Raw genomic sequence first — 72,089 nt, forward strand, 5'->3', positions numbered from 1 at the left:
TCCCTCACAGTGCAGTGGGCACCCAGAATCTGTGCAGGGCCTGTGTTACTGTATAAGGCTGTGTTAATGATTGCCCTTCGAATTTTAGCTCACGGGAGGCAGAGCTGCCCAGGGTCCCTCAGGCGTTGGTCTGTGCAGGGCGGACTGAGCTACCTGCTCTGGAATGGGGTGGGGAGGGGCTACTGAGCTGCAGCTCACATAAGGGTCTTGGAAGCTCTTGTTTTGCCATCTCGGTTCCGGCAGAGGGGATGGTGCAGTGGTCTTCCGGCCAGGTTACCTGGGGCGATTTCCACCATGCCTCTAAAGGTAGGTGTAAGCTTGAATAAATCATACCTCTTGGGCACCGATTTATCTGTACTTATAATGAGGCAGGTGGACCCTTCAGGTCCTCTGAGTCACTGAGGCTGAGGTCTTTATAGCCTTAAACTCCATTTCTTAAAAGAGAAGACTGACGGGGTGAGGGATTGTCACATCATGTGGGGGTCTGCCATGGGGACCACCTGCTTTGCTGAGCAGACCTCATCAGACACGGTCAGATGGCCTTGCCGGTACAGCCCAGGCTCCTGGGATGAGCTGTCGAGACACAGATTTAAGGTGTGGGGCCATGAGAGGTTTTAAACATTCCTCGGGCTTAGCCCTCTTGATGACCACAGATTTCTGGAAATTAGTCTCTGACATCAGTCCTCCCAGGAGACGCAGGGAGACTAAATACCTGTCTAGGTTTGTAGCATTTAGGAGGTTAAAGCCCCGCACTCCCAGGAGTGGACTTCAACATGTGGAGGAAGCAGTATTTTAGTCAAAGTCGCCGAATTGCCCTGGACAGGATCCGCCTCTGCTGTTGCTGTGAGGAAGGGGTTTCCTCATCAATCAGAGCCTCAAGGGAGGCTCAGGAGAAAGAACACAGACTCCTTCATGAGGGTCCTGGCTGTGCTCTCCCAGAAAGTCACACCGACCCTGGAATGTACGGCTGGAGTGAAATTAGGCAGGGGAAGCTAAAATTTCCCATTCCGTGTCAGTGCTTTTAATGATAGTGTCTCTGAACATTTTGATTTTTTTTTTGTCTAAATTAATTCTCAAAAGATGTTTAAGTCTTTGTCAGGAAAAATGGGAATTCTGTAGGTGAATTTTGTTTAGAAGTTGTCCAAAGTCATTTGTAACTTCCTTAAGTGCTAAAATTGTGTTTTATTCATTTGGTTCTGTTCGTTCACTCACCATGACCAAATTGCTAATCTACACACCCAAAAATATATATTTTCTGATATAACTGAAAAAAAAGTCTGTTTTTGAAAACACAAGGGCTTTCAGATGAATGTGGCTATTTAGCAATAAACATTTGGCTCCTCCTACAAAAATGGAGCATGAGAATTTAAAAAGCGTTCACTCCAAGCACACAAGATAAGCACAGACAGGAGTTCAAGTGAAGGGGCTGGAGGAGTGGTGACGCGGACTTTACAGAACATGGGGAGACCTGACTACTTGCCTGCAGTGGGTCTTTCCTGTGAGCAGTGAGAGCTTTACTCCGGAAACTCCTGAGGGGCTCAGCACTCAGGGACACCAAGAACCAAGGAGCAGAGGTCAGACTTGGAGCTAAAAATGAGGGTGGGATAGCTGAAAGTCTGTTAATAGAGCAGTTGGACCCTCAGGTCCTCCCCCTACCCCATTCCATCTGGGGGCCCCCATCCCCGCTCTCCACCCGGCCCTTCTCTTACCCCCCATCCAGTGTAGTCCGGAGGTTTACTCTCCAGATGAACTGAGTGGTGATGTGTCAGGACCTGGGAGCCTAGGCAAAGCAGAGGACAGAAGATAGGGACTAAAGTCAGACTTGTGCTGACCTGTGGGCTCTTCAGCCCCTCCCCCGCCCTGTCTCTAGAACAGCAGAGGCTGACCGGTGTCACCAGGCGGGCAGCTGGAGGACTCTTCCTGGAGAGTGTGGCTAGCTCCAGAGAAGACCTGGCTACTAACCTGTGGGGGACCAAAAAGTCTGGTGAACCTCTGGTGAAACCCACAGGTTCTTGAAATCTCCATCAACATTCACGCATAACACTTCAAATCAGTTTTTCGGTATCTCATCCTGAGTATAAGGACAGCCCAGGCTCACCAGGTATTTGAGGAAAGGCTCCCTCGTGACAGAAAGAGCCCAAAACAAACAGAAAAGGAGGATCCAGGGAGGTGGTATGGACAATGTAGGACATATAGAAAACACAAAATAATAAACCCCATAATTACTACCTCGAAACACATATGAGAAGATGTTACATCTATAAGACAAGGACAGAATAGAATGAATAAATAACCAGAGCAGAAGAATCTCAAAATGAAAAACAAACAAAACCCAAACAAAATAAAGCAAACAAAAACAACAGAACAGTTGGAAGCTAAAGTCAAGTAGAACAAAAGATGAAGAAAGGGAAATAGAACAGAAAGGCCAAGTCCATCTATTGACCTCCAGGAGTGCTAGAAAGACAGACAGAGAGGGAAAAACCGTCAAAGATGTAACACAAGGAAATTTTCCAGATCGAAGAAAACAAGTCTCCAGAATGATTATGTTTAAGGAAGATGCGAGGAGAGGTAGTGATAAGGAAGCCAAAAGTTAATGCCTACAGCTGATCAATCAAAAATTGCAACATGAGTATGTTACTAAAATATATGAAAGTGAATATCAGAAGAATTTGCTAGAAGAGTTTACAATGCTTGTCTTTGGGGAGTGGAACTGGTGACACAGGGGACAGCTTTTTGTTGTTTTTGTTTGTTGCTTTAAGACTTTTATTATTTCTTGACTTTTTAAGCTTGGTGCATGTATTACTTTGACAAAAATCAAAATGTACTTTGAAAAAGGAAACAGGGATAAAAGTTAAGAAAGCATCCCACTCCTGATGTTGATATGTTAGAGTATATCATTCTAGATATATGTTATACAGAAAAATATATTTTCTTACCACAACAGGATTATAACATCCATGCTGCTAGTTGTTTTTTTTTTTACCGAAAAATATACCAGAATTGTGCACTTCCCAGTAAAACATGTACTCCCAGTAAAAACATAAGCTATAGAGTGCTTACATATGGAAGACACTGCAGAAGAGAAGGAAGCTGTATAGAGTTAACAACTATAAAAGCTGCATGAACTGAGTGCCATGGGAAAGAAACAACAGGGCTGAGCTGAGTTATCTAGGAAGTGGTTTCCAGGAAGTACTCCAAGCCACAAATGTTGAGGCCTCAGTGATGGAGAAGACAAAATGCCCCAGGACCACGCCAGCCCTATGCCATCCACGGCTGTTGAAGTGAATGCCTGGGCCTGGCTGGAAGACTGGGCCCACGTCAGTAACAGCTGTAGCCCATGTAAGGGCCAAGGGACCGGGCCTTGCTTGGTTACAGGAAGCTCTGTCCCTGGCTAGGAAGGAGGGTGGGTGGAACCAGGTGCCTTCTCCATCTTGTTGATGATATTCACCATGTGCCTCACCACACTAGACCTGAATCTTTTTTTCCTTGCTGAGAAGTTTCCAGCAGTTCAAACACTGTAAGCTGTGTAATGATGAGCTGAGCTGCCTTGAGCCTGGCGAGGTCCCATCACTGGAGGATTCTGGGGAGAGGCTGTGTTGGGCCAGTGGGGTTTCCTATGTGATCTGCTTGGGATGAAGTAAAAGCGGTCTCGCTTTTTCTCTCTTTTGTTTTTTTCCTGTGATGCCTCACCCTTCTACTCCTTCCACCTACAGTTTCTGCCTGTATAATTCCAATCTGTTTTACCTGGTCCAAAAGACTACCTTGAAGTGGGGTTCTGGAAGCTTTGGGATGGAGGCGACTGCACCAGGGCACAAACAGGACAGGGGCAAGGGGCAGCACATGGAATATAGAACCACAGAGTTCTGGGGCTGCAAGAGGAGCCTGATTACTGTGAACATGGGGGGAACTCAGGTACACTGTTCTCCTTACTGAACCCAGTGGGAGCCATTGTTGCAACTAAAACACGTGTAAAAAATGTTAGTTCCACTTATTGCTCCCATCCTTTCTGTATGTTTCCTATTTCTGCTGTAACAAATTCCCACATTTAGTGGATTAAAATGACACAGATTCATTATATCACAGTTTTGGTGGTCAGAAGTCCCACACAGTTCTCACTGGGCTCAAATCAAGCTGCCACTAGGCTGCATTCCTCTCTGGAGCTGCTGTGTGAGGACCCCTTTCCTTGTTCATTCAGGTTGTTGGCAGAGTTCAGTTCCTTGTGGCTGTTGGACTGAAAGCCTGGTTTCCCTGCTGGCTGTCAGCTGAGGGGTGTTCCCAGCTTCTAGAGGGCACTTACATTCCTTAGTTTGTGGCCCCCTTTTTCATCTTCACAGCCATCAAATGTGGTTGAGTCCCTCTCACCTTCAAATCTCTCTTTTACATCCTCTCTCTCCAAGATGGGAAAGTGGCTCTGCTGTGATTGCGTTGGACCCACCTGGATAACTCTGCATAGTCTCCCTATCGTAAGGTCAGCTCATTAGCAACTTAATTCCATCTGCACACTCACAAGTCCCAGGGATTAGGACACGGACATTGTGGGGGGGGGCATTAATCCACCTGCTACACCCTCCATCCTTCCTCTGCAGATCTGACACAAGATTAGGGTGGAGAACCTAAGCACTAGAAGTTGGGGTATTTTATTTAGCCTTGCAGAGAATCCTTGCACTGGAGGAAAAGCTTCAATTGAGTGAAAGGTAGAAACCAGCAGCTTTTGGACCAGTGGTTCTCAAAGGATGCTCTCTGGACCAGCAGAATCAGCATCACCTGGGAACTTGTTAGAGATGAAAATTCTGGGGCCACACCCAGAACTACTGAATTAGAAAGTCTAGGGTTGGGGCCCAGCAACGTGGGGTTTAATAAGCCCTGCAGGTGACTCTGATGGGATCCCTTGCTCTGGAACAGTCATCCTTCCGTGCCTCACTGTGGTCCTGTGCTGGCCTGTCAGGGTGGCCTTAGGCTGGGCTTTCTTCTCTGCACTGTACTCAGCCACTGAGGGCTTCTTCTTAGGCTGCCAGTGCCTCCCAGCCACTCTGGGCCTCCCTGGGGAACTGGGCACTCAATTTCCTCAAAAGTCAGGATGCTAATGTTCTGCAAAGGTAACATGACCCAGAAAATTGACTAGGAGGAACTGAAAAGCCTCTGGCAGGGTTTTCTGGGAAGCCAGCTGGCCTCATAGCTCAGACAGGGCTGTGAGAAGTCAGGACTGCAGGGCAGAGCCTCAGAGATGCCTCCAGCATAGGATGCAGGCTGGCCTGAGCTCTGCAGTGTTGCTGCAGGCGTTCTTTGTGTGCTGGTGTTTGAGGACCAGGTGAAACCAGAGATCTCGACCCTAAAGAATGATCAACCTCAGGGTTCACCCTGCAGGGTTAACAAGCACCCAGGTGATGGGGTCCTTCGACTTTTCTGAGAAACCTAGACTCACTCTTTCCCTAGGAGTCACCTAAGACATTGGGCCTCATTCTTGACTGCTCATAGGAATCATCTAGGGAGGTTTTCAAAATCCTGATGCCCAGGTAGCACCTCAGACTAATTCAGTCAGAATGTCTAGCGGTAGGACCCAGGTTCAGCATCCTTTTTAAAGCTCCCAGATAACTTTAATGTGCAGGTAATGTTGAGAACCACTAGTCCAACACAATGGCTCTTCATCCTGACTGTACATTAAAATAAACTGGGAAACAAACGAAAATCAGCAGGTGCTCAGTGCTATGTACCAGTCTCCGGGGAGGCCAGCCTGGGCGTTGCAGGTGTTAGAACTCCTCAGGTGCTGCTAGTAAGGTGCAGCCAGGATGAAACCCCCGGTCTAATGGGAGTAGTGCTGTCTCTTGTTGGCTGTGTGAGGTCTTGAGGTTCAGCTCCATCCATCAACTGTGGGGCGGGGTCCTCATCATTTAATTTCAAGATGTGAAGCACCTCACCTAGCCTTGGCCCATGGCAGTGCTCCGAGAATTTTCCTTTGTCCTCTGTTAAACTGGCTTTTATCTGTGTCCAGCAAGGAAAACTGTGGTAGAAGAGAGGATTGGGCCCACATACGGGACCTGAGTGGTATCCCTGAAGTGACCATGGAGATTGAAGCCTAGCTTTAGTCAGAGCTCTTTTTTTTTTCTTAATGAAGACTCAGTACTCATATTTTGATGGATTGTAAAACAATTTCCCTCATCTTCCCTCTCTGCCTTTCTCCTCTGGCAGTTCTGTATAATGCACAGAGAAGCCAGACAAAGGAACAGAAAAGCTGACGACTCCTCAGCACTTGCAGGTATGACAACATGGCAACCACACGAACCTTCCAGGTCCCCGTTTGGGGAAGGAGGGTGAAGCAGCAGTGTCTGGAAGCCCACTCTCAGCCTTCCTCTCTTTCTGACAGGCAGGTAGGATGTCTCATGAGCTATCCTCTCTGCAGCTCTTAGCCTTCAGGGTTCACTTTATAGCTGCCAAAATCGGTGGGCCATTTCCCTTCAGCTACAGGCCCCCAGAGTATCGTGTAGTGTGGTTGATAACAGCAGGGTCTGTGGGCTGCTCAGGTTCAGCTGTTTACCAGATGTGTCACCCTAGGCAAGTTACTTACTCTCTGAGCCTCGGTCACTCCATCTGTTCTTAGTGGGTACAGATTTTAGTTCGTGACACTCAAGTATGAGAATCATCACATTTCTCCAAAGTTGATAATCTGCCCCAGCTTTTAATGACTAAGCCGGTGGGTGACGTGTTCTGTCCAGTTAGAGGACCTCCTTCTCCATTGGATTGAGCAAGAGTCTCAGGGGATTTAAATGGCCCAAACACTCAGAAGAGGCCCTCTGGTATTCATTCCACGTTTATCACCACTGAAATTTCCTTTGTTCAAATCCACATGTTTACTGAAGACACACGGTCCTGAATCATCTGTATCAGGTCACGGGATGGTGGCAGAGTGCACGAATGGCCACGATCCTTCACTCCTTCGTGTATCCTCACTCTTGGCAATGTGACATTGCAGCTCCTCCCCTTGCCTTTGAACCAGGGCTGGCCTGTGTCTTTCTTTAGTCAATGGAAGGCAGTGGAAATGAAGGTGGGCCAGCTCTGAGCCTCAAGGCCTCATGTGCTTCCGTGTTCTCTCTTTCTCTAAACTCACCCAGGTGCCAGTGGAACAAGTCCAGGCCAGTCTTCTGGAAGACAGGCTGTCCCAGACCAGCCAGGCCTGAGCGGAGTCAGCAACAGGAGACAAAACTGTAGTTGAACCTGGCTCAAGTTGCCAAGCTGCAGAATTGTGGGATGAGAAGTGCTTGTATTCTAAGTCACTTTGACATAGGATGTTTGTTAGTCGAAGCTGACATGGGGGCCTCCACCACTTTGGGACTGCACAGACATAGCTGCTGCTACTTGTTGAAAGAAATCCAACTCGTGCCCAGACTCGTGAAGAATTCCCCTCCCCACTCTCTCCGCAAGTTCCCCAGTGTTCCCTCTCAGCTCAGCCACCTTCAGCAAACTAGAGTCTGTGAGGGTGATGTCTTTCTTTTGAGCACTGTGCAGCTTTGGCTCCGGTTTCTGGAACACGAACACTAGGCACAACTCACTGGGGAAGGGCTCCTAGGTTAGAAGACACAGAGTGGCCTTTATCTCACAATGAAGGGCATCATTTCATTTCATTCTCTGTAGCAAGGAAAACAAAGTACAACTCTATAGAGAAAATGGCACTGGAGCCTGCCAGGACCTAATAAATGAGGGTGAACTAATGTGTGTGGGGTCATAGCACAGAGCTGGGTACACAGTTTCTGTGAGATGGTGGGGAAAGGGGCTGTCATTAGTATCACTGTTGCTCTGTCCACACTGCACTGAGGTTGTGCTGGCCTCCTGCCTGGGGCCTGCCCATTGTTGCAGCCATAGAGAGAGGCAGGATTGTCTCTCGCGGGTGCCTGGCAATGAATGAGCTGGGACGAGGGATTCCTGCTCTCCCCAGCCTGAAGGGCTGTGCCCAAACTTGCTTCCTTCAGAAAAGGCCCCGAACTCTCTGGATGTGGGGCAGCTCCCACTTGCCAGTACTCCTCTAAGCAGTTGGCTTGTGTGCTCAAAATAGTTATTCTCCCCATGCAAAGCTACTCTCCCACGCGTCCTGTCAAAGGGAGAGCAACGAGGGCTGGGTGGGTCTTGGTGCCTCCCAGCCTGTTGTTCTATAGGATGCCCTGGGATAATGAGTGACTTTTGACCCTGCTGACCTTTCTGCTTATGAGTTTCAGCCTGTACTAAGTGACAGCCCTGGTGATACTGAGCCTGTGGGATTCAGAAGTCCTCCTAGGGCCTCTCTTGGTCTTTGTTCCCTGGGTGTTGGGAGGGACTTGGAGGAACACAGTAGACTCAGGGAGCAGAGTGGAGCTGCCATTCAGTATGGCCATGGGCCCTCCCCATGGGGTTGTTCCATTTTTCTTGTCCCAGGAGCTTGGGGTGTATGTGCACTCCTGGAGAGCCGGCCTTGCCTTCTTCCAAGGAAGTTTCTCATGCCTCATAGGGGGAGATTTGGTTTCTAGTCCTGCCTGATGTCCCTTTCCAATCAGCGTATTTGGCTTCCCTTCTTTTGGGACTGCCACGGCATAATGATGTATTTCATGCTTCTTCTGAAGGGGATCTTATGTCTGAGTTCACCTATTGACATGTAAACCTTTTGTTCTTGCTGAATGACTCAGCTGGGATGCAAAGGTCAGTTTCTTTGAACAGATTTGTTAACGATGATCTCAAAATAATGTCACCCATTTGAGGAACAGCAGGTACTGCCCTTAATAGACCTTGATGGGCTTGTCTGGGCCAAGGGCTGGCCTGGGAGTGATAGGCTTGGGGCCTGCTTACCTTGTATAAACCCTGGGCCTTGCTGATCTCATCTGTACAATGAAGTGAGAGGGTCTGAGGATCACAAACATCCTCCAGCTCTGAAACCCTGAGACTGTAAAACGAGGTGAAACTTATTAAGTAGGGGAGATGATCTCTAGCCAAGAACACAGATATCTTTCCTTCAATCTCCACTTAACTCCTGCTGACGTCCCCAAGGTGCCCCTCCCTAAGAGTTCAAGATCTGACCTTGTGTAACTCTTAGGCAAGAGAGCACCTTCTTGCTCCCTGTTTTTTCAGACCGTGGAATGCCAGCATACGAACCAGCTGGGATTTATATCTCTAGCATTGGTCACTGTTTGGTGCTTGTTGGATTTTGAGATATAAATTATGCCTGTGAATGTGGCCTGCTCCAGGACACGTGTTACTTATTGTTTGAGGTTGAGATGTATAAAGGATCAGATGTGGGAGACCGAGCGAGTCTGGGTAGGGACAGTTTACAGGACCTGTATTCTTGTCCCCTGTTCTTCATTCACTCACGTTGGTTCCAGGCATTTTGAAAATGAGCAATGGCCCATAAACTTGAATGCAAAGCTTGGGTGAGCTGCCTTTGGCCTTGCCATCCTCTCCAGCCCTGGTCTGTGCCACACACAGGAGTGGCGGGGTAGAAGGGGAAGGAAGTGCTGGGACTGACCCTCAGATTCCCTAGGTCTGACAGTGACACATTGCCAAGCTTGCTAGACAGGCTGCCAGTGCCCTGTCACCTCTCTTTCTATGGAAAGAAACGTAGAGACAGTTATAAATTTGTTGAGATTACCTTTGACAATGCCTTAAACTGCCTGTAAGGTATAGAATAAATAGGCTGGTGTCTACAGCCCTGGACAAAAATGTGTGCTATAGATGAATAATGCACAGAGCAATGGAAGCATGCAATAAACATATCTGCAGGATGCAATCTGACACTATTTCATTGTGATTACTTAAAAGAGAGCAAAAGACTACTTCACACCCATTCGCATGACTTTACTAGAAAAATGGAAAATAATGGGTGTTGGTGAGGATCTGGAGAAATTGGAACCCTTCTGCATTGCTGGTGGGAAAGGAAAATGGAGCAGTCACTTTGGAAAACAGCTTGGCAGTGCCTCAAAGAGGTCAACATAGAATTAGCATATGATCTAGCAATTCCACTTCTAGGTGAAGCTAAGTGAAATGTCAGACACAAAAGGACAAATACTGTGAGATCCCACTTAAATGAGGTACTTAAAACAGGCAAATTCAGGGAGTAAAATGGAAGTTCCTCGGGGCTGGGGGAATGTGGGCAGTGGGGAGTTGTTGTTTAACAGGTACAGAGTTTCAGTTTGGGAAGATGGAAAAGTTCTGGAGATGGACGGTGGTGATGGTTGCACAACATTGCGAATGTTCTTAATGCCACTTAAAAATGGTTAGGATGGTAAGTTTTGTGTCTATTTTAGCACAATAAAAAAAAGAGAGCAAAAGCACCGGTGGCTGAAGTCAGCTCGTTGGCCCTACCCTGCAGTGGACGCCAGCACGTCCCATCTGTGCTTCACCATGGTCCTGTTTCGGGGCAGAGCTGGGACACTGGTCCCATGGTATAGATGAGTAAACAAGGGGACAGGGAATTTCCCAAGGGCCTGTTATTCTCTTTTAGTTTCTTCATAGCACATCCGTACATATTCTTGTTTGTTTGTCTCTCTTCCATTGGGATATGCATTTTCTCAGCACAGGGACTTCATGGAGTTGCACACCTCAGTATTCCCAGGGCCTGCTACATGAAAGACATTTCTATTGAAGGAAGAAGCAAATGACACTATTCGTCTGAGGCTGATGCCTGGGCTGGCAGGGAGCACACACAGAACATGAGCGTCGTCCTTCTGGTTCCAGCTCCCTGTGTTCTCCTCCTCAGGATGCTGGATGGGCAAGTGGGGACCCCATAAACATGAAGGCCCTTCATGTTCCAAACCAGGATAAAGGGCCTCCAAAGAGCTGCACTCTGAGCAATAGGGGCCTCTCTTGATGGCTGTGGGGCCTCCCCACTGGAACTGCCCCATTTTCTGGGCTGGAACTCTTCCTGGCCTCCCTCCCCACCCTACCTTGCCCCGTCCCAGCATACCCCAGCACTTGGACGGGTGTGCTCTCTTCTTTTCCTTTGCTCCCACTGGACCCAGGCTGTTCTGCCTCCCTAGTCCTGTGCCAGAGCAAGAGCTCGCCCTGCCCCTCTCAGGGTAGCCAAGAGCCAGGGCCTGGGCACATTTGGGGAGAAGGTGAAAGCTGACTCCAGGCTGAGCCCTCAGCAGCCTTCTCCACCCTTTAGCACTTCCTCTCCATTCCCAGAGCTCCCTGGGGCTGCCATTTCACCTTTGCTTCTCACCCTCATCTCCTGCACAACGTGCCTGCCCTGTCAATGCTGACCATAAATCAAGTTGCCCCTTGTTGAACGAGCAAGTGCTGCCTCTACCAGACCTGGGTCCCACTCCTGTTTTTGGATACATCAGGGATGTGGGGCCAGCCTGGGAGTGACAGGCTTGGGGCCTGCTTACCTCATATGAACCTCTGGGCTGTGATGATCTCATCTGTATGATAAGGTGATAGGATCTGAAGATCACAAACATCCTTCCAGTTCTGACACCCTGAGATTGTAAAAAGAGGTGAAAGCTTGCTGAGCAGTGTTGATGATCTGCCAGCCAAGGACATGGACATATTTCCTCCAATCCCTGCTTGGCTGATATCCTGTGTTCAGAGTCATGGGGCACCACCAGTTACTTCTGCTTCAAAATAGCTCAAAGCTTTCGTCTTTTCTCAGTCCTGATCCTCAGTTTAAGCCTCCTTCTGAGGCTTCTAACTTGGCCGATGACATCAGCCTCTACCCATCACTTGGGCTTAAAACCTCAGAGTCAGCTTCTGCTTCTAGTTTTCCTTCAGCCCTTCCCAGTTCAGCATAAGCCCTGCTCTTCCCACTTCCCTGGCATTGAGCTCATCTGCCTCCTTATTTCCACCCCAGGGCCTGCCTGTTTATCCTCTTATGTGTGCCGTTGACTGCTAGCTGATTTCCCCACCTCTCGTACCTCCTCTCACCATTCCAGATGCTGCACTACAGCTAGAGGGGTCATTCAGAGACACAGAATGAACCATGTCACTCCTCATTGTAAAATGTCAACAGTTCCTGCAGGGTACACATGCAGCCCTCACTAGGCTCTGGGACGAGTGTGCTGGCTGGTAAATGTTTAACAGGCGGCCATGAAAAAAGCCCTTATTTATAGTGTCTGCCAATTTGTGTGGGGTAAATACTCCCATTGTGGCTGATTTCAAGCTACCAACCTGATGTTACTGAATGCAGAGCTGTGAAGACACACAGTAGCACACAGTTATATATATTTCCTTCATGCAGATACAATGGGCGCTAAATGACTTTGAGAGCAGAGATACGAGTGAAATGTAATAAATTAATTGGACCATGATGAGTTTTGAATATTTATTAGATTTTACTATATAATTTATTTATTCGAATACAATTTAACTTTTAATGATGACTTTGTTTAACAACAAGCTCTTAAAATACCTGAAAATTTAACAATCATCTCTCACAAAACAACATGCGTCGACTCCAGCACGTAACTGCCTATGACCCAGCTGGTCTCTGTCTTGACTGGGCTGTAGCAAAGGACCGTTGGCTTGGGAGTTGAACTTCATCAGCTTGCACAGGGATTCTTGCCTGGTTTCTGATGAGCAAGTCCTGATGAGGTCTTGTCCTACTCTGGTCTCCTCCTCAGAATCTCAGGTCCTCCAAAAAGTGGTCCCATCTTGTGGTTCTCCAGTTCCTTCCACCTTCAACAATCTACTCTCAGTTGTGTTTGTGATGTATTAGCAGCAGCCAATGCCAGCCCCCTGCATGGGCCAGTGCAGGGGCATGCTCTCTGTGGGGTTCTGTGTTGCCAGACCACCTATTTCCTTTTCACCATCATTCTCGCAGAGTCTGAAGGCAGGAACTCTGTTCTGTTTTCTTTTTGGTGGAGTGGCTTGGATAGCCTGTGACCTGGGCTGTGTGTGTCTGACAGTCTTCTTGCTGTGAAGCATGCACATCATTAGACTTCACTTTACTGCTTCCCACAAGGAAACGGGGGGCTCCAGATTTCTTCCTGCAAGAGGAAGTATATTAAAAATAAAACAAAACCAAATGAAAGATGTCCTCAGCACATCTGGGCGATGTACACATCAGGTTCCTTTGTCTTTTGGGGGTCCAGGAAGTTGGAAGAGGCCAGGGAGATTAATAAGTAGAAAAAAAGGAAGAGGGAGAGAGAGGTCTGTCCCTCCTCCCCCCATCCTCTCATGAAGTCAGCCTCTTGGAGGATTGCTGTGCTGTTCTCAGAGTCAGAATAGGCCCCAGTGACCTTCACACCCACTTAAGGAGCTCTAGTGAAATAGACTCTCCGAATAGAAATCACCTCCTTATCTTACAAGGAGAGGCTTGTGCACACTTGGGAAAACTGTGCTCTAATTTGGATCCAGACAGAATTAAGTGCTAGAGGCATATTCCAGAGTCTGAGAACCTGAAGGACAACCATCCCGAAATGTCAGAATGGAGAAAACTATCTGTGGAATTGAAATAGAAAGCATTGCGTATTCAATATTCAATCCTTAATCCATGCATCCTTTTCACTTATGGAAAACAAAGCGCAGATGGCTTTGGAAAGCTCCTGGAATCTGATAAAATGCCATTTAAAATCATTCTGTGGTTTTCCATTATGAGAAGTCTGAGAGATTGGTAAGATTTATGGTTGGTGTTGTAAGATCCCTGTAGAAGAAGTTTTCTTTGTAATCAGTCATCCTTAATCTCTGATATTCATTTTCAAATACGCAGAGTAAATGGGAAGGAACCCCTTCCTGGGAGGGGACAAAACCAACGTAGCTTTCCTTGAAGACTGCTCATAGCAATGGTGCCAGTGCAAGCTTAAATGTGAGCCAGCCTGATCCTTGGGCCAGGATTCTGGGTTGTTGGCCCAGCCCCTCAGTCCTCCATAAGGGACTCTGCACCCCAGGACTCTTTGTAGGCCCTTTGCAGTTGGCCCAGACATTTTTCTGACCCTCTGTGTCTTGTCTCTTGCTCTGTCCACCAGCTTGAGCACCTTTCATCCTGTGGGCTCTTTGCCCATTGTGACAGACTTGGTCATTTGTGTTCTATGCTGCCAGAAAACCTTATCCACACCTTTAAGGTTGTCCTTATCTCACTGTAATCATCATCATCATCACCATAATCGTCACAGCCACTACTAGTTCTGAAGACTTACAAGGTGCTAAGCACTGAGCTGAGCAGTTTGAGTGGTTTATGTGTCTATGTCCCCTACCCCTTGTTCTCGGAGCTCTGGGAGGCAGGGACCAAGTTTAATACACCTTAGTCCCTTTGCTCCGGTGGCTAACATAATGCAGAATTTACAGTGGGTAGCCTATATGTAAATATTTATTAAAGGAACTTGGGAGTATTGATTTGTAACTGTGTCCTTTATAAAATCAAACTCATTTCTATTTAACATTTTAATAAAATGGCTTTAGTCATTTGTCTTTTGCAAGAAAGTCCTTCCTCCTCTTAATGTCCCTTCTCCCATATTAGATGTAATACATCCACAGGACACTTACTCAGTCCACAAGCTCAGCCCAGCTTCTCCTCCCTTCCCACTGAGGCCGAGATTGGAGGACTCCATTGCTGGGACGAGAAGCTGTTTCCTGTGATGTGGCTACAGGGTGGTCACATTGATCTTGTTCCTGTCATGAAACATGCCTCATCATTGGGTGTTTCTGCAGCCCCCTAGGGGTCTCCTTCACGTGGTTGAGGGATTAAACTTGGACAATAAAAATTCAGTGTATGTCCACCACATGGGTGGATGTCACGAGAGTGTCATTGATACTCCAAACTGCTGAGCTCAAACTTCAGTATTAGATTTAGAAATAGTTGCTTCTGTACGTCCCCATAACCCTAGTGGTGGATGACCTCTTACATCTTAATTAAAATCATCCCTTTATCACTCGTCTTCCAGCTCTAAATAACTCTGTCTTGTTGTTAAAATTTAGTTCCCTGTACACTAGCAATTTTTATTGTTTCCCAGAGGTGGAGATGTTCTCACAGTGATGCTGGCAAAGGTGCAGGTACTTCAATCTGACCTACCAGGGACTTGTGGGGTCTGTGTTGGGGCCAATGGATCCGAAGCAGAAGTTATAAACCCCCTTTCTATCTCCTATCTGCACTCCAGTGCAAAAGAAAGTCGGGGAAAGCAGAAGTGAGGTGGATGAAGGAGAAGGACCTCATGTGGCTTTTTCCCCTTAATAAATCTCTTCACAAAATACATACATGATTGTTCCCATCAGCATGGCGACATGCTGGGATTTCTTGGAGAGAGAGAGACAGAGCAAGAATATCAATGTTTAGTTGCCGCCCCATTTCTCTGCTCCCCTGAGAACATGGCTTCTGAGCGAGTGGTCTGCATTTGCTGTCTGTTTGGTGTGTGGCATAAGGAGAAAGCTATCCCACCCCACACTGTTGGGTTGTAGAAATTGTATAATTATATGGTTGGTCAATGCATGTTGACAAATTGGATACTTTAACGTCTGAGTCTGGGTTTTCTGAGTCATCCATAGTTGACCTTGGTATTTAGTATAAATACTGAAGGTCATCCATAGTTGACCTTCAGTATTTATAGAGCACCTATGGACTGCTTGCCCCTGCCAGGCAGAGGGGATACAGACAGGAATGACACACTTCACTGTGTCGCACGAGTTTCTGGTTTGGGAGCTCAGAACTGGGGGAAGCAGGCAAGGGTTGTGACTCAGGAATGCATTTCATAGACTCTGCCTCTGTAGGACTCAGGGAGAGGCGAGGTTAGATCCATATCCATGTGGGCATCGAAACCCTTCCTGGCAAGTCCCCAGCAACTAATTCAACTTGGGAATTCAAGGTGGGGCCTGTAGCAGTAGACACGATTTGTCCTTTATAACCCAGGGCATCTCCTCCCACCCAGAGATCTCCATACAATTCTTAGGCCCATGATCTTCACTGAGCTTTTTAAAATTGCTTTAATTGAAGTACAACCAATATACAGTAAAATGGAAGATTTTAAGCCTTCGGTTTGGAGAATTTTGATAATCATATCTATCTGTGTAACCACCACTCAAAACAAAATGTAGAGCATCTTTAACCCCGAGAGAGCCGCCTCACACCCCTCTCCAACCAACCACCCAACATTGGTGTTCTTACTTTCGTCTCTCCAGATTAGTTTTGACTATTCCAGATTTAATATAAATGGAATTGTAAGTATGTACCCTCCTGTATTTGGCTTCTAAATATTTTAAGATTCATCCATTCAGTTTTTATATTGGTAGTTCCTTCCTCGCTATTATGCCACAGTTCGTTTATCAATTCGCCTGCTGTTTCCAGGGTCTTTTTTTGACTATTTGAAGCAAGCTGCTATGAACATTCAAGTACGATGTTCTTTTGTAGACACAGGTTTTTATTTCTTGTGGTAAATACTTGTGAGGGGAATTGCTGAGTCAGAGGGTAGATGTATGTTTAACTTTATAGAAACTAACCAGTCTCTTTCGGGGTGTGCTGATCTACACGCCCAGCAGCCGTGAAGGAGAGCTCTGGCTGGCTCTGATTTTAGCAACACTAGTGGGTGTGAAATAGGATCTCATCGTGGAGTTTTAATTCACACTTGTTTGGCACATTTCACACCATCCTCCTGGATGTGCACAGCTTACCTGTTAGGTAGTTTGAGGATGTCTTGGGGTGTTTATAGATAAGGAACCCGATGCTCATGTAGAGTGTGTGCCTTGCCCAATCAGCCAGATGAAGCCGGCAGAGCCAGCATTCCAGCCTGGCTCTGGCTGTGTGGTAAAATGAAAAATAGACATTCGATCTTTGACCCTGGTTCCTGGCACAGAGCTCCTAAAACCCTCGGAACTTCCTGATAGGAGTTCTTTTATTATTCATAATGAGCCCCTTTACACCACACCTGAGTTTATGCTATTGCAGCAACTATGCTAATACAGGTGCCTAGAGAGCTTCAGGAAGGGGGCTGGTTGCCAGAGGAACCAACTACATGATCAGAGGATTAGAATTTTCAGCCCCACCCCCCTGACCTCCGGGGAGGAAAGAGGGGCTGGAGATGGACTTTAATCAGAAATGGTCATGGTTTAATCAATTGTGCTTACATTAAAAATAACCAACAATAAAAAACCAATAAAAGCAAACTTGGATAAAAATTCTGAAAGAGTGAATCAGAGCTTCTGAGTTGGTGAACACATCCAGCTGCTGGGAGGGTGGTGCACCTGGAGAGGGCACTGAAGCTCCCTGCACCCCCACCCCCATACCTTACCTCTCTCTCATTTGGCTATTCATTTATATCCTTTATAATAAAACTATAATTGTAAGTACAGTTATTTTCCTGAGTTTTGTGAATCTTTTTAGCAAATTAACCTGAGGGGCAGTCATGGGAACCCTGAATTTAGTTGGCCAGGCAGATGTGCAGATTGTCTGGGGACTCCATTTGCAGCTGCATGTGAAGTGGGGACAGTTTTGTGGGACTGAGCCTTTCACCTGTGGGGTCTGCACTAGCTCCAGGTGGTTAGTGTCAGAATCTAATTGAATTGTTGGACCTCCACACGGTGTCGGAGAAACAGAGAACTGGTGTTAAAATGATTTATGTGACGTCAGCAAAAACCACACTGGCTGACTCTTAGCTACTTCCTCCCACTGCCCCTGTATTTTCTGTGGGCACATAATACTAAGTTGCCTGCCAGTGTTGGAACCTAAGAGTGACAAGAGAGCCCTCTGAGCCGTGTGAAATATGCTGACGTTCGTGTTAAAACAGCAGCCTCATTATGTGAGCGGAAGTCTCCAGGGATTTGCCAGACACTATCTATCAAGCTTCTTGAGACAGACTCTTACAAACACTGAATTCCAGAACGTGTCACAGAGCCACGGAGGGGAAGCAGACAACATAAATTGTCAACTGTGAGTTGAGGGAGGTGACATGGCAAAGTCTTGGAAGAATACTTTAATGGAAATGTAAATATCATCAATGAGCAAGACTAAATGGCAGTAGAGTGATACTTAGGGATGTTTTATGAGTTTTGTTATGTTTTGTGCATTTTAAAGGACTAATAATAGGAAAAGAGGGATACATAATTTTAATCTCTCATTAATATTTTTACATAATAAAAATATACATTAATGGTCTTTGGACTACTTATTAGTTTCAATTTTTCCAGAAATGTTGCTTTCCAGAGTATTTAGGACTTCCCTGCTCGTACTGAATTGTTGAGCCTGGAGCCTGTTGCAGTTCAGAATCTGAAGCCGACTTTTTCACGAGGATATCTGGGTGATAACACTAAACTGCTTAGGCAAGCTTTCCCACAATCTGTCTATGAATTCCTGGTGCATTGAGACTGCACAGGCACATGAGCATGTATTGAGGAGAACCACAATGTTGGACTTCCAGTTCTGTAGAATTTTGCAAGAAGTGGCCCTACACATCATCTGTTTTTACCACTTGTTGGAAGACGAAAAGCTCAATCCTGGAGTGGGAAAGTGCTTGTCCAAGTCCAGCTGGTCACTGACAGCAGTGGGAGGAGAACTCCATCTCCTTTGGCTTTTGTGCTGTGCGGGATTCAGGTCATGGGACAATACCTCACCTCTAGAGAGAAAGGAAAGGGAGAGAGTAGTCGTGTCTTAGGAAAATAAAGGCCATGGTTTTCGAGCACTTACCATGTGTCAGCATTTTGTCAATGCTTTACAGGCATCCACAGCCCTAAGGAGATAAGGACATTAGCCCAGGAAAGGTGAAGTCAGTTCTCCAAGGTCAAGCAAGTGGGTGTCTGCCATGGGGACCAGGCTCCGACTGTGCAGTAGCCCAGTGTAGTAAACGTTGCCCTCCCTCTTGTTTAGACAGTCTGTCTCACTTATCCTCATTGTCCAGATGATGATGTAATTTGGGGTTTTCCCAGCCTCAGTTTTCCAGAATCCATTGGTGGTTATTTTTTTAGGCTGGTCCCTGATAGCCCAAGGACCATGTCCCTGTTGTCCTCATGGGGAATGCTCAGGCTGGCTCTGAATCACCCACCTCCATTTTCTCGGGTCTTCCCTGTAGCTCTGAAAAGGGAATGCCACACACGGAACACTACTGGTCCAGCATTCAGTTATGCCTTTTACTCATCTAGAGTGAATTGGTCTAGTCAATGGCTCTGTTTTCTAGTGGCTGAAGGAACAAGTGCCTTCCGTTTTAGCTCATGTTCTGTGTCTTCCACAGAGTCCCCTGTGCGGCAGGTAGACCTGGGGACTGTTCTAAAGTTGCCTATCCTCACTCACCATCTGCCTTGCTTGCTGTACCAAGCTCCCATGGCCCATAAGTGCTCTCAACACTCATCATTCTCCTTGACGCAAGTGTGAGGAAGGTGTTCTCTCCCCATTCTACAGGTGGCAGACTGATGCTCACAAGCTGTAAGTGGCTTGCCTTTGAGGACACAGGGTGTTGCGGAGCTGACTTGAGGCCAGGCTTTCAGACTTCTCCTCTGGGGTTTCTGTCATCTCACTCCAACTCCTCATCCAGCCTCAGGCCTGAATTTCCCCACTAGGTACCTGCTCTGCATGAGAGACCAGGCAGGGATGTCTCCTTAACATCCTTGGGGAATAACCTGTTCTTGGAGTGATTTCCAGAACTATACAATCCACCGCCTCCTAGATGTCCCCATCTGGGTCTTCCACAGGTCTATCAGTCCTTCTGTTCCTAAAACAGATCATGTCCTTCCCCCTCCCACACCTACTCTCTTTGCAAGAGCTGCACCTTTTATCCAACAACCCACTAGGAGCCCGGGGCTGAGCTCATCTTCCACATTCAATTCTAGTGTCCTTGTCTTCTTAATAGCTATTTAATCCATCCCCTTCTCTGCACACTCACTGCTCCTGTTTCAGCTTAGGCACTATTCATTTCTCATTGTGGCAGCTGGAATAGTCTAAGACAGGGTTCCCCTGCAACTGGTGTCCCCTGCTCCCTGTGGTCCTGCGTGCCTTGCCTGCTCACACTGAGTTGGAGGGATGCAAGTTTGCCCATGGGACTGAAGGGAGGGCTGGTGAACCAGGCCTGGAGCAGGCAGATGTTGAGGGTCTCACCAGAGAGAATAAACCCACCTCCCTCACCTTTACTCTTATAAATCAAATGTCCACAACAGCTTCCAACTGTGCGATAGTGTCCAGAGATAAGGGAGCCAGAGGCTGGCTGAGGGCATGGCTTCCCAGGGCCCTGAGTGAAGAATTTGGGAATCAGTGAATGAGGCAATGGGCAGTGTCTTTGGGAGGAAAATGAAATCAAAGCTTGGAAGGCCACGTAACTAATCATCAACTGGAAGAAGCAAGGCAAGGAGAGCCGGGGGGGGGGGGGGGGGGGGGGGGGGGGGGGAGGGGAAGGGAAGGAAGTGGGAGAAAGAGAGAGAGGGAGATAGGGAGGGAGGGAGAGAGGGAAGGAGAGACGGAGGAAGAGAGGAGACAAAGAGGAAGAAAGGAAGATAAATGCAGAAGGAAGGAAAGAAGGAACGAGGGATGGAGGGAGGAAAGAGGAGATTCGAGATCTGAGATAGTGGCTAGAACCCAGGAAACCCAGACAGGTGTTGAAAGGTTTGAAGCAGAGTGTAGATGGGGAAGTGCCTTGGGCTGCAGGCTGCAGCCTCTGGAGCTTCTTGTGGGATTTGAGGCCTCAGGTGTGTACAGAAGAAAGTCTTGAAGGCCACTTACCCAGAACCATGCTAGGCACAAGAAGAGCAAGAGGAATGAGCCACAGACCTGTCCTCAGTGCCCACGGGGTAGCAGGGGCCCTGAGACTGCCTGGGAGATTTGAGTGGAACCAGGGATGGGAGAGGATGCAAATAGCTAAGGCTGTTGAGCACGAGGTTGTTCCAGGTCCTCTAGGTGTTCTAGGTGATGTCACTGTCCCCCTCACAGATGAGGACAGTCAGACTCAGAGATTGAGAGACCTCATCAAGATCACAGCTAAAAAGTGGCACCACTGGGGTCTGAACGCAGGGCTGTCTGCTTCCAAAGCACATGTGCTTACCTTCATACCACATCTGCAGCCTCTGTGTGTGGCTACAGGATCTGAGGCTCAGGGAGGCTAGAGGAGGCTGGGGAGCACAAGGGGGTATTTGTATCAGGCAAAGGTGCCGCTGCATCAAGGCCACTTCTCCACCTGGCCCAGGCACACCAGGGTCCCTCTGCAGACATCCATCTCTGCAGCTGGGTGGGCAGCGTTGGGGGGGCCTTTCCCACCTCCTCCAAGCTGGCCTTTCAATGTCACCAAGCTGCTCTTTCCCAGGTTTCTAGCATATTCCCAGCTGTTGATTGCTCCAGGGCCTGCAGGAATGCGTCCTGTGACCTGGCTGTTTTCTCAACCCAGCACAGTCACAAGGGCTTGTTTTGTTTTCCGCCACTGCTATTAACTCAACATTTGCAGTGCAGCATTGAATTGTGGACTTCGAGCATCCTTGTTATATCTCATTTCCAGGCCTGCCTCCATTTGTCATGCCTTTCAGTACACCATCTGGAAATCCTGTGACCATTCTGAAAGACAAGGGACCTTGTTACTTGGAATTCTCTGTCTCCTAATGAGGAGTCAGTGGATCGAATACCAACAAGTCATTAGGTAAACTGAAAATACCACACTTGGATGGATCTGAGTTGGCATTAGGTATTTTCTAGATCTTGGCCCAGCATACGAATAAATAAACATTTGAAAATTGTCCAGTTACAATGTTTGATGTGGTCAGGTAGAACGCCGGTCTCTCACAAATGATAATTCAGGTCTCAGTGTGGTTTTAGTGAATTCGCTGATTTGTCTATTGCTGTGATTAATAAGAGAATTGCTGGCTTTTCCTTCCTTTTGGAAGGAGCCTGGGAAATGCCAACTTCCCCTGTGCCCTTGAATGTAAAAATGAAGCTGGAATTGGTGACACAGAGCATCCTCACTGCCACTGCTGGTGAGGGACACTTCTCCTGTGGTCCCTGCTCCATGCAGGAGTACCGTAGCTCTGGGGACTAGAGTGAGGAGTAGTGAACCTCATGGTCATATGCTCACTGGAGGTAGCAATTTGGAGCAGACCTTTTCCACTTGGAAGACGACTGCAAGCTGTTGTGGGTGGAGCTGAGCCTGGGCTCTTGGACTCTGTGCTGCACTGGTGGGACGGGGTACACAGAGGGGAGCAGAAGGAAGCAGCACCCTGCAGGCCTGGGGAGCCGGGGTCACCCTGACCCAGTAGGGTTGCTTGCTTGCTCCACTGGTCCACACTGGTGGCATCTTTGCAGACACAGAGGTCGTGCTTGTATTTTATACTAATCCACATTTTATACATGTTTCCACTCAGTGGGTGTGGGGTGAGTTCTGTCCAGCCTATTCTCTTGCCCTTATTTCACAATCCCCTTACTTTCTGAGAGTGACAAGAACAGAGCACAAAGGATGGGTGTATTTCAGGTGCTGTCCTGGCTGGGAGGACAGGCCCCCTTTCACATAGGTGTGGTTTAGGGTTCCATTTCCAGGCCAGAGCCTTGGCCTATTATGCACTGCTTCCGTCTTCCCCTTTCTGGCTCATTGTCGGGGACCATGACTTTCCTCTATGTTCTAAGGGCTCACACCTTGCAGCTGGTTTCCAACTCCCTCTCACACCCCAAATCTTTCCCTCTCTCACCTTATGGTAACCATACTGTATCTACACTGGCCCCTGCTGTTGTGCTTTCTGAAGTCATGTTAAGAAATCAAAGGGCAATCTGTAGATAAATTGGGCTGATGGTGGACGGAATGAGGTCCAGAGCTGAGATGCAGACACATCATAAGTATGCCTGTGTGGGAATAGGGAGTAGCACCGTTAGGTAATGAGAAGAACTTCCTTTCCCGGAGAGGGGGGCGGGGCATGCTGGCAAGAGCCCAGTTATGGAGGCCCAGACATGTCTGGGGAGCAGGGGTGGGGCCATGCCTTGTCTTTAAAGCTGGATGAAAGCTCTGGTTATCTGCAATCTACCCTTCCTCCCCCAAGTCGCTCGCCTCATTATGAAGATACAGCTAACCTGATGATGACTCTTGTTTGAATCTAATAGTTTAGGAACACAGCAGAAGTCCGTCATTCTTCTGAGTGCCATTCTCTTCATTAATTGGCATTTACTGATCATCCCTGGATGCTGGAAGAGCAGAGCCCATAAGAGACAAACCACTCGCTCTAGCAAGACAGGGCTGCATCTAGTTAACTGAAATCGGTGGCGTGTATAAGATAAACATACATTTATATCTATATGGGACCATGTTACCACACACGTATGACCACGGTGCAGGCTCTGAAGTCCGAATTCATTCTTACCTCATATAGACAGGAGGATCCAGCATTTTCCCATCAGTAAAACACCTCACAGCTTCGCTTATCCACTCTAATTGGACAGGGAATTCTTATAGTTACTCTGCTTAGGAAAAGTGACCTCTATGTTCAATATCCAACTCAGAGGAGGGAACAAAGGCTCCACCTTGCTTAACACATAGAATGAAAGGGTATTGAACATGTGAAAATGTTTTGGAAATCATAGAATATACAGAAATGTCAGGAATTATTTTTATTATTATCACTGTGCCTTCATATATGCATATAGGAACTCTGCCTTTGCTCTAAACTCACTGACTCTTAATTTAAGTATATGCAACCCCAAATTACATGGGCCTGCTTGACTTGATCTTAAGGTCCAGTCTTAACACTGTAGTAAATCAAAAGAAATGGAGTTTCAACTCTAAAAGCATTTCAGAGTAACATAAAATTTTAATTAAGTCTTTGGAGGGCTAGCATACAGGGACCATAACACGCAGCCAAGGGTCTCACAAAACCTTTAGGAACGATTCATTGCAGTTCCCGTCATTAAGGCCTTCTCCCTCACCCCCTTTCACAGGCCACAGGCCTCTTCTGGTGCCTCCTGAAAGCTATGGCCAGCCTCCCTTTCACAACCACTTCCCACCTCTTATAGCTCTCCTCTTGGTCCCATGGCTGAACCCACAAGCAATTCAGGATCCTGCTTCCACTCGTGCTCCCAAGGTGAGGTAGGGGGAAGCTTAGGAATACTTTAGGCCATATTTTTATCTTTGTGACATACTATAAAACCCATCCAGGATGGGTCTAAAGCATTCTTTGACTACATATTCTGTAGGTATTGAGCAGTGTGAGAAGCTGCACCTTCATAACAACTCACGAAGCATCCCCTGTGGGATCCACAGGGATGGGAATTTCAGCCTCATTTACTGATGAGGACACAAAGGTTCAGAGGGGTGATTTGACTTGCCCAAATCACAGAGCCTTAAAGAGCAGAGCCTGGTCTTAAACCCAGGTCTCTGGCTCCCATTTTAAGGGTATGTCCATTAACTTCCAGAAAGTGGGAGCTGAGTAGCAGAGTCGATCTTTGGGTCACGCACGGTACAGTGGGAGTCACAGCTTCACGGGGAATGAGTGTAATTTTGCTTTGCTGCACAAGCTTGTGGCACTTCTAGCAGTAACATTGGCTGAGGGATGAGTGGGGCTTGGTGGAGAGTGGGGGTAGGGAGCTGCCTTTGGGACTCAGACTGGGTGACCCTCATGTCACTTGTGCTACATGAGCCCACCCAGAGAAACACTGTGGTCTAGCCATCCTGGTGGGGCTGCACTAAGACTACTGGTTCCTCAGCAGCCAAAGCTGCTTTTCTTGATGGAATGCAAACCATTCCTTGACTGGGGCTCTGCCAAGCCTTGGCAGGATCAAATGTGACATTCAGTTCCAGATTAATTCAAATTGGAACAGTTTTGCTGAAGGTGTAGAGACCTGTGATTTATTTATTTATATATTTGGTTGGTTTTTTATTTATTATTTTCTGAAACCCCGAAATGACTTTAACAACATGGTTTTAGATTTCTGCATGTGAGATGCGTAAGTACATAGAAGCATTTTTGTAATAGATACTATTGTAATTATAATAACAATGGCACCTTATTATATTTCTTTAAGGTTTGCTTCCTTCTTTTAAGCTTCATCCTAGGAATTTGGGCTGGAATTTAGGGATTTCTAGAACTGCACAGTGTGAGAGGAATGGACGTGTCCTATCTGCTTTCTGAATCCTCTCTATGAAATTTCCACCAAGTGTCCTCTAGTTGGACTCCCCCAGCCATGGGGAACTTCCTACCTTACTGAACAGCCCATTTACCCTCTGACAGCCTGGTTGTCTATATCAAACTGAATCAATATTAATTTTTTAATTAATCAAAATTAAACAGATTAAATTATTAATTACTAAATTATTAAAGGTATGCGATTAGAACTTTTTAATGTAACCTTGTGGGGGGCTCAGGACTGGGTGGGCATTTTTCTGGGGCTTAAAAAGCAAATCCTTCTTGTTGAAAATGTAAACGTTGGAAAAATTGTCAAATTGTTATTATGCAGAGTATACAGATCAGAAACACATATTTCTGTGATGGTTGTTCATGATGCTCAGTGTCGTCACTTAGAGCCAAGCAGTGATCACACTATGCAGCAGGGGTTCTCAAAGTGTGGTCCCTGGAGCAGCACCATCAGCATCACAGGGAACTTGTTACAAAGGCCACCCCACCCTACTGAGTCAGAAGCTAGGGGGATGGGGCCCCACAAAGTGTTTGCACAAGTCCTCCGCAGGATTCCCATACATGCTAACTTTGAAGCCCACTGCTCTACAGAATATTGTCTTCCTGCTCTATGACTGTGTGATGGTGAATTTTTTATGTCAGCTTGGCCAGGCCATGGTGCCCAGTTGATTGGTCAAATACCAGTCTAGATGTTGGTATGAGGAATTTTTTAGATTTAAATCAGTAGACTTTGGGTAAAACAGATTACCCTTCATAACATGGGTGGACCTCATCCAATCAGATGAAAGGCTTAAGAGAAAAGACTGAGGTCCCCTGGGGAGGAAGGAATTCTGCCTCTAGACTGCTCTGGAACTCAAGACCGCAAAACCAACTCTATCAGAAGTTCCAGTTTGCCAGCCTGCCCTACAAATTTTGGACTTGCCAGCCCCCATAACTGCATGAACCAATTCCTTAAAATCTCTCTCTCTCTTTCCATATTTCCATCTTTTTATCTTTCTATCCATCCATCCATCCTATTGACTTTTTCTCTGGAGAACTCTGACTAATACAAACAGCATTAGAACCTAGTCTTGGCAATCCTTCTCACTAAGCCCAAACTCAGCTACACGATCTTTCTTAGCACAAGACTCTAGACAGCTACTTTCCTTAGGCAAGGGTTGGTACAGGCATGAAACTTAGCTATTCAGGACTTAAAATACTAACTAAGAGCTTAAAATTTTATAGGTATACCTGGTTTAGCAGAAACCATTTGATTTTAGGTCATCCTTTGAAAGCTTCTTTATTTAAAAAAAAATTCCAGCTTTCAGTGAGCAGTTTAAAACCCGATGGATCTCAGTTTGAATCCCCACTCTTACTTACCAAATGACCTCAGACAAGTCACTTAACACATGTGAGCCACATTTTCCTCATCAGTGAAACAAGGTTACTAAGATTTTTTCCTTTTATGGCTTTAATAAAGCTTCTAGGTAGCATATCCGAAGTGCTTATACTAGGCATTCAGTGAATGGTAGTTGTTATTTCAGCTTGTTGTTTCTAAAAGTGGGGTGTACTAGAAACATATTACTGTCAATTGGGAGTTCTAGGTAACCGTTCTCTGGTTAATCTTGGATTTATTGTGATGTAGCAGAGACAGCACTTTCAATTGTAATCAATACTATGATTATTTGGGCAACGCACTAGGCACTGAGTGGGAAGGGATAAATCTTATGAACATGGAAGACGCAATATCAGCCCTTAGCAGAATGAAATACCGAAGGGAGGAAGAAGAGAGTGAAGGATTCACCTACAGTTTATTGTAGAAAGAACCCAGGCAAGCCATAAGTTCTTGAAATTTCTATTAAAGCAAAACAGACTTTCAAAGGAGGACATAGAGTACACAGTCTCTTGGAGACATTATTGGTTGTACACAATTCTAGAGATATGTATGAACATCATCAAACGAAACAATTTTCTGTTTTCAACTGGGAGGAAGCCTGACTTATATAAATAAGCACAGATTGGTAAGTGAACTCAGCATAGCCCAAACGGGCCAAACCCTCTTGTTCCTGGAAATGCTCATATATATTATGTTTAATTTTATGTTAACAACTTCAAAAAAACAGATGCAGTGGATAGAATTTTAGAAAAATAAGGGTCAAAATTAGTTCATGAAGAAATTAGAAAACTTATATAAACCAATAATTATTAAGGCTAGGTATTCAGAGACTTCCTGTCTTCAAAGCCTTGAGTCCAGGTGAGTTATAGCTGAATTTTACAAAACTTTAAGGAATACTTAATTCCTGATTTTTATAAGTGATTCCATCAAATAGAAAAAGGGAAAGTTTTCTGGCTCATTTAACAAGTCTAATGTAATTTTTAATTCAAGATTCAAATAAGAACAATAAATGTAAAGAAAACAGTACTCTAACTTCACTTAATGTAGCAGGAAAAACCTAAATCTGAGCTAAGTGAATGAAACAATATGTTAAAAAATATATCATGATCAAGTAGAGTATAACCTACAAATGTGCCTCACCATTAGAAAAGTTATCACAAAGCCCTTTGGTAAAAAAATTTACCGTGTTAAAAGCCTAGCAAAGAAAAATTACATGACAATGTAAATTAATACAGAAAAGTATTTCATGGAGTTCAACAACTTTTATGATTTAAGAAAAAAATAGAAAACTAGGAACTGGAGCAATTTTCCTTAACTCGGCAAAAGTTATACTCAAAAATCCAATAGCAAACTTACTATTTAATGGAGAAACATTAGTCCCATATTCTTTTACATTAGCAACAAGATAAGGATGCACATGGGTACTGTTTGCTTGACATGGCATTTGGGGTTCTGGCCAATGCTGTAAGAAAAGGAAAAAGAGATGTAAGAGTTGAGTGGGAGAGAGATTCTAGCTGCTTTATTGACAGTTCAGTGAAGGGAAAGGTGGAAGGAAGGAGATCTCAGAAGAGACTAAATAATCCAGGTGAGAGGTAATGGTGGCCAGGGTGGTAGCAGTATAGGTGGTGAGAAGTGGTTGGATTCTGGGTAAATTCTGAAGTTAGAGTTGACAAATTTCCTAAAGGATTTGGAACTGGGGTGTGAGAAAAAAAGAGGAGTTAAGGGTAACCCAAAGGTTTTTCATTTTATTTTGTTTTGTTTGACCTGAGCAATGACAATTACTAAAATGGGGGAGAAAGCAGTAAGAACCGTTGGTGGGGAAGATCCAGAGTCAACTCTGAAAATGCGAAGTTTGAAATTTCTATTGGATATTCAACTGATAGAGAGGAGCCTAGGGTTCAAGGAGGAAGCCTGAGCTATAGAGATAAATTTGAGAGCTGCTGGTGTATAGATGGTATTCAAAGCTATGAAGTTAGGTGACATCACCAAGGGCGATGACTGAGAGACAGGAAGAGGTGAAAGGACTGAGCTTCAGGGCAGTGCAAGCTGAGAGGTGGGGGTAACGTTGGGGTAAGGAGAGAGAGTAGCCAGGAAAGTATGGAGAAAATCGCAGGAGTGTAGTGTCCCAAAAGTCAAGTGGAAAGTTCTTGTGAAAGAAACTGTGCATTGATTGTTTACTGATAATCTGAACAAGTGACACAAGTGAGTGAATAATGATGATCACAAATTACTTAGTTGCTGTTCCAAGATTCATTTCCTCCCTCCCTCCCTCTCTTGCTTTTCTTCCTTACCTATGTATTTTAACAGCTTTATTGAGGTATAAATGATGTAAAATAAATTGCACGTATTTAAAGTGTACAATTGATAAGTTCTGACATATGCATACACCTATAAAATCACCACCACAGTCAAGAAAGTCAACATCTCCATCACTCCAAAAATTTCCTTCTGCCCTTTTGTAATCCTCCCCTCCTGCCCCTCCTCGTTCCCTCCCTCAACATGTGCAATACTTATGACACAGGATCTACTTTCCATCAGCGTAAATTATTTCTAGGATTTTATGTGAATAGAATCTTAAACATTCTTACAAAGACTTTTTCATCTGGCTGCTTTCACTCAGCATAATTTGAGTTTTGTCTATGTTGTTGCTTGCATCAACAGTTTATTACTTTTTACTGCTGAGTAATACTCCATTGAATGGATGTATAACAGTTAGCTTATCCATTCATCTGTTGATGAACATTTGGGTTGTTTCCAGTTTTTGACAATTAGAAATAGAGCTGCTAGGAGCATTTATACACAAGTCTTTGTACAAACATGTGCTTTCATTTCTTTTGGTAAATACCTACATATGGAATGGCTGGATCACATAATAGCCATATGTTTAACTTTTCAAGAAACTGCCAAACTATTTCCAATGTGATTGTATCATTTTACATTTGTGCTAGCAGTGAATGAGGGTTCCAGTTCTTGCACACGGCCTCTGACATTTGGAAAGATCAGGTTTTTCCATTTTAGCAGTTCCAATGAGTGTGTAGTGGTGTCTCATTATGGTTTTAATTTGCATTTCCATAATGACATCTTTTTATGTGCTTATTTATCACCGATATCTTTTTGGTGATGTGTCTTACACATCTTTTGCCCGTTTTTTAAATTGGCTTCTTTGCTTTCTCATTATTGAGTTTTGACAATTCCTCATATATTCTGGATACAAGCCCTTATTGGATATATAATTTGAAAGTATTTTTTCCCATTCCGTGGCTTGTGTTTTCATTCTTATCATACTATTTTTTGAGGGACAGAAGCTTTACTTTTGATGAAGTCTAATTTATCATTTTGTTCTTTTGGTAAATCATGCTTTTGTTGTCATACCTAAGAAATTTTTGCCTAAGCCAAAGATCACACATAATTTCTTCTATGTTTTCTTTTAAAAGTTTCATAGTTTGATTTCGAGTTAATTTTGGTAGATGATGTAAAGTACGGTTTGGAACTCATTTTTATCCATATGGATATCAAATTGTTTCAGCATCATTTGTGGACAGCCTATTCTTCTGACATTGAATTGTCTTTGCACATTTGTCAGGTCTTAGGTGTTCTTATGTGTGGGTCTATTTTTGGACTCTCCATTCTTTCTATTAAGCTGTTTGTATATTTTTGCCCCAATACCATATTATTTTGATTACTGTAGTTTTATAATAATTCTTGAAATCGGATAGTGTTAGTCATCTTTGTTCTTGAGAATCAGTGTCTCAATTTCAACAAAATAAATCCAGCTTTTTGGGTTTCCAATGGGATTTGGATTACAGAGTTTATAGATCAGTTTGTAAAAAATTGACATCTTGGTGGTATTACATCTTCTGTTCCATGGATGCAATGTATCTCTCTATTTTTTGAGGTTTTCTTAAATTTTCCTCAGCAATATTTTTTGGTTTTTAGTATATAGACCTTGAACATATACTGTCAGATTTATCCCTAAGTATTTTATATTTTTGATGGTATTGTAAATGTTATTGTGTTTAAATTTCTGTTGTTCATTGATAGTATATATATGAAACACAATTGATTTTTGTATGTTGATTCTCCAACCTGAAACCTTTGCTAAACTCATTTATTAATTCTGGTATCTTTTTTGTAGAGTCCATTGGATTTTCAACATGGTGTGCTATCTCGGAGTAAAGATAAACATGTCACCTGGCAATCTTAATGCCTTTTATTTCTTTCTCTTGTCTTGTTGTGTTTGCTAGAACCTACAGAAAAATGTTGAATAGAAGTTCAAAGAATGGACATCCATGTCTTGATCTTGATCTGAGGGTGAAAACATTAATCTTTCCCCATTAATTGTAATGTGAACAGTAGGTTTTTTGTAGAAGTACTCTATCAGTTTGAAGAGGTTCCTTGTATTTCTGGTTTTCTGAGAGTTATTATGATGGATGGATGTTGGATTTTTAAAAATGTTTTTACTGTCTATTGAGATACTTATATGGTTTTCCTTTTTTTAATTTACAAATATGGCGAATTACATTGATTGATTTTCAAGTCATAAACCAACCTTGCATTCCTGGGATATGCCTCACTTGGTAGTGATGTATTATCTTTTGATTTTGTTGGATTTGATTTGCTAGATTTTCTTTGACTTTTTCTTTTTGCATCTGTGTTTGTAGGGATATTGGTCTGTACTTTTCTTAGTTTGTAATGTCTTTGTCTGGTTTTGGTATCAGGGTAATACTGGCTTCTTAGAGTGGGTTGAGAAGTATTTCTCTTTTTTACAGTTTTCTGAAAGAGTTTATGTAGACTTGGTATTAGTTCTTCCTTAATTGTCAGATAATGAAGCCATCTAGACCCGGAATTTTCTTGTGGGAAGATTTTAAAGTAAAAATCCAATTAAAAAAATAGACACAGGTTCTTTCAGATTATGTTTACTCTTAACTGAGCATTGATAATGTTTTTCAAGGAATTTGTCCAATTTATCTAACTTGTTGAATATATTGGCCTCAAGTTTTTCATAATTTTCTCTTATTTTATTTTTTAACATCTGTAGAGTCTATAATAATATCATTATCCCATTCCTGATATTAGTAATTCAAATCTTCTCCCTTTTTTTGTGATCAATATGACCTAGAGGTTTATCAATTTCATTGATCATCTAAAAAGAACACCTCCAGCTTTTAATTTCATTGATGTTTCTCTCACATTTTTAAAATTTTGTATCCCATTGATTTATTCTTTGATTATTTCCTTTTTTTCCTCTTTACTTTGGGCTTAATTTGCTTTTCTTTTCTAGTTTTTTTAAGGTGGAAGCTGAGATCATAGATTTGATAGTTTTCTTCTTTTCTAACCTAGTTTAGCACTATAAATTTCCCTCCAAGTAAAGTTTTATCCACAACCCACGTATGCTGATATGTCACATTTTGGCACTCAATCCATTGATTGAGTTTTCTCCTCATTATGGGTCATTTTCCCTGCCTCTTTGCATGTGTGGTCAGTTTTCATCAGATACCAGACATTTTACTTTTTTTTTTGCTGTGTGCTGAATAGTTTTGTTCTTCTGTATATATTTTTGGGCATTGCTCTGGGACATAGTGAAGTTACTTAGAAACAGTTCAATTCTTTTAGATCATGTCTTAAAACTTTCTTAAGGGGAATTATTCCTCACTCCTGTAGCAAGCCACTACCTAATGCCTCAGGGTCTGTGAGGTTTTCAGTCTGGTTGGTGGAAGAGACACTATTCTGGTCCTGTGTGGATGCCAGATATTCTTGCCTCCTATCCCTTCAGGTGGCTCTTTTTCAGGCTCTGCTAACTTCCTCGCACACCCTAGAGATGAACAGCGCCCTGCTGCACGCTTAAAGGTCCCTGTGCGGTTCTCTGGAGCTGTCTCTCTCTGCTGCTCTCTTCCTCCAGGTGCTCTCTGCCTGCCTTGGTTTCTCTTAACTCTCCGTTTTATCTCCTTAACTCATGGAGTCTGCGCATGGTGCCAGGGTCCTCTCTCTGTGCTGTGGCCAGAAACTCTGAGCAGGGAGGCGGGAAATCACAGGGATCACTGTCCTTCGTGTCTTATGTGCTGTGTCTTGAAAACTGTTATTTCAGATATTTTGTCAGATTTTTCTCTCTGGTTCTTTCAGGTGGGAGGATAAATCTGGCCCCTGTTACTTCTTCTTGGCCATTTAAACCTCATACCATGCTTACAGGTAAGGACAACTATATCCCCACCTTACAAATGAGAAAACTTCTGCACAATTGTTTTAAATAACCTCCCAAGGTCCCCCACTAGAGAGTGGCAGCAGTGGACCCAGCCTCAGAGGAACCCCTGGTCTCTGGGCTCCCACAGCAGAGGAGGAGTTGCGGGCAGGGGCTTCTAGGGGGCGCCAGAGGTCCAGTGTTTGGATAAACCGGGTTGCTTTTTTTCCTTGTGGCTTCTTCCAGTTGGTTCTCGTTGTTGGTTCTTAGCCTGTCACCGCTTTAGTGTCCACTTCTGGCAATTTCTTAGCTTTAAGCTTATTGCCTCACAGCTTTGTTTCTTGGATGGTGGACTGAGCTGAAGCCCCAGAGACACTCCCTGAGGACAACAGCTTACAGAACCCCCAGGGAGGGAGCTGAGAGGCCGCGGTACTGGGCCAAGCACAGACTGACACACGTGGGAAAGCTGGATTTCTTTCACTCTCCAGCGTAACTTATACAAAATTGTATCGCATTTAAAAATATGTTTACAGACTTTGACAAGCTAAAACCTGGTTCCAGATTCCATTGGGCTTGGCAGTCTAGCAATTCTGGGCTCCCTCGACACTGCATCAGTTTACTCTGCTTATTTAAAAAATTTTCTTTTTGCTTTCCTAGACCTTGAGGAAATACATAAAAAAGGTTAAATGCCATAAATTTATTCTTTAAGTAGGCGGTTCAGGGAACTGATTTCAATTGATTACTCTTGTTGAAAGTTCTTGGACTAAAACAGGCCGTCTGCTCAGTGCAGAGGCAGCCTTTCCGACAGACATCTGGGCGTGGTCTCCTTCCTGGCACTGCCTTTCCTCCAGGCTCAAATACAGACCTCCGAGGGACAAAGGGAGGCAGAAGTCACCAGAAACCTTAACGGAATGCAGCTGCATGGAGACCGCTCCCATACATGTGTGTTCACATCTCCTGTGTCTGGGCTCCTGGCCGGCTTACCTTTGTACTCATGGAGCCCACCCAGCTCAGAGTCAGTGCCAATATTCATTTTTTTTTTAAAAGATTTTACTTTTTCCTTTTTCTCCCCAAAGCCCCCCGGTACATAGTTGCGTATACTTCATTGTGGGTCCTTCCAGTTGTGGCATGTGGGACGCCGCCTCAGCGTGGCTTGATGAGCAGCGCCTGTCTGCGCCCAGGACTTGAACCAACAAAACACTGGGCCGCCTGCAGCAGAGCACGCAAACTTAACCACTCGGCCAAGGGGCCAGCACCCTAATATTCATTCTTAATCAAACAATGGATTCCAGCTGCATATATTATATTCTCTTTCCTTATACCCATGGCATCATGATCTCAAAGACTTGTCAACGTTTTTTTCATTTATTTATTCACTAGTTAAAAATATGTTCATAGATCCTGTGAGGGTTTTGGTGTGCAAAACAGACATAATCACTTGTTCGTAGAGCTTGACATCAAGCAGGAGGATCGATGCAGAGGGTGCAGGCGACATGAAGCCAGGAGACCTAACTGGGTCCTGGGGTCGAGGAAGACTTCATGGAGAAGCGAGCTTTAAGGTGGGAAGGGTAGGACCAGCCGGGCAGCAGGGAGGAGCTGGGGAGGGCGTGGACGGCCTTGGAGCCAGCAGTGCCTGGGACACTGTGGCTGTAGCTGCGGGGCTTTGCTCAGGGTTTGGAGGGAAGCGGAGCTGCCCTGGGTATTTTGAATAGAGAGAGATTTCATATGGGGAACTGGGGCTTTTTCAACTGTGGAGAGACTGGGGGAGTGGCAGTCAGGAAGCCTCTCTCAGGACTTCCAGGACAGAAATTGAAGGGAAGTCTTCACTAGTGACCTTGGGGCCTGCTGTCCCAAAGCTGGTGTTGTCAGGAAGGCACCTGGAGACCCGAGAGCCACCTGTCTGCCGTGTCACCTCCCTGCAGCACCCAGAGGGGGATTCTCAGGAGAAGCCCTGGAGGCCAGAGAGAGCATGGCTGATGACCACAGCTGCGGGACAGAGAAACGCGCAATTTCTCCACTTCCTGCTCCAGATCCAGCACCTGTGCTCACGGACTGAGTGTAAGCTCGACCCAGAGGTGACAGTGATTTTGTGGCTCCAGGTGTATCCTTGAGAAGCAGAGGACAGTGTAGCAAGGACAAAGAGACACTGACGACAACAGACAGTCCAGAAAAAGCAGTTTTGGAGAAAGAACTGGGTTCGTGTCCTGACTCTATCACTTCCTGGCTACGTGCCTATCTCCGGTCCTCAGTTTCCTCCTCTGTAAAGTGGGATGACAATACTATCTATCATAGGATCTATCATAAAACATTTGACCCATCGTAAAACACTAGACAAGGTAACATAGGGAAAGTTCTTAGCACAGTACCTGGCGTGGAGGTTTCAATGATTTCTGTTTATTATGATTGTTAGTAATGTTTTTGTTATTATATATTGAAAATAAAGGTGTAAGCCATTAAAGGATTTTAAAACAGAAGAGAAATATGCTCATCTTTTTAAAACATAAACACAGTGGATACCTTCTGACAAAACTGATTCTTTCTGTTTATTCATTTGTTCTTTATCGTTTTAATGGAGGCGACATTGGTCCCAAGGGAAGAAGTTTAGAAATCGAGCCTCTGTGTTTTACTAGCATTTGGTAACCTAGCAACCACTGTTCCCATCTCCATCCCCAGACACACACACTCTGTTCAGACAACAACAGACAAACGGAGTCTCAGGATCTCAAACTTGCAAAGGCCCTGTACAACCTATCTTTCTGAGGAGCTCAAATGTCTCTTCCTGAATCGTCCACTTATTAATCCTGGCTCCGGGCTCCAAGACTTTGTTTCCTCATCTGAAAACCTGCTTCTTCTCAGGGCGTTCTGGGGGGTAAGTGAAGGAGCACATGGAGAACATTAGTTGGACTCGACATGCCCTTGGCAGCCCTCAGATGTTGACTCACTTTACGCTCTTCAGTTTTCATCCCGGGGCCCGACAGCATGCGTGCTACTCTCCCTGGGCCCTGTAAGAGGTCCGACAAAAGGTGAATGATCTAGCAATGTGGGGTGTTGCTCTTCTTAGGGAGGTGACATGCTCCCCGAGGCTTCAGAAGAGGGCCTTGGCGTGATCACCAGGCTCTTCCTCTTCTTCACCATCCCTGCCCTGGGCTGCCTACTCAGAAGTGGGATGGTGGAAGCCCAGCCATCAGGAGAAGGATCTGTCCCCTCCCTTCTTTCCTCTCTATCCCAGACTCCACCCCTTGTCAGTGGTCCTGACATGGCAGGGGCCCCACAGAAGGGGAAGGAAGGGCAGGTTGGGACGACCTGTGTCCAATCATGCAGGGGCTGCCAGGGCAAGGTGGGGGAGGGCTTGTCATCCTGTCAGTCCCTCAGCACCTCCTTCCCTGGACTCCCAAATTCCAGTAAGCTTTCCATGCTTCCTTTTCCAAGGATAACCCACTCCCATGTTTGTACAGGCACCTGGATGTTTTTCCCCCAGTTCAGAGTGGTTCACGCCTTCTCCTCTCTCTTATCAACAGGGATCTTGTTCTGAGGAAAGATCTATTTGGCCTGAATTTATACCTTATTCCAGAATGTTTCCAAGGGCTTCTGAGCAGATGGTGAACCAGGGGAATGCAGGGCAGCCCGTCACCTTCTCTCCATCCCAGCCACTGGGAAGGAACAGCACAGAGAGAGGTTTGAAGGCCTTGCCACTGTGGTTGCCTAAAGTCCAGCCAATACCTGGACTGGGACTTGAATTCCTGTCATATGAACAAGGCTCCTGACCCAAGAAGGGCTATGGACAGGAAAGTTCTCTTTGGGGTGTCCATGCGGCAGGTACTGGACAGCTCAAGCTGAACATGGCATAGCCAGATCACTGAGTTTAATTTTCCAGCTGAACAAACTGGGACCCAACCACTGCGACTTCCACTCTGCTTTGGAGTTGATAAAATGTTGCTGCAAAGTAACAGAGAAGAAGGTCATTGCTGTCCAGTCCCACCAAGTTCCGGGGCTGGGCCCTTTCCATTGTAGCTGCCCTCTGGGTGTCAGGGGTGGCAGCCTCTGTCTCAGGGGACTTGTGAGAGTTGGAAGAGATGATCCATGGATGGACCAGTCTGGATGGGGAGCTGTGAAGCCTCAGCTTTGGAGGGAATCACTTCTGCGTGCAGCATGTGGACAGCTGCGGCGGGATGACCCCAGTCCACAGCAGTGGAAGGAACCGCTCACTTGGCTCTCAACACGGGCCCCTCAGAAGGTGACCATCCAGTCAGTGGCCCTCTGGTGCTGGATGGAAGGCTCTTTCAATGCTGACCCTTCTTTATTTATGGTCCCCCAGGCCCCAGCCTCCCACCTTCCCTCAGTCCAGGTGCCAGTACTCATCCTTTCTCCCAGGCCCAGGCCTAGCTCTTTTCTCTCCCTAATCTGTTGTTGTGGGTAGAAAGTTATTCCTGCTCTCCAGGAAGTCTTCCCTTTAGAGTCCCAAATTGTCTTAACACAACTTGCCTATTGCAAATCAAAAGTTTTGGCTTTTCTCACTATTGTCTCCTATGTGAGCTTTAAGACCTAGCCGAGGAGTTCAAAAAACTGAATATTGAATATTTTCTTCCCTTGTGTTCCTGCTACATCAGTCCTGATTCTCCTTCCAGCAAGACAGACTGGAGGAAGGGTGGTATACGGGAAATGGTGGGGAGTAAATGCACAAAAGTAGCATTTCTATCATCACCTTACTCCTCCTTCTAGACAGAAGATGCCTGTGTTCATTCGGTGGGCTGGCCCTCACCTTGAAGTCGTGGGTTTGCAGCCATCTCCTGGCAGACAATGGAGGCCCAGGGACCGCATTCAGAAGTCCAGACACCCTGTCTTTCAGCTCTCAGTCTCCTGCCCTTTGGCCTTCAGTGTGAGCTCAGAGCAATTACCACCACCTCAAGACTCATGTGTCTCTCCCGTTTGTTTCCAGGGATGTTTATAAAACAACTTAGACTAATGATAGTTTTTTAAAAACCTCATGAAGAATTCCCCAAATCTTCCCATGACCTCTACTGCAGAGTTAATAATGTCCCCAGAAGGCAGTGCGGTGTAGTGGGGACAGCACCTGCCTGGGGAGCTGCAGACCTCCTCAGCTACCCGTCCCTCCCTCCACCCCACTCCACAGCCATGCAAACTGCATGCCCTCTTTGAGCCTCCATGATATGCAATGCAATGTAGCACAATCTTGCCCTGCTGGATTCACGGGATTGTTTTAAGAATCCAACCATTGTAGATGGGAAGGTCTTTGTAAACCAAACAATGCTGGACCCCTTGTGCTTTTATTCACCATCTCCTGGTCACAGCTGAAAGACTGGGAGCCCTCCCTTCCTTATCCTCAGCACTTGTCTCACACAGGTCACTCTCCTGACCACAGGGGGCAGTCCTGCCTCCGTCCTGGGGGTGCCCTGGCTGGAGGTCTGCTCTGGACTGAGGCTGAGTTCAGAGTGCAGTCTAACTAGCTGAACAATTCACAGTGTTGCTCAGCAAAGAAACCCTTAGGGGAGCGCGTGGAGCGTGAGTCACATTCCAACTTCCTGATGAAGGAGAGTGCTTTGAAAGTCATTCTAGCGCTGCAGCCTGGGGTCACACGATCCATACACTTGGCTTCTCTTCCTTCCCCAGCATTCCTAAGACCTTTCTTTTTATCCCTCCCCCCACCCCCCACACCATGCACCAATGGGCTTAGTCAGAGCAAGGGATCAAGAGTCCGCTGGAATAAAGACTCTCTGTGTCCATGCTGCCCAACATTGGGCTCCTTTTCCACACCAGGTCCTGGCCAGACCCAAGGTCTTTTTTACAGACGTGTGAACACAGAATCAAAGGGCCTGGACAGAGCATGCAGTCTAATGGAATCGGTAAAGTGTAAACTGTACCTGACAAAGGAAGGAGGTGGAAGGAGGTTGGACATTCCTTGATGACCTACTGTGTGCAAGCCCTGTGTGGAGCTCACTTCATCTCCACAGCAGTCCTACGTAGAGCCTTGGGAACTTGATTGTCTGATGGGAAAGCAGGGAACTGAAGAAGGTACAAGAAGCCAGAGAGGCAGTGCTGGACCATGCAAGGCCTTCTGGGCCATGGGAAAGATTTGGGTCTTTTGCTCAAAAGCAACTGGAAGTTTTTGAAGGGATTTAGAGGGTGAGTAATACAATCAGGTTTGCTTTTTTTTTTTTTTTTTTTTTTTTAAAGTGAATCAATTGCAGAGAGTCAGTACTGCAGTCCAGGAGGAGAATATTGCAGTGGTCCAGGTAGGCAGGGAGGATGGCAGCAGGGATTAAGGTGGTGAGGGTGGAGATGAAAAGAGTGGATAGATGATAGCTCAGAGCCAATCTTTAAAAAAAAAAGAGTGGACAGATTTGAGGGATGTTTAGTAGCTAAAGACACAAACCTGCTCCTGCCAGAGCAACTGTTCAACCAATTGCTAGCAATCAACTCAAAGAAGTGAATCCCGGTCCTAGGAGATAGATCCGTAGGTCCAAGGGCAGGGGGACTTGCATGAGGCACACAGCAAATTGGATGCAGAGCCTGATGCAAATTCATGGGAACCACAATGGGGCCTCACAACATCGCCCATCTGTGGACCAGGCACCTCCTCAGGGGCTGCTGGACTTGTTTCAGGGAAAGGAGATGAGAGGAACCTGGTCCCCAGCCTCCAGGGGCATTGAAAACCTGGTGTTCTAATTATAAGGGGACCTGGGGAGGCGAGAAAGACTAGAGGAGGGGAACAGGGCACTGGGGTCTCCGTTTAGTCCCTCTCCCAGTTTCACTGTACCTACAACACATGTTTCAGCCAAGGACTCGAAAGGCAGCAGAGTAGAGAATCCTAGAACAACTGGGCATTTGATGCCTCTGGGGGCAGGGCAGATAATGAGATGCAGGCATGAGCCCAGGGGGGCTGTTTGCAGTCTGACTGTCCCCCTTCCTGGCACTGAGGGCAAACTTAAAGGTCAAGAGGCCCCTTCCCCTAGTGCAGTTCCTTCCTTCCAGCTCCTCGGACGTGGGATCCTCTCATGGGGGGCTGTCCTGGCGGCCCCCTTCCTCTGTGCTAGTCTTCCTTGCCCCTGCATGCTTCTGCCCTCATCAGCTTCAATGCCTCCATTGTGGCAGCAGCTGCAGCACTGTGGGCTCTGGCTCACTCTCTCTCTCTCTTCTCCCTTCCTGCAACCCCCGGGAGAAGCTCGGTCCTATGGGTGGAAAGCGGAGCAGCTTTGTTGTGTTCTGTACCCCCAGGACCCTATTGCATGGTTTCTGGTTCCCCTTCTCCAGTCTGGGCAGGTGGCTGCCAGTGGCCCTGTTCCTTCTCCTGAGTTTTCTGGGAGGATGCTGTGAGCGAGGCAGGAAAGCTATTCCTCTCGCAGGTGGACTTGGGGCGACCAGGATCCACCTTCTCCACCTCCACAGAAGCATCTTACTGGTGCAGATCTTGGCTTTTTTGCAGGATCTGCATTGGAAGGAAGATGACAGACCCTGAAGAAAAGGGCCGTGCTTTTGGTTATAACTTTTGGAATCAAAGCTAGAGACAGAGAGAGAGGAGGAGAAAAGCATTTTTAAGATACCACCTTTATTCTTTTATTCTGTAGGTGCACTACACCAATCCTGGTAAAATAGAACTTTGGAGTCACCTGGTTTGAGTGGATAAGCCGTTCACTTTGATATGGAACTTAAACAAGTCTCCTCTCTTTTCTGGCTTTGGTTTCCTTATCTGCTATCAGGGTCTCAGAGCTCTAACACCTCTGTGGGTTGTGCGATTCCAGGAGATCAGGGAGCAAATGCCTGAATGAATGACAAGGGCCACACAGGAAATATTCGGTACAGGTTGCTCCATCCTGCAACCCCTGCCTTTCATTAGAGTGCCATTAAGTGCAAGCGCATGTGATAAGCGACAAAGCAGGATTTTTTTTAAAAAGGTGAAGATTTCATGAAGAACTGGGCATTTGAGCTGGATGGGGGAGGTTGTCTCAAGTCCTGGCAGCCCCATAAGCCCAACCAGCTGGCCTCCCAGACAGGCTCCGTGTGCCGGAGAGAGGGTTTGCTCTTTGCTCCCTGCTCCAAGCTGCCAGCAAACTCCTGCAGGCAGTGGGCATGTAGGGGAGGGTTGGGGGCCTCACTGGGCAGTCTGGAGCCCCAGGCCACGGCACACAACTGAGCAAGGCTGGGATCCCCCAAGGCTCCTGTTGGGCATGCGAACAAGCTCTTGCAGAGGCCTAGAGAGGGAGCCCATGTTGGCCAAGTCTGGCTCTTGGATGCCCCACCGTGAGGCCACCTCTTAGCAGTTGGTGACTGTGCACTTCTTCGTAGGGAGACAGCTGCCTGGGAAGGCACCACCTTGACTTAATTGTTACCCAGAGGCATTAAGGCTGCTAGCCTCCTGGAGAAGCAGGCGGCACCCTCGCTCCCTGTGGTCGGGGTAGCCTCTGCTCCCTGTGATGAGAGACTGTTGCTTAGAGACCACACTGACCCACAGTGTCCCTGGTCTCAGAGTCCTACTGGAGCCACGGGGAGCCAGTGAGCCTGTCTAGCTCTATGAACAAAAACCTCTCGTGAGGAAGGGACTAGGGAAGCATGACACCGCCTCGTCCCAGTCCATCCACCAACAGGAGTCATTGGGAGCCCTTTGTGCTGCGGAAGAGAAATCTACCAGCAGGCCCTCCTGCCTGCTCTGTCCTCACTCTCTATGAGTTCCAGCGACAAGTTTAGCATGACTGAGGCCCATGTGCCTGGCATTCACCGGTGATGAGCAGTCAGTGAGGAGCTGTTCATGGCTGGGGTCCCGGCCCCAATTTAGCCCCTGGCTCTGGGGTAAGTGCTGACACAGGGTACAGGGTTGGGGTAACGAGGTGAATGCGTGCTTGATAACTGTGTGTGGACACGTAGAAGCAGGGTGGTCTCATTGTGAACCAGGTACTCCCTGGTTTTGGCAGCTGCTGGGCAAATTGGGCAGATTGCTTCCTCTCTCACAGGCTGTCCCTGCACTGGAGGCCCTCTGTGAGGCTGGGGTTGAAGGTAGAAGCAGAGATGACCTGCTAGCCCAGGCAGAATTGGCCTGGAAAGGAAGCAGCGGCCAAACATGTGGTGCTGTCTCAGGATCTCTGGGAAGGCTTGGGTCCATAAACATCCCCCCAGGTTCACAGATACCTTTAATTTCATGTTGTAGTTGCTTTCCTTCTGCTTAAGGTGCCACCTCTTAAAGCAGATTCTACCAAAGGCTGTCCCCTCCTTTCGCTTTTGTTAATTGAGCTATAATTTTTTTTTTAAGCACAGGGAACTCAGCTCCCAACGTTCTGGGGGCATGGTAGGCCCCTCCAAGGCTCCAGGGCTGACTCTAGAAAAATAATCATGGTAATTCCATTTTTATGGCCAGTGATTTGTTTACTAATGGGCAGAAATATAACCCTGGTCATTGAGGTGTGAGGAGAGGTTTAGTTGAGGTGCTCTCAAAAGGGTGAGAATTCCCATTTCTGACTTTGCTGAATCTTGTCAAGTGTGCATGTGATGCCTGGGACAATGGCAGCTGTTTTGTGATCATGAGGCAACAAGTTTAAGGACTAAGTCAACAGGCTGGAAATGTCAGAGTGGAAAGATGGAAAGAACCTGAATGGTCCATGACATCTTTGAGTCAACCATGCAGCCACCATACCTCAGAATTCTTTTTGTGTAGAATAATAAGTGCCTGTGTTTTTGAAGCCACTGTGGTTGGGTTTTCTGTTTCATGCTGTGAAAGCACTCATACAGATATAGCCTCTCTTCAGGTATGTAGCAGACAGTCTTGGTGCTTGGCCTGGATCCCCTCAGATCTCTTATTCCCGTTTCTTTCCACCCACCACCCACCTCCACTCTCACCCTAGTGTAATCTCAGCATCCAGGGCCTGGGGATCTTCCTTGGAGGACTCTGAGGCAATTGGACCTGCTTTAACACTGGAGAGCAGAAAGTGCCTGGGAGACTCTGTGTCCTGGTCTCTGCCCAGCTCCCTGCCAATCCCTCATCTCCCTGGGGCACATCCTTGGTAATTCACATGTGTGGATCCTCATCTTGGGGTCTGCTTCCAGGAACCCAACTAAGACAAGGTGTAGCTTCTCCTGGGCAGCTGGCTGGCCATCACAGTGCAGGTGGGAGGCAGGGCCAGTCCCAGGACAACGCCCTCCCAGAACTTCCCACACCATTGCAGTCCCTGCCCATGATTCCTGGTGCTCAAAGGTGCCCTTCTGAGGGACACCCCACTGACCTTCTCACCCCTGTTTGGCATGTGTACCAGGCTGGGCCCAGCTGCATTCTCCATGCTCTGGATCGCTCCTTCTCCAGGCCCCTGTGATCCTCCCAGCCGGCTGTGGGGGGCATCATGGCAGCATAAACCCTCTCTTCCCGCCCACTAAGGAAGCCTGGTCTTCCCTGACTTAGTTTTGGTGTCTCTTATTGCTGAGCCTTTCTTAGAACTGTTCTCTTGGCCTCGATTTCCACCCTTCTATCTCCTCTCATATATTGACTCTTAGATCTTATAGATCCTTCAGGGAACTTGTCACATGCTTCTTCCTGCAGGAAGTCTTCCAGGAACCTCCTAAGAACTGACCTCTCCTTTTGTTGGGCTCACACAGCATGTGCATGTGGCCTTCGTTTGTGGCCTGATTACGCTGAGCCTTGCATTGCTGTGGACTGTGGGTGTGGCTTACTTCATCAGACCACGAGCTCCCTGTGGGTCTCTGAGCCTTTCAGTCACCCAGGGTTTACAGAGAACTTACCATGTGCCGGGCCTGAACAAGCACTGCAGCTGCCAAAGGGACAGGAGGAAGTCCCACACAGAGCGGGAGAGACAGACCCAGAATTCCACCAATAAGCAAGGGCGATGGAGAGGGGCACCCAGTGGGTGGGAGCCAGGGCAGGGTGGTGGGGTGGACAGAGCGTGGGCTGGAAAGCTGGCTGGGTCTGATCAGGAAGTCTTTTCAGGTGAAGAGCGTTGCATTTGTGGGAGAGTAGTGGTCTAGCCCAGGGCTACCTGAAGCAGAGGATGCTTTATAACTTGTGGCTGAGTTCCTGAGGCCCCGCCTTTGGGCCTTCACCCCTCATCACCCACAGGCCCTGCCTCTCCTCTCCACCTCTGCAAAGCTCAGGCCGCCCTGCGAGCTCTGCCCGCTTCCCCTGCCCTGTGTGTGCAGCACCCGCTCAGCATTCACCACCCTGCATGAGCCGTCAGCTGTCCTGCGGGGCATCCTGCAGGGGCCGGGTTGCAGCTCTTCAAGGACAGGGCTGTCCAACCTTCTTGTACTCTAGGGTGCCCGGGGGTGTCCTGGGCTCACAGGAGTTATCCAGCTTATTGTTGCTGACTGATTGGCTGATGCCAGGTCTGCCAGCCAACACGGTGCAAACTAAAGTACATGCATGAAAAAATGAGAGCTGTCACCTGGTCTGAGGGCCTTTCTCCTGGCTCTTAGTGGTCCCACCCCTTTGCTGTGAGATGCTCCTGCCCCGTCCCTCCAGCCCATGAGTTCCATCTGCATTCGCCAAGAAGCACAGCACTTTTATCCTCCGATGACAGGTCAGACCCTGTAAGATGCCTTGTTCTTTCTTTGTGGGGAACTGGATGCTACTTTCACGCCTGGGCAGAGAGCATGTGGATGATGCTGCACTGCTGTTTCTCCACTGTGAACTCATGACTCCGGGCTCTAACAAAGAGCCCCTGCCCTTGGCTCCCCCCACCTCAGATGAGGCTCTCGGGTGTCCGGGGAGCCACTCCAGGGCTGGGACAGCTTCACCCTCCCCACTTCTGTGTGGGGGTTGCCTCCTGGTGTGCAGTAACCTGGTAAAAGTCAAAACTTTTGTCTCCCCAGCCCATGTTGGGTGTCCAGGGCCCTTTATACAAATAGGACCAGGTGGCATGAGAGGAGGTCCCATTCCTGGGAGCCTGGGTGGTGGGACCCTGATCCCGAGCAGCAGCGCCATCCTATCTTAGGGCAGCCTTCACCAAGCATTGCCCACTGGGGCAGTTTCCATACACAAACCTGAGAAGTTTGAGAGAGGAGCTTTCTGGTCTAGTTATCTATTGATGTATAATAAAGAACTCCTAAATTTAGCAGCTTAAACCAACAACATTTAATTTGCTCAGGAATCTGCAATTTGGGCCACTTAGCACCATCTGGGGCAACTCGACAGCCTGGACATGCAATTGTCAGAGGCCTCAAACACTCACACCCACATGGATTTCCATGTGGCTGCCTGGCTTCCTAACAAGATGGTGACTGGGTGCCAAGTGCCAGCTTCCTGAGAGAGAGGGAGAAAGGGAAAGGGAGATTAGAGATGGAGAGAGAGGGAGAAGGAGAGAGGGAGAGAGAGAGAGTCAGGTAGAAGCTGCATCATCCCCTTTTATGATCTAGCTTTGCAAGTTACTTCTGGTACATTCTATTGGTTAGGAGTAAGTCACTAAGACTGGCCCATATTCAAGGGGAGGGAGAATAGACTCCACTATTTGATAGGAGGAGTGTCAAAGAACTTGTGGGTTTGTGGACATGCTTCAGTACCACCACACTTTTCAGGCCCCTTCCACTTCTAAAGAGGCTGTGGGTGCGACATGGTGAGTGACAGCAGTGTGAGGGCCAGGCTTTCTCCTATTGCCCCACTCTGCCAGTGCTGCTTCCTAAATCTCACTCCTCTACCCAACGGAATCTACACGCTCCCAGGGACAGGACATCACAGCCGTCCAGAGGCGGCAGCATAGCCAGCATCTCTTTTTGGGCAACTTTAGCAAGAAAGTAGCTCAGTGCATAAAGAGGTAAGTTGGGGAGTATCTGAAAAGCGCATTTCTGGAAATCTCCAATCTGAAGAAAGAAACCTTCTTACTTTTCTTTGAAGACTCCCCAGAGTGGTTCTAGCCCAGATGCAAGGTGCCTCACCCAGTTGTCCTCCAGCTGGCTCCTCTAGCTCAGCTGGCGGTCACCCTGAGCTGAGAGCACTTGCCCAGCCTGGGATCAGGGGCTGGACACCTCCATGTTGTTCACGTGTCTTTCTTCTCCTTTGTATCGGCTTCTCTGTCAAGAAGGCTTTCATTATTTCCAATGGTCTGAGCCCCTCAAGTTCCCCTTCCTTAGGAGAAGTGCATTTCTAAAGATGGGTTTTCAGTCAAGCACTGTATAATTGTGATGGATGCTACCTGGGGAGGGGGTCTGGGGTCCAGGTGTTGGTGGTCACCAGCCATGCTCAGAAGGGAGTCAGTTAAAGGGGCCTCACTCAGCCCATGCTGCTTTGATGACAGAAGCTTCATTTTCTGTCCTCGGCTTATATCCTGGGAAGTCTCCATCCTGTGCGTTTCCCATCCCATGGCCTCTAGGTGGCAGCAGCAGAGAACTGGAGGGCAGAGAAGTGGGAGTGGGAGGTGGTTGGTAGAGCAGGAAGGGAAACAGCAGTCATCTCTGATCCCTCTCCCTGCCCAGCTCATTTCTGTTGCTGAAGAAGACGCTGTTCTCGTCCCCTGACACTGGGAACTTTCCTTCCCTGAGGCAGGAGGGCTCTGGTGCAACTCTCAGTCATTTCTGCTCATCATCACGAACCCCCAACATGGCAGGCACGGAGAGCAGAAAGAAGCTGCTGTAAGTCCACGGCCGGTGTTTGCAGCCCCTTGTGTGGCGTAGTGCAGCAAGCATGCCACACGACTCTGAGGGGCACCTGGGGACCCGTCCACAGAGAACAAGGTGAACAAGTTGTGCAAAGCAGCTGCTAACCCGTGAACACAGGATTAGCCATTATGAGACCTAGATGCAGATTTCAACTTCACCCCTATCTAGATGTGTGACAAGTGACAGGTCATTTCCCTTCTCTGGCTTTCAATTTCCCCCTCTGCACAAGGACAATTTTGGACTAAGCTATCGCTAAGCCACTTTCAGTTTGAATGTTCTGTTATCCTAGCTGTGATGAAAGATTATGAATGCCCAGTTCATGACAAAGAAAATGAGACACTCTTTTGGTTGTAGTTCTGGGGTAGTTCCTAAAAAGGAGACAGAGGGCCAGAGTGCACCACACAAACATGCTGCAAGGTATCAGAGACTGGTTGCAATTAGAAACTAGGGAACCATAGCGGGCCAGGCCTAAGGGGACTGTGGGCCTAGACTCAGAGGCACATCTGCTGGTGCCCCTCTGCTGAGCTTTTACTCCAGCCCCCCGCCTCCCACATGGTTCCCTTCACTTGGTCCCCTCTTCCTCCTCATTACCTGATTACCTCCAACCCACTCTTCAAGACTCAGTTTATGCATCAGCTTCTCCATGAAGATTCCTCTGGACTCCGCATCTCTGTCAGGCACCCTCCTTTGTGTTTCTTCTGGGCTCTGTGCTTATCATCACTGAGTTTTCATCTTTTACACACAAAACGGTTGCAGTGCTTTGTTTCTGTAAAATCAGTCATGACCAGCTTGAAGCCCCACTTCTGCTAGGGCTGACCGAAAGAGCCGTCATCTCTGCAGTTGAGGTTCCTTCCACCCACCTCAAAATTCTGTGAAGGTTCGGGGGTCTTACTTCCAACAAGACATCTGGGGGACTCTGCTGGCTGCCTTGGATTTACTCCTTGTCCAAGTCCACCAGGGCTCCTGCCTGCCTCCCTGTGGGCAGACAGTACAGTAGTAGGCTTCCATCCCAGCCTTTGGTGTTATGCTCCTTGCTGAGACTGAGAACGCTGGGGCCTGGGTCCAGTCTCCCTGAGGTTCCCACATGGGCAGTCCTCTCTGAGGTCCTCCCACCTCCCTAGGGTGCTCCACGTGGGTTAGTGCAGGTGCCTGCTGATGACACAGTCCCATCTGATGTGCTCTTTCTAGTGTCGGGGAATCTCTTTCTCCCTTTTTTTGCCCTTGCTGTTTCTCTTCCTCCCTGTACTCACCTTCTCTCCTCCTCCAGGAGGATTCATGCGCTACTCTCAATGAGCCACAAATTCACATCTTAGTAAATCGTTTACCATATGAGATTGAAAAGCTGTGTATATATATATGTTTTCGTAATTAGCAACAAACTTCGGGAGGGCAAGAGCTGTGTCTTATTAATCTTTATAATTCCAACAGCTGGAAAAGTGCCAGACACATGAGAACTAAAGACGTTTTTATTAAATTAAATTGAATTGAACGTCCCAGTTGTCCAAAGTTGTTCAAGATGAGTCTGAATCAGGATAATTCTCTCTCTTTTTTTGGTGGATCTGGTTATGTGAGTGCAGAAAAATCAACAATAATTTCTGTTTCATGGCATTCTGGAAACATTTTTGAATCTTTGAGAACTGGCAAAACTCAAAGTCAGATGAGTGATAACATCTTGAGTTGTCAGTAGCTGGGAGGTAAAGGACTCAGGTTTCAGCCCTTAAAGAAAGAGAAGCCTGTCCACGCCAGAAAAATTTGGGTCACAGCCAAATAGGAACTAAAATACAAATTTAGAGACAGAGGAGAAAGCCAGTCTCAGAGACTGCACATATTTGGTGGTGATTGGAGCAAGGCAGTGGTGGGTGGGAGTGCTGAGGGGAGCATGTGATGCTAAGGCATAGAGTAAGGTGTGGTAATCTGGAGCTTTAAGCATTGGTTTTATCAGCTAGCTAGCCCCCGTCGAATTTCTGATTTTGTCTCTGCCTGAGATTGACTACAAAATGTACTCCAAATTTAAGTAATGGAGCCCACTGACTCATTGAATAGAATGGTGTGGAATGTCTGCCAAGAGCAAAAGTGACACTTCAGCCAAGTTAACGCTCTACTCTTCTTTCCAAGCGCAATTAGCCCACAGGGTCGGCTGTTTCTAAAGGTCTCTTCTGGCTCACAATAGTAAATCTTGCCACTAGCAGAGGTGGTGGAGGGGGGTGCTCATTTTCCTGTTTGTTGTGGCACACAGACATTCATGAAGTTTGTTTAAAAATCCCGAATCAAGGTATCTAGACATAAGTGAAAGCAAAGGGTGCTAGTCCTGAGTTTAGGTTTGGAAACTGAGCTGTTAAGAGATTTCCTTCCCACCTTCATTTGGCAATAACTTTGTGGTAGAGGTTCTCAACAAGCATTTCCAGTCAACCTGGTTTCCAATTAACTTTCTAGGGAGCTTAATCAGGTTGTTTTAGTGATTGGTCGTGGAACGGCTCTGTCTAAAGCCTCATTTAAGCCTCCGTAGAGCTTGTGAGATAACAGACTGATTGGACTTTATCACAGGCAGAGGCGATCGGGAGGAGATGTGCAGCGCACTGAGATAATGGTGATGACTCCCCCTCGATTCCATCTTCAGGATTAGGAGTAGATTATTTGGCTAGAATTAGAGGTCCTATTCAGGAAAGGCCCTGAGGAATTTGTGAAAGACAGTTTGTAGTGGAAAGAATTAACAGAGTCATTTATTCATTAATCCATTTTTTTCCTGTTTCCATTTGCCTACAGGATTGATTTTTTCCTTCTTAAAAAATCAAACTTTTTATTTTGAGATAACTGTAGGTTCACATGAAATTGTAAAGAATAATACACAGTGCAGACTTTACTCAGTTTCCCCAATGAATAAACAATTTGTGGTACGTCCATACTACGGAACTATAGTACAACATCACAACCAGGATATTAATATTAAAGTAGTCAAGATACAAATATTTCCACCCCACGGACCCCTCAAGTTGCCCTTTAATAATCATGCCCACTTTCTGTTCCCATCACTCCTCAACCCCTGGAAACCACTATTCTGTTCTCTATGACTATCTTTTTTTATTTTAAGAATGTTATATAAATGGAATCAGAAAGTACATTATCTTTCGGGGATTGGCATTTTTCACTCAGCATAATTCTCTAGAGATGTATTCTGGTTGTTGTATAAATAGTTTGTCTCTTTTCACTGCTGAGCAGTGTTCCGTGGTACGGATATACCCAGTGTGTTTTACCATTTACTTGTTGAATGACCTCTGTGTTGTTTCCATCTTTTAATTGTTATAAATAAAGCTCCTATAAATATTTGTGAAACAGTTTTTATGGGAACACGTCTTCATGGATCTAAGTTTCAGTCCTTTATTAATTAGTTTAACTCCAGGTTTAATGCCCGTAATTATTGGTTCATATGGAAGTTGCTTGTTTAGTTTCGTAGAAATTGCTAAATTGTTCTTCAGAGTGGCTGTACCATTTTACATCCCTAACAGCATTGCACAAGGGATCCAGTTTCCTTGCCTCCATAACAGCACTTGGTGGTGTTACTATTTTTTAGTTTGGCCATTCTGATAGGTGTATCTCACTGTGGTTTTAACTTCATTTCCTTAAAGGCTAACGCTGAATATCATTTCATGTGCGTATTTGCCATCTGTGTATCTGCTTTGTTAAAATGCCTCTTTGTGTCTTTTATGCATTTTCTAATTTTATTGTTAGTATTATTTTTCCTATTGAGTTTTGAGGCTTCTTTGTATATTCTAGGTGTCAGTCTTTTGTTGGATGTGTGGTTTGCTAGTGTTCTCTCACACTCTGTAGCTCGTCTTATTATTCTCTTAACAAAAGCTTTCAACTTGGGTAAAGTGTTCCTTTCTCTCCTAATTTCTGGAAAAGATGTGTAGAATTAGTCTTACTTCTTTAAACATTTGGTAAAATTCTCCAGTGAAGCCATCTGGGCCTGAAGATTTCTTTTTGGGTTTTTTAAAATTACAAATTCAATGTCCTTAACAATTATGGGCTATTCAAATTATTTATTTATAGTGGATAAGGTGTGGTAATTTGCCCTGTTCAAGGAATTGGTCCAGTTAATCTAATTTTCAAATTTATGTATGTTGAGTTGTTCATAGTATTCCTTTATTATCCTTTTGATGTCTAAAGTGTCTGTAGTGATAGCTCCCGTTACACTTCTGATATTGGTAATTTGTGTCTTCTCTCTTTTTAGTTTGTCCATCTTGCTAGAGGTTTGTCATTTTCACTGATCTTTTCAAAGATGTTTGTTTCATTGATTTTCTGTTTTCAACTTCACTGATTTCTGCTGTTTCTTTAATTATTTCCAGAAGCTTGCTTTGGGTTTATTTTGCTCTTCTTTTTCCAGCTTCTTGGGGAGGGTGGAGGAAGATTAAATTGTTGAGACTTGTCTTTTTTCTTAATGTGTGCATTTAGTGACAGAAGATTCCCTCTCAGCACTGCTTTTAGCCGTGCCCCACAAATTTTGATGTTATATTTTTGTTTTCATTTTCTTCAATGTCTTTTGATTTCCATTAGATGCTCTCTTTGATTCATAGGTTATATAGAAGTGTGCTGTTTAATTTCCAAGTGTTTGGAAATTTTCCTGTCACCTTTCTATTACTGATTTCTAGTTTAATTTTATTGTGGTCAGAGAATACAGTCTCTGTGATTTCAATTCTTTTACCCTTGTTGAAGCTAGTTTTATAGTGTAAGATAGTGTGTATCTTGGCGTTTGTTCTGTGGGCTCTTGAAAAGAATGTGTATTCTGCTGTTGAGTGGAGTTTTCCATAAATGATTATTTCCTGTTGGCTGTTAGTATCCTTGCCCATTTTCTATCTAGTTAGTACATCAATTGTTAAGATGGGTTTTGAAGTTTCCAATTATAATTGATAATTTGTCTATTTCTCCTTTCAGTTCTGTCACTTTCTGCTTTACACATGTTGTAGCTCTGTTGTTTGGTGCATACACATTTAGCATTGCTATGTCTTCTTGGTAGATAGACTCTTTAATCATTGTATAATGTCTTTGTCTCTGGTAATTATTTTTGCTCTGAAATCTTCTTTATTTGATATTAATATAGTTACTCCTGCTTTATTTGATTAATGTTGGCATGATATATCTTTTTCCATCCTTTTACTTTAAATCTGCCTATATTATTATAAATGAAATGAGTTTCTTGTAGACAACATATATTGGGTCATGTTTTTTAATGTAGTCTGCCAATCTCTGTCTTTTAATTGGTGTATTTAGTCTGTTTACAGAATGCTTAATTGTATTCCAAATTAAAGTGTTGTGAAAGCTTATCTGATTGGCAGAAAATAAATAAACAAGAATCCTAGCTGTTAGGGAGTTTAGGAAAGCTGCTTTTAACTTTCCAAACTCTGTGTTCCAGTCACACACATAAGAAGTTAAAACAGAAGCTGAGTGAGGTGTCAACTCACTTCTCAGAGACGGCCCACCACTTGCTGAGGGACTCCGGAACGCCTCAGTTCCCGGAACTGCTATTCTCCTTCTCAGGTTCTAGTCACAACCTACCTCCTGGGAATCAGTGGGGTGTGGTGAATTCATGATGAACCTCCTTACTTAAAGGTGGCTTTCCTTATGGTGATCTCTTTATGTGATCTTTGCTACTGGTAAAAACATTGGAGCTATTCTGTTAAGTGTCTGCAGACGTGGGTTGATGGGCTAATATGTTAGGCTTCTTCAAGTTCTCAACTTATTAAGGGAACGTCTTCTCTCTGAGGTAAAGGAAAAGAAGCACAGGAAGCATCTATCTATCAGGTCACACTTAATGCTGCAAAGTTCTGAGGGAGTTTGGCTTTGTATGCTAATGGCAGATTTAAATGGAATTGATGCACATGGACCTGAAGGTCCAATCATCTCTTTCAGAAGGACAGTGATGTTAACATGCATCTGTAGAGGCATCATCTGTCCTCACTGCTGGGAAGACCTGGACAAGACATCTAAAGCAGCACTAGATGGCACAGCCAAGAAAATCACGGGAAGGCTGGAGAATTAACTGGTGGAGTCTAAAGCTCTATCGAGCGGCCAGAGTGAAGTGTAAGAAACAGAGTTAGAATTCAGTTACCAATGTGCAAGAGATGCCCGAGTCCAAGAGAGCAAATGCTAGAGGTCGAGCCCAACTGCCCGTACAGGTAAAACCAAAGGGACCTGAAGAAAGACACAAGGCTGCAGTGTGCCTTCCTGCAAGGGCAGTTTGGTTCAAGGCTTTTATTCCAGTCAAGAGGCCCAGAAGTCTAAGGTGTCAACCTAGAGAAAAAAGGAAGGTGTGAAAAAGATAAGGGAGACTCTCAGGGCTCTGGGCTTAGGTGGAAGAAAGAGAGAGGTGGTATGTGCTGAAAGCCCATCGGGAATGCCCTCTCACCTGGAGTGAGGGCCTGTCTGTGCTCTGCTGTGTGGGTCCCAGCATCTTCTGCACCAGGACCCAACCTGGTCCCTTCATGCACCAATCATCATTGTCTCCTTTCTCTCCCATCTCCACATTTTCTTACATGCCATGTGTCAAAACTGTCCTGCTTTTTAAATATCAATTTCAACACTCCCTTCTATGAGATTTTCACATTCCCCCACTGTTCTCAGAGAAGATTGCTTGAACCTTTACTCGAGTTCTTATTTATTTTGTAGTTAATGTGATAGAATATCAGAATGTATTATTATGAGGGCAATAAAAGACTCAGGAACAGGTGAGTGACATGGAAATGAGAAAACTCTGACAGGGAATTAAAAAAAAACAAACAATAAAAAATGTACATCTGTCCATGCTACCTAAAGCAATCGACAGATTCAGCGCTATCCCAATCAGAATTCCAATGTCATTCTTTACAGAAATTGAACAAAGAATCATAAAATTCATATGGGGCAACAGAAGACCCCGAATTGCTAAAGCAATCCTGAGAAAGAAGAACAAAGCCGGAGGCATCACAATCCCTGACTTCAAAACATACTACAAAGCTACAGTAATCAAAACAGCATGGTACTGGTACAAAAACAGATGCACAGACCAATGGAACAGAATTGAAAGCCCAGAAATAAAACCACACATCTATGGACAGCTAATCTTTGACAAAGGAGCTGAGGGCCTACAATGGAGGAAAGAAAGTCTCTTCAACAAATGGTGCTGGGAAAACTGGACAGCCACATGTAAAAGAATGAAAATCAACCATTCTTTTTCACCATTTACTGAAATGAACTCAAAATGGATCAAAGACCTAAAGATTAGGCCTGAAACAATAAGTCTTCTAGAAGAGAATATCGGCAGTACACTCTTTGACATCAGCTTCAAAAGAATCTTTTCGGACACCATAACCCCTCACATGAGGGAAACAATAGAAAGAATAAACAAATGGGACTTCATCAGACTAAAGAGCTTCTTCAAGGCAAGGGAAAACAGGATTGAAACAAAAAAACAGCCCATTAATTGGGAAAAAATATTCACAAGTTATTTATCCAACAAAGGGTTAATCTCCATAATATACAAAGAACTCACACAACTCAACAATAGAAAATCAAACAACCCAGTTACAAAATGGGCAGGGGACATGAACAGACATTTCTCCAAAGAAGATATACGGATGGCCAATAGACACATGAAAAGATGCTCATCATCACTAATCATTAGGGAAATGCAAATCAAAACTACACTAAGATATCACCTTACACCTGTTAGAATGGCAAAAATATCCAAAACCAAGAGTGACAAATGTTGGAGAGGCTGTGGAGAAAAGGGAACCCTCATACACTGTTGGTGGGAATGCAAACTGGTGCAGCCACTATGGAAAACAGTATGGAGATTCCTCAAAAACTTAAGAATAGAAATACCTTCTGACCCAGCCATCCCATTACTGGGTATCTATCCTAAGAACCTGAAATCAGCAATTCCAAAAGTTCCATGCACCCCTATGTTCATCACAGCATTATTCACAATAGCCAAGTCATGGAACCAACCTAAGTGCCCAGCAACTGATGATTGGATAAAGAAGATGTGGTATATATACACAATGGAATACTACTCAGCCATAAAAAAGGACGAAGTTGTCCCATTTACAACAACATGGATAGACCTTGAGGGTATTATTTTGAGTAAAATAAACCAGACAGAGAAAGACGAACTCTGTATGACTCCACTCATAGGTGGTAGTTAACATATGGACAAAGAGAACTGATCGGTGGTTACCAGGGGAAAGGGGGGTCGGGGGAGGGCACTAGGGGTGAAGTGGTGTACCTACAACATGACTAATAATGATGTACAATTGTAATTTCACAAGGATGTTAACTTTCATAACCTTAATAAAAAAAAAAAAATGTACATCTGTATAAGGGGCCAGCCCAGTGGCACAGTGGTTAAATTCACACGTTCCACTTCAGCAGCCCGGGGTTTGCTGGTTCGGATCCCGGGTGTGGACTTACACCGCACTGCTCGTCAAGCCATGCTGTGACAGGCGTCCCACATATAAAGTGGAGGAAGATGGGCATGGATGTTAGCTCAGGGCCAAGCTTCCTCAGCAAAAAGAGGAGGATTGGCAGCAGATGTTAGCTCAGGACAAAAAAAAAGTACCTCTGTATAAATGAAGCAATTACATTTACTGAAGGACATAGCAAGACCTGAATAAATGGAGAGACCAGTTGTGTCCCTGAACAGGAAGACTTGATACTAAGGGCACCAATTTTCCTTAAATCAGAGGATGCTTCTTTGTCTCAGTTTTAATCCAGTTCTTCTCTTGATTTCTGCCTCCACATCATTATTTTAAAATTTACTCAACTACTGCCTCTTTCATGTTTATTGGCTATTAATACCTTTTGCTATGAATCTCATATTCATATACTTTGACTACGTTACATGTTACGTTGTATGTCTTTTTAAATTTTTGTAGGAATTCCATATGGAATTCCATTAGGAATCTTATTGGCATGTGGATTTTTTTAAAGAGAACTTTTTCTATTATTCTTTTTTAAAGTTACTGGTGTTCTTATTTTTAATCACCCACCTCATTGGATTCTATTATAATTTTAATATTTAGTTATTTCTTTTGTTATTCTAGGTACATGACCCTTTTAATCTGCAAATATAAAATTTTATGTTTTGTTTTCAAAATTACAGTTTTGATTTTTATTGTCATTGCATTAGCTGAAACCTCTGTGCAATGCCACATAATAGCAAGAATTATAGGCTTGTCTGATTCCTGATTTTGTTATATTTTCTAATACCTAGAAAATGAACCAATATTCAAGAATTTTAGTTCTATTTCCATCTCAGTTGCTACCCCTTGTTTGTTTTCAACCTTTTTAAAAATAAGGGGCTTGAATTCATTGACATCTTATTTCCTTTCCAGTTCATATATTCTTTTAATATGTAATTTAATGGATGAGCATTAGAACAAAGATCAGCTTTTGAAAACAAAATGTAAAATGAAATGAAATCTCAATGATTTATAGCGAAATGGAGTGTAACTGATAACTAGACTATAATTTCCCTAACAAGATTTGAGAAGTCAAGTGAACCTGCCAGTTGGAGATGCTGAAGCCCAGAGATGTCTCTCACAATAATGGACAAAGTGGGAGGAGAAACTGGAGGGAATTAGATGGTTGTGTTAACAAAACGTAGGACAGTGAGGGATGCAGCACTGGTTTAGCCTCTAACCCATGCCTTCTGAAAGTCAGCCATAATTCTTTGGTCAAATTGTCTGAACAAGGATCCTAAGGGGTGTCAGAGAAAATGGAGTAGATCAGAGAGTTATGGGGCCTCTGTCCACTCAGGAGAAAGCTAAGGGGCCTCGTGGAAGACAGTGATGGATTCAAGCCATGTGAAAAAGCATATATCAGGTGCCTCAACTTCATCCCTATCTTTGGAGGATGTATGTAATTTATAGAGTGTTTAAATTAGACAAATGGCCCAATCAATTTAGAATAAGGAACAGGAAACATGTTTCTTTTGCATTAAACTGAACTTCACCAGAGTAGAAATGCTTATGATTTCCTGAGTTATAGAGCTTGGGTTCTTCATCAAAGGGCTCCTAATTACAGGGATTGTGCTTTTCCACAAAGGTGATCCATTATGGAGCATGCTGTCTCCATAAAGACAAGAATACGCTAAGCAGCTCAAGCTAAGTGGTAATTTATATTATTGTTTATAAGAAGAAAGAGCAGGAGCTAGCAGGAGAGTGAGGGTGAGAGCAACAGAACAAGAGAGAAAGTAACCTGAAGAATGGACGTTTGAGTGAAGATGGAAAAGGACAGGAAAAACGACTGAAACACACCGTGGAAAATGACACTAGCCTTCTGTTCAGAGGAATTGAGCTGTGAGCTGAGGAAAAGAGGAGCTGCAGAGAGTTAAGTTTATGTTTCTTTAAATTTCTTACTTACGCCTGGGTAGGTGACCAACGTGAATGCTCTGGAAGCCACAGGTGCAAGACCCTGCTTAGAGCCTTTTCCTGGGAAGCAAAGTCACTGAAAACCAATTTGCCAATAGCTAGTTCATTGAGAATCAAGTGACCAAATTCCAAAGCACAGAGTGACCTGCTCCTTGATATGTTGAGGGATTTGCTCCTCTGCGTTTGCATATACCATTTTATAGGTGAATGGGTCGGCTTTCCCTTAAATGCAATTTACTGTGGTGCCCCCTTTGTTAATCTATGCTCTGACTCTGTATGCAGCACTGCCTTGGCCCAGGTTTCCGCTCCTGCCTCTGCTTCTGTCAGCAGGCAGCTGCAATAACCCTGCAATACCTGGGATATTCATCTGGTGTACACTGTGAATTGGCTTTTGGAAAATTGATTTTCAGTAAATTGAACTATAGTTCTTCTATAGGTTAATCAGAGTCCCTCTACATCTGAGCCATCAGGCTTTGCCGTATTCCTACATGCTATTTATCACCTCCCTGAACCCAGCTGAGAATTAGTGGGGAGATGGTGGAATTACATATGAAATGACATTGGCCACCCCAGTCACTCTCCAGTGTGTGCCAATTACCAGGTGGCTTTAGACCCAGAATGCAGCTTCCAAAATGTGAATGCACATGCAAAGGCAACACATCCTATTTTCTATACAAAGCACACATTTCTTAGCATGCATTTGAGGCCCTGCAGAGCCTGGCATCGGTCTCCTTTTCTATCTCATTGTTGTGACTCCTCAGATTTCACTGTTCTCGGAGCAAACTGAGCTCGCCAAAGTCACTGCTTGTGTCTGAAATGCCTCTGCTTTCCTTCACCTTTTTCCAGGGCCTCTTTACCTGCCTAGAGCAGTTTAAATGCCATCTTTCCATGTGTCCTTCCCAAACACCTTTGGGCAGGCATGTTTCCTGTTCGTCTGTCTTTCCATAGCTCCTCAGAGATTCTTCTATTACAGGGCCCAGCACCACCTTGTAGTGAACCTCCCAATGGAATGTGAGCTCCACGAAGGAAGAGGCTGTGTCTTATTTTCCTTGGTGTCTCCACGGTCCGGCACTGGGTCTGCACTGAGTAACTTCTCCATGTTGGGGGGTGATGATCAGTGGAAAGAAAACTAAGCAGTGATGGACCTGAGAGAAGAGGACCCCAGGCCAAGGGTGGTTCCTTGGCATACCGAACTTTAATGTGCTGAGTGACAAGAAGAATGCCAGGGGAGCTCGAGGAAGGCTGGGAAGGAGTAGAGGGTCTCCATGGGTTGAGAGTCCCTTCTAATCCCATACATCCAGAGTAGGAAGTGAATCTTTGAAAGTTCAGAGCCCTCTGTCTGTACTATGCAATCACTTACACTCCAGGACCAGTTGACAAGGTGGTAAAACCCTTAGTGAATTCAAGCAGGTATCTCCGATTTATTTTTAGTTGGAATATTATTTAGTCATTCACAGCAATGCTCTACACCAGCACTGTCCAATCATATTTTCTGCAGTGACAGAAATGTTCTATATTCACACTCTCCAATATGGTAGCCATTTGCTACACTGAGCACTTGAAACATAACTAGCGCAACTGAGAAACTGAACCTTTCATTTTTTCAGTTTTTTAATTAATTTTGGCTACTGTGTTGGATAGAGCAGTGAGATGCAAACCATATGGACTCAAACCATATGGCTCTGCCAAATGTATACTGGCTGTTTGCCCCTATTTCCTCATTTATTAAATAAAGATAATAGTATACTTACTCCTTATGTTGTTGTAAAGATTAAATCAGTTATTAATGTGCATTAGTTATCTATTACTGCATAAAAATTACTCCAAATTTAGTGGCTTAAAATACCAATAATTTATGATCCTCCTTGGTTTCTGTAGGTCAGGACTTTGGGTAAGGCTTATGTGCAGTTTTTCCACGTAGGTCTCATGTAGTTGCTGTCATGTTGGCCTGGGCTGCGATCATCTGAAGGTTCCACTGAGTGATCCTCTTCCACGGTGGCTCTTTCACATGGCGTTGTTTAGGGGCTTCTCCATGGGCTGCTTGAGTGTGTGCCCCAGCATAGCAGCTGCTTCCCCCAGAGCAAGTGACCCAAGAGAACAAGGGGCAGCTGCAATGTCTTTTCTAGTGTAGCCTCAGAAGCCACACACACAGTCTGACGACCAGTGCCAACTATCTTGAAGGTAGCTCCAGAATCTGTAAAGTGTTTTGAAGGGTGCTTGGCACATAGTAAATGTGGATATTAGTGTTTCTTATCTGATGCTTCCCAAAGGCAGCAAAACCTTGTGGCTCCCAGCTTACACTCATAATACTGGAAGCAGCTGCCCTGGAGCAGAGCAGGGGAGCTGGGGACGTGGTTACACCCTCTGAAGTGCTCACAGCCCGGCACGGACTCCTTGCATTGTCTTCCTCCCAGTGCAGCCCCAGAAGATGACTTCATGGGAATTTTGGTGTGGGCCAATCAAAAATGGCAAAGTCAGTCCTTCCTAACTTAGGATCTGACTTAACTTTGAGAATACAGCATGTGAAAGAAACAGAATCAGAAGCTCTGGGACCAGCTTCCAACTCCTAGACTTAGAGTTAGGAAAAGAAAAAATCATAGCCTCAGTTTATTTGTCCAAAAATGGGAATGCTGTTCTTGTCCTATAATGATGACTGTTTAGATCAGTCAACTCAGCCTGAATGCACTGGGCACTTCCTGTGTTCCAGGCGCTGTGCTAGTGAAGACGGCATAAATGTCTCTGCTTTATGCATCAAACAGACAAGTGAGAGAGATGGATGTGAAATCACTGCAGGGGTGGGAAGCACGGGCTGTGCTGGAGCCTAGTCTGAAGACTCCGTGAAGGAAGGAGCTTGGCTCATCAGAAATGTTGAGAGATGGCCATGCAGCTGAAGCAAGTGGAGCCAGGACGGAAGTATCAGAGCACTGACGCGTGTGAAAGGGTTTGTAAACTGCTCTTACTGCTTTGGGTCAGACATCCTTACTTTCTCTACTGCTCCCAAGGATCCCTTTTTACTGCTGCCCCCTCTTCTTAATGATGTTTCCAAATGAGTAGTGCCAACCCGGGTCCCGGGGGCAGTGTAATGGACTGAGGCTTTTGGTTTCTCTTCACCCTCACACAGCCCGGAGATGTCCTCCTTCCCAGCAGTTCAATGGCTCAACACCACCATGCTGGCCTCTGAACGGAGGGCATGACCCCTTTGCAGAACACAGCAAGAACTTGGGTTGCAGCTCATTCTTCAATGGCTCTTGTTTTGCCACCCGTTCCCAAAGTGCAAGTATCTTAGAGGACAATGACACAGGTATCTGACAAAGCTATTTGGCCATCGCTGTATATCAATATATCATCTTGACCCTTCCCTTCACAGCTCCTCTCCCTAGCAGACAGCCAGGAGCCAAGAGAGATGTGGTGTTGCCTCCACTGCTGAGACATCACTCTCCCCTGAAATGTGCCTGTCTCGCCCCCATGGCTGTGTGTGCACATTAATAACAGAGCCAGGCACTGGCCTCTCTGTGGCCTCTCCTGAGAGCATCTTAGGGTCTCCACCATGGATCTTCTGCCTCCCCCTCCACCGTTTTCCAGGATCCAGCCAGCTGTGAGCAAACACTTCTTCTTGGCAAAAGAGAATCTCCGGGCTTCCAGCGGTTTTAGCACAGCGAGGAATGGTGATTTGGGATACTTTACAGGGGTGATCATCTTTTGTCCTCCATGGCCCTCCTCCCCCAAACCCTGAAATGTGAGGCGGCCCCTCAGCTGCCCGGTGTGGCTGTCCGTCGAAGGGAAGCTTCTCTTGGCTGTGGAAGCCGGCAAGGGTCTCCGCCTCAGGGACTTAGTTTATTTATCTAGCTGGACTCCATCTCTTAGTATTCAGCTCGTGGAGGAAGAGGCTTTTACAGCTAAGGTAGCCCCATCCCCCCTGTGGAGACAGTGAGCAGAGAAAGAACAGATATTCACTGAGGCCTGAACTCCCCTTGGTGTTGTCTGCAAGGCTGTGGACAGGTGGGGCTACAGGGTCATAGTCAGAAAGCGCAGAATCACAGCACTGGAGGCCCTAAGGTCATGGCAGCCAGCACTCTTTTCTTCCGGAGGGACTGAAGGCCTTTGTTGGTCTGATTATGGAAGCAAAACTCTTATTTCGACCCATCCTCCCAATCCCAGAACCACTGTTAACAATTTAGTGTGTGCATTTCCAGATCTTTAAATATTAACTCAGCCATTTAATTGAGATATTTTTTACATACATGTAAGATGGACTGCAATTTCAAAGGAACACTATCTATTTCATATTATATAATCAGTATATTCAGCAAGAAGTACAAACAAATAATCTCTTATTTTATAATAATCTCATTTGTTTAATGAGATGAGAAATGGAAGTTCAAATAGTGAGTTGTCCAGGCTGGCAAATGATGGAACTGGAAATTCATTCAACCACATCCAGAAGGTTCTACTTGCTTTGCAAAAGAATCATTTGACCAGTGACAAAGAGGCTGACACATGAGCCAGGCAGCAGGGAGAGAGCCTGAGCCCTGGCAGGGATGGCATCATGCTCTCCTGCTCCCCGTACCTGGAGGATCCTCCAAGTTTGAGCCGACACTGTCTTGTCAGGATGGGGGTCCTCCGGTTTCCTGCTTACCTTGTCTTGTTCTTATGCCAATGGGCTGCTTCCTGGTTGTGCTGATGGGCCACTTCCTGGATGGCTTTCTCTGGTCTCGTTGGCCCCTGGCCAGAGAGCTATGCTCTGTCAGGCACATGGAACTGTGGAAGGATGAAGGAATTGCCATTGCTCTTGCACAGCACAGACCCTGGAGGGGACTGCCACATGGACCCAGTGACCTCTGCGCCTGCACACGTGTGGGAGGCTACAGCTCTGTCTGGAAAGGAGAAGGTACCATGTTTGTACAAGCAGTTCTACATGGTGCGGTGTGTTCAGTGCCTGCTGCTCACCTTCGTGACGTCACCATGGGTCAGACCTTCTCCTCTCCCACTCAGGCTTCAGGTATCAAATGAAGGATTGCATGGACTGGCTGTACCATTCTTTTTACCTCTGACATTCTGTAACTTATACAGTTTTAAACTTGCAACACAGCTGTTAAAATAAAACAGTCAACCTTTATAGTTATGTTTTCGCTGCCTTTGGGAGGAAATAGGTCTATTGAGTCTTCCTTTTTTTTTTTTTAATTCACATAAAAGAAAAGCTTTGGATACTCCAATAGAGGAAGTTTTATTTTGTTTTGTTTTGTTTTCCTTTTCCTTAAAGATCAAAGTTTGTCCAGTTTTCTCTTTCCTCGGAGGAACTGGTCTTCTGGAGATGCAGGCCTGTGTCCTCGTCCCTTCCTGCATATTTCCTCCCTTCTCCTCTCAGGGGAAGAGGCCAGATGCTCTCCTTGAACTCAGTGCTCAGCACAGGTGCTTTCTCCAGAAGAGGCAGGCAGGGGGATATGCACGTTAATAGCTCAGCTGGGGGGGCTGTCACCAACCTGTGCTAGGGGAGAAGATCAGACACTGATCAGAAGTCCCTGAGGAGATCTCAGGACCTGCCACCTGCCCTCTGGTCATCTTGTAATGAGTTGGAGTCTGAGGCACCCTGTGGCCTATTCTTGCCAAGGAGAGAGATAGCTTCTGCTTCCACATACACATCTTCTCTCTCCATTTGTCTAAGCATAAGAGCTGCTGAAGTATGGATCATTTAGAGAAAGAACTTTCTGAGGAGAGCTGGGCAAAGATGGGCCAAGCTGCTTCTGAGGTGGTGAGTTCAGCATCACTAAGACATGTAATGCCACCCAGGCATTATGATGTATGAGGTAGGTCTCAGAACTCCATTCAGAGAAGACTTCATGTGAGGCATCAGGTAGGTGAGACCTCCAGCTCAGAGAAGACTAATTATTTTATTATCTTCTTATTACATTTCATTCTCATTTAACTAGCTTCTGTATTATCTTCATGAATTCCTTCCTCAGCTTTTTTTTTTCTTTTTACTTTGCAGAGCTACCGAAATAGAATGTTTATTTCAGTATTTTCAGAAAAATTTTAAGGGAAATACATTTTTAAGGCTATAAATGTTCCTCAGAGTACTACTTTGGCCATATCTTACAGATGTTGATATATATAACATTCTCAATTACATTCTCTCTTAAATAGCTTTAAATTTTTACCTTGGATTTCTTTCTTAGTACAAATATTATTTTGAAGTTGTTTTATCTTTTTAAATGTTAACCTTATTTTGGAGGATAAAGGCTATCCTTTATTCTTAGTATCTGGATTTATTTTACATATGGACTCATTATGATTAAAAATCTTTCAAATTAAGATTTTATTGGGAATAAAATACACAGTAGATTTTTATAAAATTTCCATGCATTTTTAAAACATTATATTGTTTTTGGTGAAACAATATCTTTATCTATATTTTATATCTCTAGCTATATAATCAAGATTGCTAATTTTATTATTTAAGTCCTTGGCCTTTTGTGTTTTTATTTTATCAATTTATTAAATAAGTTTAAGTTCCACCTGTTTTTGACAATTAGGGAGAGATAAATACTTATACATCTTCTCTGGTTTCCTAAACAACAGGGAATAGAGCTGGATAAGTGCCAAGAACAGTAATGGCTTTATTACGGAAAACTAATTCTGTGCCCAAGGGCAAAAGGGAATTTTCTTTTCCTTCTACCTTGAATTGAGGAAACTTGGTACTGTAGACTGAGATGACCAAGTTACCTAATCAGCTAAAGTCTGGAAATCTAGGAACAAATGAGCAGGGTGCCAACTTGGCCTCCAAGATACAATGATAAAGCTCAGACAGGTCCTAGAAACAGCAAGATAAAGCAGAATATGCCCTCTCTGCTGAATTTTTAATGTGAAGTATGTGAATGTGGTCACTGAATCCGTTAGAAGTCACTTTCTCTGCATTCCTCTGGTCAGATAATTCCTTCTCAGATAGAGACTTGCACATGAGGGAGTGGAAAGGGAAACAAGCCAGGGGCTGGAACAACTTCCTTACCTCTCTAGAAATGTGAGAAACAAGGAGATAAGCAGGATTGTATTACAACTTTGATACTCTTGTCTATCTTAGTTTTAATCTTATGTATATATGTGTTTGTGTGTGAGAGAGAGTTTGTATTAAGTAAACAACACATTTGGTTTGACATAATGTGATAGTCTTTGTCTTTCAAAAGAGAAATTTAACCCAGTAATAGTCATTATAATCAGTGATATATTTGGTTTTATTTATTCAATCTAATTTTATGATTTCTATTCAATAGACTATACCAAGAAAGCAGCAGAGTATAGTTGTTAAGAGTGTGGGCTCTGGGTTTGAATTCCAGCTCTTCAAGCTACTAGAAGGGCCACCATAAGAAAGCCATTTATTATGTGTCTAAGGTTTCTCTTCTTTAAAATTCATGTCACAGAATTGTGAAAAAAACAAGTGATTTCATATTTATAAAATGTTTAGAATAGTACTTGGCACAGAGTAAATCCTCCGGCTGTTATTGTTGTTTTACTCTCATCTCAAATTTTGCAACATTTCTTGAATTTTGACTGGTTCTTTTTTCCTCTCAGAATAGTTTGGCTTGAAAGTTCCACCTTTTATTAAGGGTGCACATTTTTAATTAATATATATCTGTTTTATATTAAGTATACTATGAATTTTCCTGTTAATTAAAGAATAATTAATCTTAAGGCACTGAGATTTATGGTTTAAAGATGCTTTGAATACTGCTGAAAACAACAATAAAACCTAAAATGGAATGGAGAGAAAATGAACAACTTAAACGGAACAACAAATTGCCACAATTTCAAACCAGAAATGAGGTAAAACATCTGCCAAATACCACGCCTTTGGGCAAACACGAGATGAATACTGTGCATGCCGAGGGGCTACACACCTCCTGGGACCATGGGCCACACACAAAACCTCTCAATTGTTATTACCACCCAGAAGATGCCTTCAATGAACCTTAGATTAACCACAGTCTAATCCACGATGGTTTAACTATGGAACCACTTGGCCACAGCTGACCCCACTCATCTGCATGGACACTGAAATCTATGGAATCCTGCATGAGGTCAAGGTTCCCTTGTGTTCATTGTTGCTGATGTATTTGCTAATAAAATCCTAGTGCTTCATTTTATTGACTTCCTTTATGTAATGAAAGAAAATCCAACACATTGCCTTTCTTTTTGACAGTTCACTGCAACAGAACTAACCCCAGTTGAGATGTGTTTGTGAGGCACCAATTTAACGCGTTCTTTGTCTTTGCAGGAAGCGTTTTCTTGGTCTGCTTTCCTAAGCGGGGTTTCTTCTTGCAGACTGCAGCTTGCGGTTCCAGAGCAGAGAAGATGTTCTTGTCTTCCATTGAAGTGAATTGATGCTCCTCCGGGAGTCTGGAGATTATCAAGATGATAAACGTTGAGGATTTGTTTCAGGAGCAGTAAATCAGATTCTCTGTGAGGTGTACATTCAATCTCCTTGCTCCTCTTTCTTCTAGAAGTGGCTAAGCCAGAGTGATGCCTTTGTCTTAGCTACTGTAGATGGAGGTGGGGAAGGATGTCTAGTCACCAAGGCCCCTGCTCCGGACCCAGAGACCTGCTGGCTTCCATTTGACTTCCAAATGTTCACGCATCCAGGGCAGCTCGTTGTATCCAAAGTCCCCCACATTCCCTCATTGGAACCGACTGGCTTCCCATTGCCTCATCTACACATTCCAATACTTTGGGGTCTTCCCTGTGCATTTACTAGGAATACACGAGGCCTTATCAGGTGAGCTGGGCCCGACTGATGCTTTGTCTTCTTGCATGTTTTCCCATCTCAGGCGAGGTGCCTGTGTCCACCCTGGTGCTTTGCTTTAGGAGTGCCTTCCAAAGCCCTCAGAGGCACAGGAGAAGGAGTTAAATTTGTGTTAATTGCAGACAGAATTAGGAGTGATTAACATAAAATATTTATTTTTCATTCAGAAGTTAATTGCACCAATGTTAGGTAGTGAATGTTTTGGAGTTTAGGTGTCTTGTAGCTTCAGTGGGAGCCAACATCAACACACATTGCTAAAAAGGCAATCCTGGGCTGCATTAATAGAGAAATGGAGTGTGGATCAGAGGAGGAGATAGCCCCACTGTCCTCTGTGCTGTCTACTTTGTCTGGAACTGCGTATGTTGAGTGTCCATTGCATTATAGAAAGTACTTTGAAAATGAATATAGGAGACAGCGACTTACATCTTGAGGAATCTAGAAACCATTCTATATGGAGAGAAGTGAAAGAATGGTCTAATCCAAAAGCGCTGTCTACTGGAAGATAAAAAAGAGGACTGGAGGGAGAAAGACTGCTGTCTCCAGATGTTTAGAGAACTACAGTGTGGTAGAGAAAACAAGCCGATTCCGTATAGACACCGCAGGGTAGAACTTTGATCTGTAGGCGTAAATTCCAGGGGACAGATTTCATTTCATTCTATCTTAACCCAGGGGCAGTTGCGTGGGAGAGCGGTTGCCGTGTCACCGGAATGCCAGAGCCAAGGCTTCTTTCTCCAGGAGCTCGGGTGGTGAGCTCCGGGACTCTTGCCTCTGAGCACAAGTGACTCTACATTTGCAGGAACAAGAGGCGATGGCGTCTCTCCCGGGGCTCCGGAAATGTGGAAGGAGAGCAGCAGGGCCAAGCTGTGCTCACGGGAGGGCCTCGCTGCTGCCTGTGAGGGATGTTTGTTCAGCTTTAAGACTCGAGTTGATGCAGCAAGCCTGGAGCTTCACCTGCAGCCTCTACTGCACTCCTCCCGTCTGAAGGGACGGCTCCAACCCCGAATCAGACAGATCCATCCGCGCCCTGAGGACAAGGCCAGCGGTGAGCAGCGTTGGCCTGAGGATGAAAGGCAGAGACTGAAGTTCTGGGTCGGAGGCTGGGCTGCAAACATGCTGCAAGGCTTTCTCTTTCCTGGGGCTCTTCCCAGCTGTGAAACCCATTCCCATGAACATTTCAGGCGCTGTCCGTCTGGTTAAGGTGAAAAGCTAAGACGGCTCCGCAGGAAGCAGCTCCAATATTTATCCAAATCCAATGGAGTCCTTTGTCCCGCCCCGTCCAGCTGAAGGGCGCTAGGGCCCGTGGGCTTGAGTTGCCACTTGTCCCTCTTGACTGACGGGAAGCGTATCAGTAAATTGGCAGACTAGTCCGACGGCGCCGAGCAGGGTTTCTGAGGCTGATACTCACACCACGGCATTGCAAGTGCCTACAGCCTTCTCATGGGCACCGTCGGAAATAAGAGTCCTTCCCGACGCCTTAACACGCAGATTCCGTCTTTCATAGGAAAGAGAAAAGCAGAAGGAAAGGAAAACTGGTGTTGAATTTACTAAAAAAATCAAGTTCCAAGGGAATCCTGAAATTATTCTCATTCTTTCCAATTAATCTACACCTTTCTTTCACTTCCATTTTTAACTTACATTTTAATATAATTTTATACTTACATAAAAGTGCACAAAAATGTACAAAGAATTCCCATATACCTTTTGCCCAACTTTACCAGATGTTAGTGTTTTATGTAACACAAGTACGATGATCAAAATCAGGAAATTAGCATTGATATGACACTAATCTGTAGGCCTTACACAGATTACACCAATTGTTCCATAAATGTCCCTTTTCTGGTCCAGGTTCCAAACCAGGTTCATACATTGGATTCAGTTGTCCTATCTCCACAGTCTCCTCTAATCTAGAATAGTTTTACCTACACCTTTGGCAAATTCAAATCTAGAGAGGGAGAACGTATTCATTCGAGAAATACTAAGTGTTGGCTTCACTGTGCTATGCCCTGCTGGGAATGAGGGAATACCACATGGAAGAGGACAGACACTGTCTCTGCAATCCGAGGGCTCTCAGTCCAGTGTTAAACATAGACAAGAAAACCGACAATTTCCATGTGGTATGGCAATTACTGTAAGAGGAACAAAGGGGACATACAGGTTGGGAAGGCAGACACCTAAACCAAGGTGGGAAGAGGCAGGGAAGGATTCTTGGAAGAGATATTGCTGGAGGTGAAGCCCATGGGATAAGCAGGAGTTAGGCTGGGAGAAGGATGTTGCTGATGAGATCATACGGGCAGTGGTAATGGCATTGCTGAAAGCCCCGTGGCCCATGGCACCTGCTCTGTTCACTGAACTGAAATGCATTCGAGAGTCTGGACATGAGATGTGAAGTAGAGAGGCATGTGGGGGGCTGGAGAGGCAGGGAATGGCTGGATCGTGCAAAGGCTTGGAAGTCGTAATAAGCGATTATTGTCGACCATAGTGCAATGGAAACACGTTGAAAGATGTTTTGTACAGGAGTGTGATCATCTGATTTGTGTTTTAAAAAGACTACAAAAGATGATGTCGGCCTGAAGTAAGGTGAAGCAGCGGGGGTAGAGAGACGCGAACAAACCTGAGATATGGAGGAAGTAGAAAAGACAGGACGTGGCGATTGGTTGGATGGAGAGGGTGAGGGAGAGGCAGTGGTGAAAGATGAAGCCCAGGCTTCTGCCTTTGACACTGAGCAGAAGTTGGTGCCATTCTCTGTTAGAAGACACCGTGGGAGCAGGAGTTTTGAGGATGTTTTATGCTGAAGAGTTTGGCGAACTTGTGTAAAGTTGGAATGTGAGGCTGAGGTCCTCTCGACTCCCAGTCCAGGGCTGTTGATGCTACAGCATGTCTCCTAGCTCTTTTCAATCCAGCAAGCCATTAGGTGTGAAAGACACAGACAGGCAGCCCTGAGAAGCAGGCTGCATGCCCTGGTCCCTGCCCCCAGGGAGACCACGGCCAGGGGATGCCCCAGGATTGGGCAGATACTGTAATAAAGGCAGTGCAAGGAGGCCCAGGCCCGGGCAAGAATTTCTGTTGTGTCCCGTCCAGCTGGGAGAGGCAGAGGCAAGTCAGGCTGGCTCGATCTGGTGTGAGGCTCTGCCTGATGCTCCTTCCTCGTCCTTCATTCAGGATCTTGTTCTTGATCCACTGCAAGGCTAGTCTTGGATAAAAGCTGGTCTAAAAGTGGCCATGTCCAGTTCTGGCTTCAGCTCCAGGGGCTTTTGTTGATATTTATAGAGGCTGTCTCTTCCTTTCTGACCCATAGTCACCCCTGTTTGCAGACCTGCTCTGTCCCACCTGGTTGGGCTGGAAGCACTTAAGAAGACAAGGTCTCAGCTGGACTCTTCCTCTCCGTCCAGCATCGGAGAGATGGAAGTCTGCTCCCACCCAACAGTCAGTCAGCCACTTGGCAGTTCAGCTGGAGGGGGAAGTCCAGTCAGCTGGGGGCAGTTTGGCTCAACTAAATCCTCCAAGGCGGGGTGCTAAGAACAGAGGAGAGAGAACACGACTGGAATGTGAAGGACTCAGGGGAAATAACTTGCCATGCCCCAGTTTCTCATCTGCCAGGATTGTAACTGAGGAAGTGGCTGCTGTCAGGTAGCATTAATTGACATTCAGGGTCACCTGCCCATCTTCTCAGCACTGTGTCCCCTCTTCATGTCTGGGCAAACCCACCACCCACAGATCGGCACCGAGTCTGCACTCACAGGCTGATTTCAGACCTGAGAGGCAGGAATGATGGCTAGTCTAGAATGGGACATACTCCTGGCTCAGTGCGGGGTTTTTCCTACTATCAGGATGTCCTGGGCATCCAGCTCCAAGGAACTTTTGGACCACGTAGGAAGAACACAAACAAGCAGAAAAAACTTGCGATGTATTTATGGACCGAGTCAGGCTGCCACAAATGGCTGGGCAGCATCCCTGAAAAACGAGTCAGGGGTCTCCCATGCAGAATCTGGGAGCAGAAGTGAGCAGTGTGAAGATTTTTTGTGCTAAAATTTGCTTTATGTCTTGGGAAAAGAACCTCAAGCTTCTTCGATCCCCCTCTATCATGTATCCTTGGCAGCTCTGGGAGATATTTTCCCTATTAAGCAAACCAACAGCTGCTGATTTTGGCTACAGTTTGCCTTGCTTAGTTCTTGGGAGGAAAGAAGATGCTCAGCTATCCTCAAAAGCCACCAGTGGAAATCAAAATAAAAACACAGAACAGATGGGCCTGGAGGATGGAAACCCGGAGGGGGGCCGTGGCTTCCCATCCTCAGCAAAGCCGCAAACCCCCAGCGGTTGTAGAGTTCTCCTCCTGCCCAGGCCTGGCCTCCTGTGGGGCTGTGGGGTGTTCCTCAGGGCTCCTCCCATCTGACCTTTCAGGAGATGATACACAGGCAGACAAGAGACATGGCAGATTTCTATGAGGGGACAGTGAAGAAGGCACAGGGAAATTTCCTGGATCAAAATACTTCGCCCATCATCACATTACCAATTCTACCATAAGTGATTCATTCTTTTGCGTGTCAACTTCTTCATTACTGGGTTCTGATCTGAACCAACTAAAACAGCAGTTAACCTTTGTATTGTTGTTTCCTATGTGCCAGGCCCTCACTAGTATACAGATTTGCAAGGTCACACTTAATCCTCACCTTATTCTTGTGCTGTACCCATTTTACTGATTAAAAGTTAAGGCTAAGAGAAGTCAAACAATTTAGTCAAATTCAGAGAGTTAGTAAGTGCCATTGCTGGTTAGTCCACCACCAAAAATACTAAAAATGCTTAAATACCAGGATAGATTGCCTCCCTGAGAAGACTGACACCATTCATTCAATACATAGAAATATAAGTAGAAGCATATGTGTATGGCAGACTTAACCCCCAGCAGAAATATACATCCATCTACTCCTCAGTCAAGGAGACAAATGCAAAGATGGCCACACAGCCAAGAATTTCTAAACATTGGAAGAAAATCAGCATCATCAGAGGGACATGTCAAATTACATTAAAATTACATTGAAATTACAAATTACATGAAGAAGATATTGCTGTAGGAAACAAAATTTAGAGCATCAGGAAATTCTTCAGAATAAGTATAGTTATAATTAACATATAACATTGCAAAAATGGATGAGAGTATTTCATATATAAATGAAAACAAAACCTTAGAGATCTGCAGAAAAAATAAGATCAATGAAATAAAAAAGTGAGTTAAAGAACAGAATTAACACAGCTGAAAATTGAATTTGTAAGATGGAAGATAGCAACAAAAAATAATTTCAACGTGAAGCCTCAAAGACAAAGAAATGGAACGTACAAACGGAGACAGAGTGGATTTATCCCAAAGACTTCCAAATTCTGCCTAATTGAACTTGCAAAAGGAAAAACATAAACAAAACAGAGAAGTGAAGGGAGGAAATAAAAAACAGAAGACACAGTTTTCAGGAATGAGGACGAGCTCTCAAATTGAGACAGTCCACTGGGTGCTAGTTATGACAAATGTAACAGACAAGCCATATGCACACAAGGTGGTGACAGTTCAGAAAACCAATGACAAGAAAAGTGTTCTAAAGGCTAACAAGGAAAAACTAAAGAGACTGTAGATTCTCTATGAAGGCAGGAGCATCAGTTTGGAATCAGATTTCTCAAAAGCAAGAGAGGATTTCTGAAAGCAATAGAGCAATATCTTCAAAGTGTTGAACTAGAATTCTATTCCAAGCAAAAACAAGGAAATTAAATATAAGGTAAAAAATATTTTTAAAGCCCTTTAAGGACTCAGAAAATTTACCAATCAGAAGCTCTATCGGAAATTTCTGGAGAATCTATTACAGCAAAATAAACTAAAAAATATTGGTAATTGAGTTGAGGAAGACTTGGGATATGGGGAGTAGTACTTAGCCAAAAAAAATAGTTATTATTTCTAAATAACTATTGATTTTAGAAATAATTAATGTTAATAAAAAATGAAATCCATTTTCCTTAAATGATTTCAGAATAGTTCAGATCACAGAAGAAAGGAAAACATTTATATTTTACAATCTCTATTAGAGCTTTTATTCCAGCCTTTTGAACAAGGGGGCTCATGTTTTCATTTTGTACTTGGCGCCATAATCTATGTAGACACATCTGTCACCCACACAGGAGACTTGAGATTTTTTTTGCTGAAGAAACTGAAACAAAGAGGCTCCATATTTGGAGACATCAGGCACATAGGAAAATTGGGTGAAAAGAGGAGAATTATGTGAGCTGCTAACAACTGATTTAGAGATACCTCCAGACCCCCACTGCCAAGGTGGTAGATTGCAGGGTCTTTCGCTGGAACAACCAAATCATTCAGGGCAAAAGACCTGCGCATCCTGACATTTGAAGGTCACTAACATCGTTGTTGGTTGGCTGTCCCCTCAAGCTGCTGTGGAACTCTCCAGTATATAATCTCTTCCATGCACCTATGGCTAGTTCCAAGCCATTTTCATCTCCGCCAAAGGAGATGGTATATCCAGGGGTTAATGAAGCATTTCTATTTCCCCTCCTGCCTTTTAATTGGGGAATTGTATCCATTTGCATTTAAGGTAATTATTAATTAACATGTTGTGCCTCAGGTTCTGTTGGTTTTCTTCCCAACATTTGTCACAATGTACAATTACTTCACTGTCATTGACTTATGAACTTTTTTCACACCTATCTTCCCATAGGCCACAAGCTCCCTGAGGACAGGAGCCATCCCTGTCTTGTTCATTGCTAGATCCTCAGAATCTCATGCTGTGCCTCTCCAGGATG

The 72,089-nt window shown here is 45.2% G+C and overlaps 2 long non-coding RNA genes across 2 annotated transcripts; both read left to right on the forward strand.

Annotated features, from left to right (window-relative positions):
* Window positions 1–209: 209 nt before the first annotated feature.
* LOC138923686 (uncharacterized) lies at window positions 210–33,419 on the forward strand. Its single transcript, XR_011437671.1, has 3 exons — window positions 210–306; window positions 32,447–32,512; window positions 33,287–33,419. It is a non-coding gene; the product is annotated as an uncharacterized lncRNA (long non-coding RNA).
* A 28,893-nt stretch (window positions 33,420–62,312) lies between these two features.
* Window positions 62,313–64,638, forward strand: LOC138916974 (uncharacterized). The gene is made up of 2 exons (XR_011424267.1): window positions 62,313–62,357; window positions 64,191–64,638. It is a non-coding gene; the product is annotated as an uncharacterized lncRNA (long non-coding RNA).
* Window positions 64,639–72,089: the final 7,451 nt, after the last annotated feature.

Source organism: Equus caballus, chromosome 1 (assembly GCF_041296265.1).
Source record: "Equus caballus isolate H_3958 breed thoroughbred chromosome 1, TB-T2T, whole genome shotgun sequence".
Lineage (NCBI taxonomy): Eukaryota > Metazoa > Chordata > Mammalia > Perissodactyla > Equidae > Equus > Equus caballus.